We start from the raw sequence: 72,089 nt of genomic DNA, 5'->3' as shown, positions 1-72,089 counted from the left end.
AGTGAGTGGTACAATGTGAGTGCCTGACATAGACACCTGCATACATTTGAAGATTTTAGCTCGTCTCTTCCCCTCATTTTGACACTATTCTTTTTAAAACCTTTCATACAAGGACAAAAAACAGGGATTTCAAAAATGTAAAAGGTAAATCATTCTAATCTTTGCTTTGTGTTAACAACAAAATGCAGCGGTGAGACATTTAACTCACAATAATAAATGTCAACATTGTAGTGGTGCAGGAGGAAAAGTCAGGGGATCACAAACGTCAGCAGAATTTTTCTTGTGTGAATAACTGTAGAAAATTTCAGGTCAACACTTTAAATAGTTCGGGAGATATTTCAGCCAGGTCCAAAGTGGTGGATGGACAGACCAAAAGACAGACATGCCAACCACAGACCCACTTAACACACAAGCATTAAAAATGGTGAATAGATGATTGCTGCAACAGATGTTTCAGTGCTCATTCTTGCACATGCTTATAGCACAAATACACATGATCCATGCCTATACAAAAAGACATACAGAAAACCCATCATAACAGTATTCTGTTAATCATGACAACAGGCAAACTAACGTCTGCCAAGGAATGGGAAGACGATTAATTGAGTCTCAGACGGCACATAAACAAAGGCAAAGAAGAAAAAGACCACAGCAGCCACAACTGCAAATTTATGTTCAGCAGGTAGACATGGCGACAAAAGAAGCTACGTCAAACCCCATTTCTCATCCTCCCATCTCAGGCGCTGCAATACGTAATGCCTAAAACTAACCTAGAGACGCAGACACAAACACAGACACGCGCACACACATGCATAATGTTCCACTGCCTCTTCCATCCTCTGATTACACATCTACCTATCCTAAAACTGTCACAACTGATAAATAGTTTAATGCTTTGTCACAGCCAAAGTAAAAAAACTGCATGAGTAATGGTTTCTGCGCTGAGGGAGCTGAGATTTACATGCTTATGTGAATGGAAAATATTGCTTAAAAAATATGACACTGTGAAAGTGTCTGTGACAGGTTGTAGGTTCAGTCACCACGAAATGTAAACTGGGATGCCATTTATGTAGAACCTTTGATCAGTTCTCCATAGATGGAATTCTGTGGGAATAAAATCTGCTGTTATCAAGTCTGTAGATTTTTTTTGTTGTGCTGTGTATCTGCAAATGTTATTTAGTCATTGTTATACAAGTTTTGCATTAGTATGCAGCTGTAAATGTTAACAGCTTGTTAAATGGATTTTGGTCCAGATTGTCTGCAAACGTTTAGCAGAAAGTGTGATTTAACTGCCCACTGGAGCTTCCTGATGAATTAAGGAGCTAAAGAGAAAAAGCAAGTGTCATGATAGAAAGACTTGTCAGACTTGGCAACCTCCAAAAGTTTTGCTCTTAACGGCTTATTACTAATATCTGAAGCAAGATGCCCTCCAGACTCTGCTTTGAGTGAACATTTGTGTAATGGTTTTTGTCCCTAAGAAGTAAAATTATATGAAAAAAAAAAAATAAAAATGGCATCCACTCTTTCTCCCTTTTCCATTTCAAAAGTTCAACTAAGATCTGTCCTACTTCACTGAAAAGTCCATTCTGTGTGTGTGTGCGCTGGAGGCTTAAGATTTCCAAATCACACTTGTGTTAGCTGCATATTGGAATTCAACTAGTGGCAGTGCGGAGCACGTCTTATTATGTTATACTTAGTACGACAGATTTAAGTTGAGCAAAAGGCCTTGGAGGCAAATTTGTACTTTGTGATTTTGGCCTTTATGAATAAAACTAAGCCAAAGAAACTTTCTCAGTCCAGTGGCTGTACTCACATCATTCTACATGTAGTGGGAGCAGAGGCTTAAGGAAAAATGGGAATTTCACCCCAGGAAATTACCAAGCTAAGCTAAGTGTAAGGTTGAATATGTATCGCAGAGGTTCGTGTATACCACCCGGCAAGAGACAGTGTTGGAGGGTTTAAAAGAAACAATAACTTTATTTGACAAAAATAATTAACAAAATTGAAATATGAAAAAGAAAATTACACGTCAGGCACTAAGGGGTTAGCTGCAATAAAACCAGCACTTGAGAGTGCAAACAGGGCAAGGGTTTATCGCAGTGGCAGGAAAACAAAAAAGGGAAGGGTCCTCCTTAAGAAGAAAAGAAAATTAAAACAGGCCAAGTGCTTCACACATAGTGCTGACCAAATAAACCAAAGGAGTCAATTTCAAATAAACCCAAATAACAAAAAGAACAAAATACAACAAAACAAAGAACTACAACCTAAATAACTCAAAGGAAATCATGCAAGAAAAGAAAACAAAGAAATAACCATTTAAAATATGGTGGGGGTCTCAGTGGAGGAGGAAATGCCAGTAGTGATTAAACCTTTATAAAAACTGGCTCAGTAGAAAATGGCACCAAAAGGATGAAATCATAATTTGAAATCTCACGGTACACAATGTCACATAATACCAACAAAAACAATTATGTTAATATGTTTAAGAACATTGTCCATGCTCCACAACTTTATTACCTTCTGAAGTGTGACTTGTGAAAACATATGTACAATACAGCACCGTGTGGTAACTGTACACTGTGAGTGCAGTAACTTTCATTCTGAGACCTTTTATAACTGTAATTGCCCTATTGGGGCTCGGTTTGAGTGAAGGGTGTTAAAGCGTTCAGCATCCTGTCCACTTACTCCTCTTCCAGTCTGGGTGCATCAAGAGAGCAGCAGATGTTGGTCTAGATTACAGCTACATTACATTGTTAGAGCTGCTTTCCTCTTTGCCCTGAGGCACTTGTTCAGTTCTGCCACCAAGATTAGAAGTGGCCACCAGTCTGTATGAAAACACTGAAACTGAACAGAAAAAAAAAAAAACACTTTTTCATGCTTGGGGGAAAGAACCTTCATATTTTCTTGGTGTAATGATTTGGAGAACCTAATTTCTGAACAAAAGTCAGAGAAGGCACAGTTTTTCTATCCTCTATATTGTTCTCTGATGTCAGCTGAGATAGGAGGGCGGTTTTGATGAATGCAATTCCCTTCTGTTTTCAGTATCTCACAGATATTAAAATGGCCCTGGGTCATCGACACAGACAGGTCTTACTTACTGATCTTTATTGGGTCACTTCTCTTGAAGATGGAAGACCCCAGAATCACCACAGGGATTGGAGAGTGTGAATCATGAAGGTCTTTTTTAATATGAGATGTGTTTAGACTGTTCTCAAGAACAACATTCTGCAGCTATTTCTGGTCAACATACAGGTGGAGCCAGATTTTGAGTGGAGCCTGCCTGCTTGGTTGGTGTGCTCCACCAACCAGACAGACAGGTTGAGGTATGCAAGGGGGAGGGTGATGTAACTTATTGCAATTAAAGGTAAAGTCATTGTACCATTGTTACTCATGCTAGAAAGGCATGAGGAAATACAACATAGCACACAGCCTGCCTTTAATGAAACTCCTAACAGTACAGGGTTCTGTTTCATTTTGTTCATTTTCCTACTTCCTGATACTGTTGTGGGCAACTCATTGCTGCACTGCTTTCTGTATTTATCTTCTAAAGGTATGAAAATACTTACATTTTTTCCCCCAGCTATCTTTGGTGAAACCAGTGATTTGACAGAATACAACAAATAAAGAAACAACATACATACCATACATGAATTCTGATATTCAGTTTTTGTGGAAAGTTTAAGAGAGTTTTGGATAGAAGTAGGGAGTCACTTTGGAGGCTGTAGTTTATGGTCCTATTAAACTGTACTGTGTTTTAGTCTACCCTCATTGATATATATGGTAAAAGATTTTTAACAAACCTGAAAATCATAACCTGGCTGAAAGTAGAATTTGTTGCAGGACATTGCTAGAACGTTTTAGCCTCGGCTGTGTTTATGTAATAAATTGGCAGTTGAGTACACATATCCCTTAAAATCTGTTTAATCCATTCTCAGTGGAACTTTAAAATCACTGCTACCATTTCCAAAGATGTGCATATTAGAAAACAGCGACAGACAGCGGCTTTGGACTGCTTATCTGATCTTTGTGCTTTTGCGTCCATTAAACACGTAATAAAATTTGATCCTTGGTAATTTTATGAACCTGTCTGGCACAAAACATAAAAGAAATACCTTACCATATAAAGCAATTCACTATGATAAGGCAGTCAAAATTACCATTGTGTTAAACAAAACACCTCTCTGACACATAGGGGTTGCTGTGTCCAATCCCTGAGATTATAATTTTATTTTAAATGCCTCTTCCATTCAAAATAAATATCTCTTATAAACACTAATGCTATGTTTTAAATGAGCTTATATAGTTGTAGCGTGATCATAAACAGTATCCTTATAAGGTATTTATAGGAGATGCTTCTGATGTTCTGACCTCAGTCTTGTCTTTAGATAATGGAGCCAGTGAACTCATTTGAGAACGCAGAAACTGAGAGTCAGTCACAGTCCGCTGTCCCACTGTCCCCCTCCATTTATGTTCGTCCCACACTGAGAAATGGTGAGAGTTACCATGTCTTCATCAGCTACAGTAGCACTGACTACCAGTGGACCCACTCCATCATCAGCCACCTGGAGTCCTGTGGTCTGCAGGTCTGCTACCATGAGCGTGACTTCACTCCTGGACGTACCGTGTTGGAGAACATGTCCGAATGCATCCAGGAGAGCCAGAAGGTGCTGCTGGTTCTCAGCCCAGAGTTTGTGAGGAGCCGCTGGTGTCTCCTGGAGGCCAACATGTCTCTGTTCAGAGACTGCCTGGAGAGGAAACCCATCATCCCAGTGCTGCTGCAGTCAGGAGTTTCAGTTCCTCTCCATCTTTGCCACCTCACTTACCTGGAGGCCAGCGACCCCAGCTTTATGGACAAGCTGCTCAAGGTACTCTGCACCCCCAACCAGCAGCTTCAAGGGTCCACTGTGGCACCCTTCCAGCCTCCCTCTATCTACAATGGGAAGGCCATGCAGCCTTTGATTGCTGTCAATGATGATGAACTTAATACATGGGATTCTGGTAAGTTCATGGACACAGAGGTGCCGGACCAACTGCGTCTGATCATCGAGGACCAAGAGAAGTACAGAGAGGCTGTGAGGATGATCAACAGTGTCTCTCAAAATAAAGTGTGGCTGCGCCCACTCTGGATTAGAGTACTGATCTACGTTACTGGTGTAATAACTTTTTTAGGCTGGGTAGCTATTTCAATTTATGTGACAATATTCATAGCCAGTAACTTTTCAGTTGAAGATGTCAACAAAAGTCTTACTGGAGTACTTGTGGTTACTATTTCTAGTGTCTTCTGTGTTCCATTGGGGCTGATTATTCAGCTTAGTCTCTGGAAGAGGGATGATGGAAATTACATTGTGAGGGAGATGCAGAAAGCTGTGGGTCAGGCAAACACAATCATCTGTGTGGAGAAGGTGTTAATGGGCTGTCGATCCAATTCAAAAATCTATCTGGTGTATGTTTCTCTAGATGGCTGCAAACAAGAGTTTGAAGAAACATTTTCTAAGCAGGAAGAGGCTGAGCACATGTTTCACAGAGCTCTGATCTTCTTCTCATCAGGTTATGCCTGTTGCCTTGCCAAAAGACATTTTCCTTTTCCCCAACCCAGCTCCACTGGTCACCTGGAGGGAGGAGTGTGTTTCTGCCAGTATGTCTCCCAGCAGCTGAGCACGGGAGACTGGAAGTAGAAATATGTAGAATTATAATCAAATATTGACTTAAAACTATTCACTGCCCAATATGTGTCAGGCAAATTGTTGGAATTACTGGATCATGAACATGTGTGAACATACATTGATGTGTGCTGTATATTATGCTTTTAGAGCCACAGTTTTATTTTTAAAAAAGAATATTGTGTTTCTGTCAGTATTTCTCCCAGTAGCAAAAACCAGATCATGGATAAGTAACAGTATGGACTTGGACCCATTGCCCTTAAATTTGCTGGAACACAAAGCAGTTTTTAAGATTTTTTTTTTTTCTTGTATGTAGAGATTCCCGAGCAAAGGATTCCCTGTTTCTGCTTTTTGCTTTGAATAAAGTTGTTTATAATCTCGCACTTTTACTTTCTGGAGGGAGAGGACCCAAATGTAGACACCACTAGAGGCATGGATAATGATAATGTCTATTTATTAAACTCAAAATCACTGGCAAAGATTCCATGGCCAGGAAACCAATAAACTCAGGCAAGTGAAAATCATCCACAAGGGAGCAGAACTCAAACTCAAAAACAAACTCGGGGAATCTTACTGGGTGAACCTGGCATGGATCTCAGGTGCAGACTCAAGCTCAAGAACACACATGACTAGAGGAACAAGCACCCAGAAGGCAAAAGCAGGTAGTAACACACAGTAACACAGCAGGGACAGACTCAGGCTTGACAACAGACAAACTGACAGAGACAGCTAGAGGATTAAGGACAGTTATATACACAGAGGGTAATTGGCCACAGGTGATTCACATTAGGGTGGGGCAGACAATCAACAAAGGCGGGGAAACAAGCCAAAGACAGGAAGTAGGAAGGAAGGATACACAAGGTATCAGGCTTCAAAATAAAACAGGAATTACTAACAAAACCAGGAACAGGTATACAAGAACAAGCTTTTCAGACTCAAACAAGAAATACTGAACAAAACTCAAGAACCAAAACCAGAGTAACACGAGTATAAAATAAAACAGGAACTACAAAACAAAGCTCAGGAAATCAGAACAAGAATTCTCCAAAAGGTGCATAAAAATTTCAACAAAAATTCAAAAGAATTCAAAAACTCACAGGATTCAAGCAGACCACAAAGAGTAAATTCAAATTTAAGTTTCAATATTTTAACAAGTGTTTGTTAGTTTTTTGCTCCATTTAAATATTTTTTTTCCATTAAAAATATATGCATCACATGCACATAATTTGTTTCCTCGCTGCTACTGGCGAGGGAGAAGAATGAGTGGAATCCTTGAAGGGAGGATGGTAGCAGTGACTAGTAGATCACCCAGGGCAATCTCCTGAAAATAAAGACATTTATTCTGGCCTCAATCAGAAAATACCAGAATAATTCATTATTCTATATCAATTCAACTATTCAGATGAATTCAACAAATCAGTGATTTATTAAATAACTTTTTCACTCAGAAGTCCAACAAGCATTCTGTAGCCTACAGAACAGTTGCCACTTTAATTGTCTCCTAGGATTTTCTTTTTCGTTCAAAAACCAATAAGTTGACTCAAAGACTGATTTTTATACCAGATGCTATAAATATTTTATTAAGTTAAATAACACACAATTCACAAAATAGGCCTTCAAGCAAGGAAGATTGGTTGAGTGTGGAGTACTGAGTCCTCATTAAATCCCTTTCTCAAGCAGCAGCAGCAGAGGCACCATAAATCTGACTAGTTATATAATTTTTTTAATATGAGCCTGGTCTGGGGCTTAAGACAGCTAGATTCTCTTATCTGTTGCTCTTCTGACAGAATTTTGTTGACCTTTCCCACTGATTCCGTCTTATCAGAAACAAAGACCTGTTTGAGATGTGAGCACTGCCATGTACCACTGAAGAAAGATCAATATTTGCTGTCCTTTACGACGTTCAGTAACGGGATTCAGGATATGAAACAGAGACATGACACTGTTGCCTGAGGGGCATGTAACAACAAATCCTAGCAAACAGTAAAAAGACACTGCTGGGAATATCAACCAAACCAAGACTGCACGTCAGTGGGGTGATGCCTGGGTCACACTGTACACATTAAATTCTCAATGTGCCTGATGAGAGGTGGAAATGTGCTCTTTCTGCTGCAGCTCAATTAAAACTGAATTAGGATGGATTAAGTGTACATGTCTCAGGCTTAAAAAAAAAAAAAATTGTCTTGCTGCCATATAATCATGTTGTGTGCACGCATGCTGAAAGTGTAGTGTGGCGGGATAATTGCTCACAGAAGCGGCGATCATAACAAGAACAATCTGTCTAATTCTCAACAATGACTTTCATGCTGATCTAGCTTAATCACATCCACTCCTGTCACATCAATTAAAGCTTTTTTTTCTTTCATATCATAGCATGTATATGTGTCAGTGTGCACGCACAGATGTGCTTGACACATGAAATTATTCTCTGATCCACAACAGCTTTCACTTTAGTCATAACACAGCAATGTAAATGGCTCTGTTCTCATGTGCAATGAGCCTTGGGTGTTGAAAATTATATAGCTTTCTGAATTAGCTCTCAAAACTGCTCATACAAGCTACTGTTACACTATGACATGTTTTGAATTTCAGTGGAGTTAATTAAAACATTCCTCTGCCACAAGCTTTAGTATGGAGACATGAAAGAAAAACAGCAGATGGAAAATGACTTGCTGAACTAATGAAAATGATTGACACAGGCAAATTACTTGGTTTGTTGATTTAGTTTTTAGCATCAAATACTCACTTTTTGTGTACTGTAACTGGCAAGTAAAAGTTTGCAGTTTCCTCCTTCATACTGTAGATTCAGTCAACAAACCTACCAAGGGACAAATTGAAATTCACTGGCCTGGACTTGGGAAAACTTGGGAAAACATACATGTTTTACTATGCATTGTTTGAGAAAACTGTTCATGTAGTCAGAGAACTACTGAGAGGATGTGCTACTCATATTTAAATAGAGCAGGGAAAGCCTAACATCCTGCAGTTTCTGTGAAGATTTCCAGTCACCAAGGTTGTGTGCATCGTTAAATCAAAAGCAACTGAACATGTTGAGCTGTTTAGAAATGATGAAGCTTGTTGAATGAGTAGCAGACTTCAGGAACTTACTTTTCGTGCCCTTGTTTATTTTTGTTCAGGTCAAGCAAACAAGATATAATTTGTTAAGTAGTGAGCATTACAGGTGCTAGTAATATAAGTGGATTTTTTTCCCCTTTGGACAGAGCCAGGCCACAGTACCTGTTTAAGCTGAGCTAAGGCAGTAGCTGGAATCTTTTCATCTAACTCTCTACAAGACAGCAAAAAAGCTTTCTTTTCATTTGCCTACTCCTTCTCCATCTGCTCTTGTACCTGGCCATGAAACATACACAGGAACAAAATTTTAAAATTATTCCAAAAGCATCAAGCATATTATATTTAGGTAAATACTCAGTGACGCATATAGTGACAAGTTGAAATGGGTAGCTGGGTTTAATGTTGTGGCTCATCGGTGTATATGACATACTGAAGGACAAAATAAATAAAGCCATACATGGGTAAATAATGTCATTAAAATCAAATTAAGCTGGAATGACATAGGTTATATGTGAATGACTCATGTGTGAAGGAATTAGATTGAAATGTCAGGAAATTGATTTTACACCTCTGCCTCGAGTCATCAAGCCAAATATACAATGAACATTTATCATTTGACTTATTCGCTATTTTCTCTAGAGAGTATATTGCTGACAGCACGTCACGTGACATGTGGAGAATAACATACAACAGCTAATCCGCAGAGATGAATATAGTATATCAATGTGGCAGACAAGAGCTTTTGTTTGTCTAACATAAAATTAACAGCCAGATGTCATGTGCACAGATTGTTTCGGGGACCAGAAAGTCGTTGATTTTGACAGTCAATCCCCCTGACTCCAGACACAATATATACAGCAATCATGTATTGGCATGAAATTCATGCAGACTTTGGAAAATTGCAATTGAAAAAAAAAAAGAGTGTTTTTGCTGGGGAAAATAGATTAGACAGCACAAGGAGCCACACAGTTAACTCGTCTGACCTTTGATCATCTGAACACTTATATCAAAATCCCACTGTTTTAGCTGAATAATCACTACTTAAAGCAACACTTCAATGATTTTCCAAGTCAGTTTTCTTGTTACTGGAATCACAGCATAGCAAGTGAAAGTTATATATTTTTCAGTGTGGCTTTGGAGTGAACTTTGTCAGCTCTGAGTAACTGAAGTGACATCACTCAGGGATCTTGGCTTGGGCACTGCAAAGTTTTACCAGAAAGCCTTTCTTAAAAACTGGGGCCAGGAAGTTAAAAAATACATGTGTATTTATCTGACAGGTAGGATTTAACAAAAGACACCATCAACTTGAATTATGAAAAGTGCTGGATCCTTTGTTGGAGCTTGACCCAATCTACTAAAAGTCAGGATATCTCAAACAGAGAGAGAACACCAACGCTTTGCAGCAGCATCATGAGCCGCTAATGAACGAGCTGCCGTGGTTGTAAAGAGAAGCGGTACACATGAGTTTTCTCGTTCACAGGTCCCACTCTCTGTCTGATATCGTGTCCACTTGGATTCACTCAGGTATGAGATATTGTGAAACACATCAGAGACCTGCAGCAATGAAACAGGGCCCTAGAAACCGCAAAATACTACAATTTAAAAACCTTTGTAGAGCAGTTCAGTGACAATAAAGCATTAAATAAACATTGTATATTTTATTTCAATCAATGTATCTGCCACTAGAAATACAGGTGCAGCTCCACACAGCGTGCTTAGCTCTGCCTCCATATCATGTTGTTTGTGTCTGGAATGTCAAGACAAACATGATAAATGGCCTCCTGAGGAAACACAGCCCATCAGCTGAGACAGGAATAGGAGCCACTCCATTTTAGCACTGTTTTGTGGAGTTTCCTGTATTGGCATGATAGGCAAAGAGGGAGATCAGGGCCAGCAGTGATTGTTTTTGAATTGCATACATGTGAATTTAGCATTCTTAGTTTGAAACAGTGTATAATAGTAAAAATAATGCATTAATTTAATAAATTACCCAGAATTTCTGAGTTGTAAGTGACATTTTCCTTGCTCAATCTATGACAATGATGTTTCCTGGTGTAAAGAGGCCACTGAGGGTTGTGTATTGACTGTTTGTGCACACATGTGTAGAGGTTCTCAGTTCAGGTTGTGTGTTTTGTATACTTTGCTTAAATTTATCTATAGCACGCTTATCTTCATTACATAAATCTTCATCATCACCATCATACATAATGTGCACTGGAACACTTGGGTCAACAGTCTGAGGTTAAACCAACACCATATGTCAAACCGCTGATACTGAGCAGAGGTTTGACCAGATTCGAGCTTAATGGACAAAACAAACCTAACCCTTCTTTAGAAAAATAAATCTCTTATCAGCAGACAACCTTGTGACATTGCCTGCAAGACCCTGAAATAAAATCACACTGCGAAGAGAAGGGATGGCAGCTCAGAGTCCTGTCCAACACTGGGGAGCTGGTCTGTGCAGTGACAGATGTATTCCACGCTGGCAGTGAAATACTGCAACAGGTCACCTTGTAACGCTCAGTAAGTGGTGACTTTAATATGAATGAATGGCCACTTTTCATTACTTGCCAGATGTCAGCAATGCACGTGCCAGACACACAAACCTGACTTAAAAATGAGGAGGTAAAATGCATAAAAAGACTCAGCTAAACAGTTCATAGATTTGTTGGAGTTTGTGAGGTGGCAGGAAACTCTTTTTATTTGAGATAATACTGTATACAGTTAAAAATGTGCAGGATGAAAACACCACTTCTTTGGCTTCTTGCTCAAGTGCTTCAAATCCATTTCATTTATCATTATTCCACCTAAGGTCCACCAACTTACAGGTTTCCATGGATTTATGTGGCTGTCTGATCATGTCTCTGATAGACTGCTTAATGAACGCTTTAGATTTAATTTAATAGACCCTGAGTTGAAGAGGCCCATCACTTAAACCACTCACAGACACTTGTTATGTAAGATATACACAGATACAGATAATATATCAGTAGCAAGGTGAAAGCAAAGAATCTAAGCTATTCACTTTGTGCCTGTCACACAGATTTATCAGCACCTAATAAAAATTTGGGTGGTTCAAAATGAGCTGAGTAAATCTAACAGAATCTCGGGTTTCATGTAAAGTTGTTATTTCAAAGGTTCTTGGTCTGTCTAACGTGCCCTTAGAAAAAGGACTTAAGAGAGCTTTTTCACAGAAATGGCAACAGTATGGCACCGAAAAGCAGGAAGAACAGCAGTCACACAGAGAAAAAAATATTTCTTGTAATAATTATCCATTATCTTACTCTAACCACTTAGTAATCAAAAATTCATTAGAGAAAGTTTTTCTTTTGCTGTCTTTTTGCTTCATGAGCTCTCCCACAAGATCAAGCCTTTGCAAGGTCCCACAGAACCATTTGACGTGACGTGGCTCTCATCAGCTTTTCATTATCATTTTTTGGGGAATCTACAGGCACACAATGTCAAGGGGCCAAATGGCAACCAAGGCTCACAGGCTACATTCTGCAGGAATCGTATTGGCAAGGACTGGGGTCCGACTCAGTGCTGTGGTGAGACAGAGTGAAAGAGAAATTTTCAAACTCCCTCCTCACTAGTGATCCAGCAGTAAGCCAGCTTGCTGCAGACCTAAATGGCAGACACTACATATGAACAACTTGATCAGAGATCCCACATATTCTTCTTTGTGATAGCCGAGCCCTGTAGCGTGAGACAAAGCAATAATGGTAAAACTGCTGGCCTGAGGTAATACCGTGCCCACTCGAGACAGTTCAGAGGACTTCTGTGTGGCTACCTGGCAAAGCACCAATGTTCATCTTGACTCAGAGAGTTAAATCTGTCTTATATTTCTGTTTCAGCCCTACCTTCTTTCACTCTGGGTTTTCTGAAAAGAAATTTAGAAAACACTTAGGAGGAATGGTCACTTCGTGCCAGGAAAAAATGAAAACTGGATTTTACATTCTCTCTATGGTGTGGAAACAGAAAAAAATATGTTGCTCACGAGTTATAAAACGCTTAGATATTTAAGTTTAGTGTGAATTTGCTGCTTTGAAACATTTTATTTACTTTAAATAATAAAACAAAAACAAAGTTGAAGAGAGGACCCAAATGCAGTTTGATAAATGTATTTATTTTTGATAAATATTCATTTCCTCCTTGGGATGAATTGTAAAACTTCAATATGAACAAATACGTGCAAAACTAGTGACATTCCTATCATCCTCTGCTGTAATTTCTGTATAGTGCTAATAACCAAATGTTACCTAACACACTGGTATTTACTAAACATCATCATGTTAGCGTTTACAGTGTGAGCATATTAGCATGCAGACTTTAACATTTATGTCAGAGTAATGTGGCGCCTTGGTACAGCCTCACAGAGAAGCTAGCCCAGCTGTACACTCTTATTCTTGTTATTCCTTGGTCTATTCTTCTCAAAGAAGATGATAAAATTCCTTTACAATGTTGTGTGTGCGAGAGTTTTTTTTTTTTCATTCTACACTGAGGACAATGTGGAGTGTGAATACTGAGCAGTTTCCTCTGTGAACCGGATCTCTGGGTCATCCTTGACGGAAAGCAGAGTCACCAGGGGCACAGCGGAGGCTTTTTCATTCATTGTAACCAGCCTTAGTCTAATCAACCTCTCACCAAGATGTTTACAGATTCACATAAATCACTGTTCTGCCTTGAATTCTGTGCTGGAGAATAAGTGTGGAGTATAAAATTGTGGTTCAAGACATAAACAACGTTAGAATTTTGTTTACAGGAAAAGTGATGCTGTGCTGCCACAGCTGGCTGAAGATTGAAACGTCTTTGGTCCAGCATACAGTCCAGTCACTGTGTGACACAGTGCCTGTGAGGTTCAATCTAGTGAAATGTAAAACCTCAAATCCTTAATTTGAAATGTGGTTAACAGCTGAACCAGTGAATTAAAACAGCTCACCGCTGAGGTCTAACAGAGTCATCAAAGGCCCTTTGAGTGTTTTTCAGCCTATGTGCTGCTGAAGATTGACTCCCTCATCTGCTGAACAGATGTATAAAGACCAAATGAGCTTCTTTTTTCTTTTGACCTGACAAAAAAGACCAAAGACAGTAGAAAAACATAAATGTGTCTGTGTCAATACCATACATTTCAAAAAGTGACATCTTCAAACTGTTTGCTGACTTTGTCCAGTTAGTTGACCCCGAAAAAAATCTTTATGCCAAATTTGGGCATAAAAAGGTGTCTCACCTGAGTGGAGCTGAAATGAAACAGGAAAGATGTGGTTGAGAGTTATAGGATGATACACCTGTCAACTATGTAAATATACACCTTGCTAACATTATGCCTTACTAACGCTTTTATACAGTTTAAAGGAATTGTTCAGCATTTTGGGAAATACAATTTTTCACTTTCTTGCAATGTGTCAGATGAGACTGATGTAGCACTGTTATTTATTTCCAGTATATATAAGGCTTCAGCCAGTAGGCAGTTAGCTTGGCTTAGCATAAAGCTGGAAACACATCCTTTTAAGTGCATACAAAAGGAAAGTTAGCTTTCTTGTTTTTTGTTTTTTTTGTTTTTTTAGTTTTCTGCAATGGATGTTTAGCCCTAAGATGTTGTAATATGACTTATGCTGTGGGTGAGGATGTTAAAACATTATAATGCCTTCTTACCACATGGCCACAATGCTGTCTTGTATTGTAATGTAGCACTTTAGCTTTTGACAAAACCCTTCACTCTATCCAAGCCTGGATTTGTTCCATATGAGCTAAACTTAATTCCCACTATAAACACTCATGTATGTAGTATAGGAATAAACACTCAGGCATTCTGTTGGTATGCAGAAGCAGTGTAATATTTACTTCAGCTTGCAGGGTTGGCACACAGTTGACAACACAGTGAGTCAGTCACACGCAACAAGAGCAAGCAAGAGGGAAAGAGAAGGAGAACTGTGATTGGGTAAAAGGCCAAGCTGGAGTACTTTGTATGCCATTATCTGAGAGGTGGCCCCAAACCCAGACACGTCTATTTCTGTTTGCCCTTCAGCTCTCTCAACAGGACATCGAAAGGGAAGGATAAGTCACCAGCACCTTTCGATTCTGTATGACATGGACATTGAAATTTGAAAAAAGAAATTTAATGAATGTAAAGGGGCTCATTTGTTTGTAAAATCTCCTGTAGCTTTAGAGTCAGAGTGGAATTCCAAGCATTTTGTTTCGAATACCAGAGTCCAGATATATGCGACATGTAACTGGAGCCACCCACTAAATGTACACGGATACTATCATTTCTGTTTTATGGTGACAAGTCATATGTATAGATTTACATACTCATTTCAGTGCCCAGAGATTTATTTCAGCTCATGGCTTCTGAAATTTGTCAATGTCCCAGTTACTGAATAACCTCAGAAGTTACATACAGGAGTGTCTAAAGGAAACTAATCACCAATCCCTTGTGCCCTGCTATTTGGGGTAACTATTTTGTTCTTTCCTGGCCTCTACCCAAATCTTCCTGCTTCTTCTCTGAGCTGCCACTGACTGAAGACAGGAAGCTACTGTAATGTCTCCAGAGAGTGATGGGATTCAGTACTCCCTGTTTAGCTGCCAACTGAAAATTTAGATTGATGCTGAAATTCACTTACTGGCAACATATGTTATTTCTTTGGAGGGTGGCCAACAGAAAGATAAGATAACAGAAGAACTGGTATTCTTATTTAATTTCTATTTTCCAGTTTTTAAAAAAAAAACCCCATCACTGGTGTCTGCATTGGTGGCAGCACAGACAAAGCACACAATTACCCTGGGTGTGTGTGTGTGTGTGTGTGTGTGTGTGTGTGTGTGTGTGTGTGTGTGTGTATATGCTATAATTGTGTGGGATGCATGGATCCATCTGCAGTCTAAAGATAGTCATGGTGAGAATGTAAACAAATGCAGAGATGTTTAATGATGCTCCATCCAAAATCTATTTTTGTATAGCAAACATATACCCATATAGGCTTAAAGGTGGCTGGATTTTTATGCACCTTTCTTTTATAAATTAAGGAAGAGGGGATACAAATATGTAAGTTATGACACAAAGCAGTTGCCGATTTAGGTTTTCTTTTTTCTTTTTTTTTCTTTTTTTTAATAAATCTACTGCACTGTCCAGTTGCCTCCTTGCCAAATTAATGGATGGGATCAGAGCAAGGCCTTGATTCTCCCCCTGAGGGTTGATGTTATTGGGTCACAGTGTGTGGATACAAAGAAACAGCAGTGAGAACATTGCCATCTACTCTCCTGATAGATGATAAGTAATGTCAATGCCTCTGAGTTTCCCATAAGCTCTGGCTGTAGGACACACATGCACACACAGGAACCATCACATTCATGCACATCTGCACCAAAAACTCACCCACACACGACTGTAGAATCTCCACTCAGCTAATCTATCTTCATATAAATAACTCAGCTTCACTTTGCTGTTTATGTTGGAAGTGGCTTTCTCATCAGTGGTGTATGCATATCCTCCTCAGAAGTCCCACAACGACGTCTCGATGCAGAATTTTCTAACAGGGATCATAACCATGCAGAATCATACAATCGGAAACAGCCTGTGAGGGATCAGATGTTGGCAAAATATTTTTTTCTCCCATTTAGCTTTAAAGATCAAGGTTTCGTTTCTTCCTCTTTGGATGATGTCAGAGTCTCTTTGTTCAATGCAAAGCTTTCAGTCTTCAAACAGCTTCGGCTGTCTGACTGATACTGACAGCGGCAGCAGTTTCAAAGCACAGAGGTAGTTTTATTCACACAGAGAACAATGTGATCATACCTTAAAACAGATGTTTGTGAAGATAAAAGTGCAAATGACTTGACCGTACAGCTACACAGAGGAGAATGTTGCTTTCTTATACTGTCTACTGTATTAACTGTGGCAGTGGGTCAAGTACAGTATATCAGGCAATTAATCAGACATACTTGAAAGTGCTGTCAGTCTACTGTTGTGTCTTTCTTGTAACAGTAAATGAGATTAAGTACTTTAAGTTTGCCATGTGGGTGATGCCCTTGTGAACTACACTTGAGATAGACCTCTTGGAGAGATGGCTATGTGATACATATATTTGATGTGTTGTATCTGTAATGTTAACACACTCCTCCTCCACACACTCCTTTTATGCTTTTTTCATCTCTGTCTCTTAAGTAGCCTTGGTAACATTTTCCAATTTAAACAGAAAGTATACACTTGACAGACATGGTTGTGATTTGTAATTTTTAGTATTTGTTTTTTTTATTATTCGTTTTTATGTAAACCCCCTGAAACCATCTTAGAGCCGCTTATGTCATCATCAACCTTTATTAGCATTACCAGTGAACAGTGGCACCTTCAGCAAAACTGTCACTGAATTTGCTGAAAGATCTATCAAAGATCAATGAGCTGGACCTTTGCTGTCAACCAACACAGGTTAAGACAAGAGCAGGCGACAAAGGTGCCAAGTGTCACTAGTTAAATCTGAGCGGCTGTCACGGCCGAGGCAGCCAGGAACACGAGGGAAGAGAGGACCCAAATGCAGAAACCCAAGACAGGTGATAAGTAAACTTAAAAGTCTTTTAATAAACTCAAAATCACTGGAATAGTCCAGGGCCAGAGAACAAAACTTAATCAACTAAAAATCATCCATGAAGGAGAGAAAAAGGCTGGAAACATAAAACACAAAGCAAACTCCAAAAGTCCTTACTTGAAGACTCAAAAGACAACCAAGGTAAATCCATGAGGGGGAAAATGCAAGGCACAGGAACAGGAACAAACACAGGGACTTGACAAGACGGGGGAGGCAAGACAGAAGCACACACAGGAATCAACACAGGCAGACTCAGGTACAGACACAGATGAACTGACCATGACACAGGGAAACAAGACGACTTATATACACAAGGCAATGGGCAACAGGTGACACCAATTAGGGCAGGGCAGACAATCACAAAAGGAGGAAAACCAAAGGCAGGAAGTAGAACAAGACCAGATACATTTAGACTTCGCAATAAAACAGGAAATACACAACCAAAACTGAAGAGACAACAACAAGAATAACTGGACTTAACAAAACAGGAACTACAAACAGAACTTCAACTAAACCAGAGTCCAAAAAAGGGTCTGTAAAGGGTTCAACAAATGTCTACGAAGGGTTCAAAACAAAACAAAAAGGGTTCAGAAAACAGCCCCCTTAGGGCCTGGTCATGACAGCAGCAGCCAGTGTGTAAATGTATTTATTTTTTTATAGGAAAATTCATCAACAATCAGAATGATGTTTGAATTTTACTGAATGTGTCATTCATTTTACTTTTAAAACCTCGACATAAAGATGTTGAATATTAAATATTAGAAAATACACTAATTATATGCTTTAAAGCAACACTATGTCATTTTTGCTTTGTAGCACCAGCAGTGGCCTCAGACAGAAGCTAACACCTCATGTACAGAAAACAAAGCTTATCAATCGCTCAGGCAAGAAACACAAAATCATCATCTCAGTACAAACCAGCGATCACGCTGTCAAGTCAGCATACAGTGAATGTCACTGGCATCTGAACCCACAGCAGCTGTGTGCTAAAATGTAGATGCCAGGAGCTAGTCTCTTTGCTTCTGCCATGACGTCCCTACTGAGAATACTGAGATAGCTTCTTTTTATAGCTAGCTGAAAACTCATACTTGGTGGTGGGTGATGTAGTGCTGTAAAGTATTATGCACTTCTCACTAAAGATTGCGGTTACATAGTGCAAGAACAGCCATTTGGGCAGCGGAGTGAGAATAAAAGAGGTGCCACTCTCCCTACTAGCGTAGTGCCTATTCAATGTGTGCCTCTCAGTAGGGGTTGATTGTCTGGCTTGTGTTAATCTAGATTGCAGAGGATGAGCAGCAGTCAAGAGCATTGAGTGACAAAGATTCTTCCATTTATAGTTCGATTACAGGTCAGTGTACCATCAAAATTATTTTGAAGCTGTTATTTTGAGGTGAAAGAGTTACATCGTGTTGCTTTAAATCCTCCAATAAGTCAATTAATTGTGCAAGAAACGCAATGAAATGCGAGAAGACGTTTGTAAATGTGAGGCTAATGGTCCAGGGCTCTTGCATAAGACAGGATCAGGCTTCCGTGTCCATGTGAGAGCAGAACAGACGGTCATTATGCAGAACAAGTGGATCTGAAGTCCGCTTCCAGCTGAGGAAATGGTCTCAAACATCTGAATGACTCATTGAGAATGTAGGAACCATTATGTTCAGCCTGGCTATTTTTGTTTGAACTAATTATCTCTGACACTGTGAGATATTTTGAAGGAAAAAAAACTCTCCTATGTTTTCTTTTTTGTTGATAAAGGAGCAATTTCATACCAAAGTAACTATATTATCATTCACAATAATGTGATAAGACCTGCTGAAAGGTTCCCATAACACAGTGATCACTTCTCCTGTGTTATTAGTATAGAATCACATCTAAGTAGGGTTGATGTCGAGAAGGCTGGAAAACAAAATGAGAACTATCCTTATCTTGTTATGGCAACAGAGTAAAATGATTTTGCTTTTCAGCACCTGAAGCACAATTATTGTAAAATGACTTGCTTTAAATTGTGCTGGAAAGGACACATTGCAACTCTATCAGGTTTTTGTAAGTTTGTACAGGAAGTGAACACAATTGTCCAACAATATTCAATCCAGGTTTTGCACATTCTCTCTGGTGGCTGTGTTTGAGGTCAGGGCTCTGTGCAGGAAAGTCAAGTTCTTCCACAACAAACTTGGAAACTAAAAAAAAAAAAGATTACCACAAAGCTGAAAGAGCATTATTGCAACAAGTCATCCAACCTTAAAAGCCATACAGATCACGTGAAGACTGCCCTGTAAAAAATGAGCCGAGAGGTCATCCGTGCAAGCAGCTTATTATGACCCATAGTTAAGTTTTATTGTTAGGCAACCCAGACCTAAACAAAAGTATGGAAACAGGGTTGTCCATATTCTTTTTACCATGCTATGCATTTTGCAGAAGAGTTTCTTTCTGTTTGAAACTCAAATTGCCTCGTTGCTCATTAAGCGGTAATTACATTGCCCTTTTAAACAGCAGACAAAGCTAATTGGCATTCCTCTCAATATGCATCACCTGTATATCATTTTTCAAATGCTTGACTGTTCTTTTCAGTGTTCCATTATTTTACTGACCTCCTTTAAGGTTCACAAATAAAAAGACTGCATTAATTTTTATAGAAGAAACTAGTACTTCAAATCAGCTCTTATAAAAGCAGTTACAAAATCCCTAAACTTGACAGTCAGGCTGCATACTGAAGTAAAATAAAACTGTTGCATCCATCTGTGCGCTCTGTTCTTGGCTGAACTAGCTTTTTTTTTCTTATTTGGCCCTAATAATCTTGGAATTAATCATTTAATAATTTGTGATTGGCAAATCTATTTGTAGGCCACTGCTTTCAAGTTCAAACATACAGGAACGTGGTTTCAAGCAAAAGCAGCTGCACTGAAGTTTTGATTATATCATCTATGTAGGTCCAGGTTGCATAACTAATGTGTACTTGGTACGGATTTTCACGATTATAAACCTGAATACTGTGTTTACCGAAGCAGTGATTTATCATCAGCCCGATGCCAAAGGAGAATATGCAAACCTTCAAATGAACTTACATAATGAATGTATTTTATGTGGCCCCTGCAGCGGTTCTGTTCATTGTCATAACCTTAACCACAAAGCAAACAGATAATTAAATATTTGAAGTGCTCTTCGTTGGACTCCAGTCATCCAGGAGACAAACAGATTTGTACTTTAATGAATACTGTAAAGAAAAACAGAGATAACTCTCTCTGCCTCAGGAGCTGCAGGAACCACTGACATTTACAGTTTCTGTTTTTTAGACTTTTCTTGTTAGTCTTTTTTAAAAGCACAGCATCTGTCATATGGGGGGAAAGATTAACTGAAGGGGTGTTATAATCCATGAGGTGCTGAAGATACAAGCCAGACAGAACAAGGAAAGCATGCATACTATGCAGTTTGTAAAGAGCACATGTTTTTCTCATGTGTAAGTTCACATACAGCAGTGACAAAAACAATATTTAAAATTCTCAGATGCAATATTCAGCTTTTGGAAATTTTCTGTGAACAAGAGATGTAATAATGAACAACAAAAATTAACTCTACCTTTGTGCCAACACAGTAAATTAAAAATTAGAGAGATCTGAGGAGGAGCTGACAAGGTAAAATTACAAAAGACTGTGAATTCTGCTCTGAATGCTGAAATTGGATTTTAATCGCTCTACATGTCTCAATTACAAAGTGTAATGAAGTTGTTTTGATATTCACAAAGCTTTCTGACGGCAAATTAAAATTGTGCAAGAAAGATATTCTGTTTTATAAAAGAAGAAAGTCCTTAACAAAATTCTGTATCCCCAGGGACAAAAAAAAAAATGCCCAAAGAGTCTGAGCAGCTCTTACAAAATCTTAAGCCTGTGAGTAAACGGGAAACATCACGGAAATGATTCAGACTGACTGCTCTGGCTACTGGAGACACAACATGCATTCCCATGATTCCCAGGCCCAGACACACAAGCCCCAGTTGAGGACGGGGAACAGAGTCTTCATGTTCTGAAGCTGATGAGACAAACCAAGCCTGGAGCTGCAATAACAGCACAGGACGTCTCCGGTGAACATCTTCAAAAACAGGAGATGAGGGTAAACGTGGTTCAGTCCAGCGTGAAGGGAGACATCCGTTCTACTGTCCTTGAACCCCGAGGATAAGTCAAGCCTGTAACAAAGTGGATGGAGGAGTAGAAATCAGACACATAACAGGGCTCCCATGGGAGGAGGTGGGTTAGCTAATCAACAGAGGCCCACGGCATCAGAAATTTCCCTCGCTGTGGTTCTGATGGGAAGATTAGTAGATACTGACACAGAGATAATTGAGAAAACTTCATTATACCTCTAAGCCAGTTCAACCAGCCAGCAGGAAATTTTAGGAAGGGGGCTCCAGTTTGCGCCACTCACTATAAGGGCCTTTGGAAATGAAAGAGAGCAGATCTGGACGGTGAATGCAATGTGAGCACAATAAAGATAACCATCCTCACAATCAGCACATGGATCAGACGAGCTGAATAGCAGCCAGATACCCACAGCCAGTCTGCAATCGTGTTTTCACAATGGAAACTATAATAAGCAATTTACATTGTTATGGGTCACTTGGAAACTGAGGCGACAGTGCCAAAGATGCTGAAGGCAAAGAACTGCTTGAAAAGTGTGCAAGTGTGGAGATTGGAGGGATGCTCTAACTGGGGAAGATGTGAGAGACAGAGAAAGCACTGTAAAGGATGCAGGCAGAGCAAACGTATCTGTAATGTCAAGAGAAAGGTTAAAGTCATAGTAAGAAAAAAAGAAAAAATACACATTTGCTTTAGTTAACTCACTTGAATGTTTGACCTTCACTGCAGCATGATGTATGTACAGAGTTTGACATGCGAAGGCTGTTTTCACATCCATCTGCTAAAGGGAGAACATTGCTCTGTTCTCACTGAGGTATTCGAAGTGCTCATCTTTAAATCTGAGTTTAAAACATGTACTCCGACAGGATTTTGAGCAAACACAATAAAGTTCAACAAGACTTACAGAAAACATACACTGAGAATAGACTTTTTAGAAAACTTTTGAAATGAAGAATAGTTGCATATCAGTAGATTCTGGGTTTTTTATTGAGTGAGAAGGACTTACTTCTAATCCTTTCTAGCCTTACAGTTAACCCTGGTTTTATATGTCCAAGATTTGAGATATTTACCCCTGAGGTTTCTGTTTCCAAGCCAATACCTTCAGAGTGAATGGAATTTTTTTTCCCCTCTTATCTTCTCTTATTTTTGTTTTATCTGTGGTGCTCAAAGCAGGGATAAGTTCCATTTTAAAAATCAACAGCGTCTCAGTTATTGTGGCTAGTCCACATAACTCACAGTTTTCATAGAGAACCTCTGGAAGCAGTTCCAATGAAAACTGTTAACATTGAGGTTTGTGAATTATCCATAATAACGGAGACATTACATTCTGGGAAAACAAGTTACTGATGAATATTTTAAATGTAACCCTCAGTGCTATGAGCACCACTGACCAAATTCTCATGACCTCCAGTTGATGCTGAAATCTCAGAGGTGAATATCTGAAAACCTGGACAAAACCGCAGGGCTAAAAGTAAATGAGATTGTTTAAAAAAATCCTGTAACTTTGTATGAATATTTTTGTTGTTTGTAAAGACTTTTTTAATGTCTGAAATTCCATTTTAATTCATTCAGTTGCACATTACGTGACACCTCATTTAAAGACTGTTGATTATTACATATTTATTGTTATTATTACAATGCCCCATCCAGTTTTTTTAAAATAGGAAATACTTAAACTGAAGAAATCTAGTTGGGTGATTCTTCGAGCAAACCTATTCAGATAAACACTTTTAATCAATTCATCATAGCTCCAGGTCTTACTCTGCAGAGGTGAAGGCAAACAACGTTCCTGTGTGTTGGTCAATGCACAGTTAAGGAGCCACATGAGAAAAGCCAAATACTATTTTCAATTTAGATTGTAAAGTATGAAGATGATAAGTATATAAAGAAAAATATGACTATGGCTTCATACAGAACTGCAAATATTTATAAGGTTTTTATTTTAACTCTGTGTTACTCAACCTACTCCCCTGGAATTTTGCAGTTGTGTTAAGTGCACACACACTGCTTTCCTAACATGTGGTCCAAGCTATGAGTGGGAAAAACCGTGTCGATGTGGAGGTTGTGTAGCTGCACCACGGGGAAGGGCTTGGCTGCGCACTGCAAAAAATAGGCTGCTTATCCTGAGGTTCTAACGTGAGCGCAATAGCAAGAAGGTGCGTCTTCAAACGCGTTAATTGGCCCTGGAAACTTGAAAATCAAAATTTACTGCTTAATTAAAATGTTCCTAACTCATGCCATGCCCTGCAGGAGGATAAATGTCTTCCAGGAGTTATCACTAAACCAATTGACGTTTTAAGGTGTTTTATTTTTTGCAGTGTAGCCCCCTTTACGCACACGCTGTCTGAAATTTGATTCGAGTTTAAAAGACCCCGACAGAAGCCACAAGTCAGAGAGCAACGAGTTCCTTTCTGTGAGCGTCAGGTAGCTCCTTTTACGGTTTAGAGAGGCACTTCGCAGCCCCTCTGGCACTGTATCTGCTAGGGCGCACAGAGGGGCAGTGCCATGCACACTCCTGATTATGCGCTGCTCCTGAGCGGAGGGAACCAGTCTTTGGTTTTCAGTCCCACTAATGACCTAACGATGGGAACGCCTGGAAACAACACCGTCCACCCGAACGGATCTGATCCGTTTGCGAGAAACGAGGAGGTGGCCCAAATTGAGATCATGGTCCTGAGCATCACCTTCGTGGTGGCTGTGATTGGGAATGTGAGCGTCCTGCTGGCGATGTACAACACCAAGAAGAAGATGTCGCGAATGCACCTTTTCATCAAACACCTCAGTCTGGCTGACCTGGTGGTCGCCTTCTTCCAGGTGCTGCCGCAGCTCTGCTGGGAGATCACTTTCCGCTTCTACGGTCCAGACTTTCTTTGCAGGATAGTGAAGCACCTCCAGGTGATGGGGATGTTTGCGTCCACCTACATGATGGTGATGATGACCTTGGACCGTTACATCGCGATCTGCCACCCCCTGAAAACCCTCCAGCAGCCCACTCAGCGCTCCTACATCATGATCATCTCCACGTGGATGTGCAGCCTGGTGCTCAGCACACCGCAGTACTTCATCTTCTCCCTGAGCGAGATCAAGAACGGCTCGGACGTCTACGATTGCTGGGCCCACTTTATCGAGCCCTGGGGTGCCAAGGCATACATCACCTGGATAACCGTGGGCATCTTCCTCGTTCCCGTGGTCATTCTCATGATGTGCTATGGCTTCATCTGCCACAGCATATGGAAAAATATTAAGTACAAGAAAAGGAAAACTATGGCTAATGCTGCGAGCAAGAACGGGCTGATTGGGAAAAATTCAGTCAGCAGCGTCACAACTATATCAAGAGCCAAACTGAGGACCGTTAAAATGACTTTTGTGATAGTTTTGGCATACATTGTTTGCTGGGCGCCGTTTTTCACTGTGCAGATGTGGTCTGTGTGGGATGAAAACTTCCAGTGGGCTGGTGAGTGCTGAAGAAATGAAGCTAGAAATGTATAAATCATTTTTCTTACAGCTTTCGGAATCTTGTGACACACAGTAAGAGAATAACATCACAGAAAGAGCACTTGGTCACTTGCCTCAAAATGAAAAAAAAAATCACCGTGCGCAAACAGACGTCCAAGTGCGCACAGTCTTTACGCACGGATATATATGCTATATAAAAACAAATATATGCATGATTAAATGATTAAATGTATAAAATTGTAAAATTGAAATCGTTTAAACAGGTGTTTCAAGCCACTACACATACTTGAAAAAGCAGAGTGCACTACTGTTTGTCTTCCGAGTTTAAATATGAGAGCAGAAATGCTCTTGTCAGAAGTGAATTTGGGGTGAAGCTAAGAATTCTGGGTTTCATTGCTATTATAGCTTTAGTGCAACCCTTTTTTAAAAGGAAAAAAAAAATCTCTTGGCTGATTTTGTTGCACAGTTTAATTTTCTTTTTTTCAACAGTCACTATGCCAAGCAGGCAGATTACATTAATAATTACATTACTTCTAAAGAAAATGACTCTTGATCCAAAAAGACTTAACTGATTTGCAGCAGAAACAATAACTTTTAAATGAAACTCTAACTTTTTGAACTTGTGCATTTGATAAATTTTCTCCTCTTTAACGAAATATTAAGTTTTACATTTCAACACCAGATGAATGAATTTAGACAGTCATTTCTGCAGCCTAGCCTGTACCAGATGTTTCGCAGATTAATCACCCTTTTCCTCCTTCCTCTCTCTGTTCACCAGATTCTGAGAACACAGCAGTGACTCTGTCTGCACTCCTTGCCAGTCTCAACAGCTGCTGTAACCCATGGATATACATGATCTTTAGTGGTCACCTCCTCCAGGATTTTGTGCACTGCTTCTCCTCCTGCCGCAAAACGAACACTGACTTCAAGAAGGAGGACTCAGACAGCAGCATCCGCAGAACAACACTGCTGACTAAGATGACCAATCGGAGCCCGACGGGCAGCACAGGCAACTGGAGAGAGCTGGACAATTCTCCCAAATCCTCCATTCAGACAGAGTAAACACACAGCTGGGCAACTCTGTTTACAGAAGTGGGCATGAACACATGTCTGGAAGTGGCACCAAGGTACAAAAAAAGTATAAGTTCATCTTAACTTTGAACATGACTGACAGTGACTGAAATGTCCCTCACACACAAAACCCATAAAGCAGATCAAGCTTTTTGCGTGGAAAACCTAAAACAGAGAGAAGAAATACGATGTAGATTGAGAACTTGTAACAACGAGGGAAAATGTGAACACCGCCTGGTTCTTCTTACTAGATACTGTGTACAAACATTCTTTTTCAGATAACCTTTGCAGAAATATAACAAAAACATTAGGCAAAGAAGTGAAATTGTAAAGTCTTACTTATAATTTGTCATGTTTTAATATCTCCACAGTTGTTGGTAAAAGTTCTAGATGCTGACCGTTATGTTTTTACATCATTTTGTTGAATTTAGTCATAATACTTCAAAATTCAAAAGCCTCAGGAAATCAAGAAGACTTTTTTTTCCAACATTTCTTTTTTCATGATTTTAAGAGAAAGTACTTTTCCAGGAATTCTGGTGCTTTTAGTGGCGGCTGCGTCTCCCTGCACTGCCGCCGAACAACCTTTCCTGTTAGAGTATTTGCAAAGATAAAACTTACGAAGCAGCCAAGCGGTGTGCGGTGGTGTAAACGATTCTTCCAGACCGCAGGTCTCTAAGTAACTAAGGCAGTCACCTCATCCTTTGTGTTTAGCTTTCCATTTTTTTTCTCTGAGCCAGATTTCAGAGGGTTATATGAAAAAAAAAAACCTGCTTTAAACTAACCTTTCCTTTGACCTTTTACAGAAAAAAGAAAAATGTTGGATGTGGGGTTTAGGTTGCATTTATCAATGGAGCCTTTGCGTGCATCTACATTTTCATAATTTGCTCAAGGATTTGTTTCATGTTGCATCAGACAGACCTTTTTGTGGATCGCAAAAGGATGGCTTTCATTTCATTTCAGCAGAAGCACAGAACACACACACACACACGCACACACATGCACAGATGGGTGTGTAGGGGCTGGTGGGGGGTTTTATGAAGTGAGATTGGCCACAGTTGGAGACTACCTACCCAGAGACCCCTCCCATTGCTCTCACAAAATGTTGGGGAGAAGCTCACACATTCCACACACACCACGTCAACACACTTCCTGATTTTTTTCTGACATCCTGCACCACTGGGGGGGTCTGTGTTTTGGCTTCTTTTGCACTCCAGACAAAAACAATTTCCTGCACAGTAATGTGATGTACAGCACCATAATGTTTCTCAGACCACCCTGACAACCCCAGAAGAAAGCGCACATTGTAATGTATCGAGATGTTTCTATCTGTATAGTATATTTGTACATAAAAGGAACTTAAAAATCTGTAAATAGGAGTAATATATGTAAATCTGTTCATTGTGAATTTTATTTGTTTGTAATGGCTTGTGCACAATGAAAAGAATCAAAATATCCTATAAATATATGTGGAAATATACATATTGATGTACTCAATACTCCACTGGCTTTGTTTCCTGTTTTCACAGTCACAACACAGATGATATCATTGCTGTTTCATGCAGTTGCTACACAACCATAGCAACCTCTGGAGTTATTTTTCATGAAAACTGAGCAAATTTCAACTTATATCTCTCGCCAATCTAAGCACTGAAACCCTGCCAAGCTCTGGCATTACACAACAGCGCGACCCCTCTACAGAGAATAATGTGAAAAAGAAGACAGATTTGTTAATGAGAGGCGTCTAGTCAACATGTTGTCCACCCCCACAGAACTTACAATATGTTAACAGATAATCTAATAGCATCTCATATTGTAAATGTCTTTATTAATCAAAAAAATAACATTAAATTGTTAAGCGTAGTGTGTTGCTGGATGAAGTCAACATCATTAAATTAAAGGACCTGATTACCCACATTACCAGAAAAAAATGTTTTCTCACTTACTTTTAATGTTATCTAGACACTAGAAGTGAGACTTGGATTTAGTTTAGTATGGTAAAAGAATAGTTAAAATCCAGTTACTGATTAAACAAATAAGATGTAAGGTATTAATTATTGCTATTGTAATTAACTATTGTAATCTAAGTCCAAAGGTAGTGCTAGTTTTTTCCAGTCTTTTTGTTAACCAGCTGCTGACTGAAGCATCGCATTTATCATGCAGCCGTGAGAGTGGTATCAGTCTTCTCAACTGACTTCCAGCCTGAAAGTCAATAAGCGTATTTCCTAAACCATTTTTTAAACAGCAACCGTGTCTTTGTAGAAACGTCTCTGTCACCCTGGATGACCTACAAAGTACATCATCAACAGTTTCCACAGAGACGGTTTCTTTGGGAGAACGTAGATCCAAAGAAAACTGGTTACAGCAAGCTGTCTAAATTCAGAGTAACATTGACAGGTTTCCTGGAAAGAAGCTTTGCTGTTTTTGATTTGTGAATATAAATGTTTCACTGTCCAGAGCACCACAGACAAAACTCCATTCACCTCCATTTTATTGATGAGGAGCGACAAACCAAAGACAGACAGACATCTCAGAATCTGGGCAAAAACAACCAAATCTGCATGGTAGATACCACTAGAAGAAAGTGAGAAAGTGTTTTTTTTTGTAATTTGAGGAAACTGACAGTGTCTATTAGGCTCCATTAGGAGTGCAACATAATTTCATTTGATATTTCATAATTGTATTAGCAAATTGAATTATTACATTTATCTATTTCATGCTGAAAAATGGGTCACACCTCTTATGAAATCACAAATGTGTAATGCAATAATTCAGCAGCATTACTTCACCCAGCAACCTTTCTAGTCTTCACTGCATCATCAACTATTTAATATTATGGATTACCTTTCTCACCACATGTAACATTATCATTTATCAGTTAGTACAAATCCGGTATATTGTTCTAGGAAACTCTGATAGCAATTGTTTTTAAAAGTTTCCTTCACAGTAATTAAATCCCACCCCAGCCCTCACCCAAAACTTTATCTTCTGCGATTCAATTTATAACTGTAAAGAACTGTAAAGTTCTGGTTGTCATATCACAGGACGTTCTCTGAGTATCTCTTTTAGGGTACGACAAGTCCTGCCATATAGGATGGAGGTGGTCATCATCAGCTATAAAAAAGAGAATAAAACAAGCACCCGGCAATCCTGGCCAGTATCATCTGGGATTATGCAGCTATGATCTCTACTTAAGGCAGATTGGAGGGAGTATAGCTGTAGGTCTGATGGACATATCTCAAATTCCCAGTCTAGCACCCGCTCTGTATCTCATTAGACATGCCAATCATTAAAATGCCTTTGAAAGGCTGGCCATACTAACATGATCTGGGCTAAGGTCACCAGTCAGAGTCTAGACTGAGCAAATACTTAAGAAGGCAGTGATTGAGCTTCTCCAGAGAGTTTGAAAAACTATGATTCCAACTTAGGCAGCCAGAAAACAGACAGATCGTATTATCATAAAGCAGGCAGCATTACCATAAAAGAGGCTCTTTGTACCAGTAAAACGCTGATGTTTCTGCTCATGGAAATAGACACAGTCTTCCCATTCAATACCCTTCTGTGTCTAAAATGCTCAGTTCACAATCAGTGCTCTGACAATTTTTCGGGCTCATCTTTGGTTTCTTTTGCACTTGGATATTTTCTTATTTTGCACTGATGCTGGAGGGGGAAAAAAAGAAAATCAATCAGAAAATCTATTTCACTGTATGGTCTCTCATACAGTATATATAGAGCTGCTGGTGAGATGAATGGAGCAAGAAAGATAAATGGGCCCGACAGGACTCTGTGAAGAACAAAAGCAACAAAGACCTTCACATTCTTTATGTCCTTTGAGTGTTTTATACACTGATACTTCAGGCAAAAACACAGGTGGAGGGAAATCAGTGAGGGGTCGAACAAAGAAGCAGAACTGAGCAGAGATGTTAGCTCCACATGCATATGAAGGTCACTGTTCCCTGGCACACATCTGAGGAATCACTTCACACATACTTTATTCTATTGTCTCTCAACATGACTTCAAGAATCAGTTTGCTGTTTCCTGACAAAACCTCCCACCTTCCAATCTGTTTAAAAGTAGCTGAAAGAAAGCCAGTGCTCAAAAAACATGTTTATCCCACAGACTTGGGTGCACGATTGCTTAATGGTGTTCGCTCTTGTGCATCATGTGGGACTAATGCCAAAAAGATCCATACTTACTTTCTTAGTTAGTAAACAACTTCCACCATGTTTTCCTTTACGGGAAACGAGTCCTGTTTTCCGTTACTATCTGGACAATTGTGTCCACAGCTGGCTTTCCTCCACCTGACTCTCGGACCTTTCCTCAGCCCAGTACAGAAACTGCTATTGGCAGGCCAGTGTAAACAGAACACGCTAAAAAAAGTCGGACAAGTGTTTACAAAACTGCTATTCTGACAGCAATGTTGATTTTTAACAAATGGACATGTGCATTTTTTGTTTTTTTTGTGGATTAGACACAAATGAGACTTTAATACCACGAGTTCTCCTTACTTTCTGATCAAAGGAGTCAGACGAGATGAGGCTCTCTCAGCGCCTCGGCATATCTCTCTCCATTATAGGCAGTCTCCGTCTTCCTGCTACATTGTTCTCCTTCCATTGCCTGTGAAAATAACACACAGTTCTATGTAGTATTGTGTAGTTTAATCACTCCCCAGAGCTCACTCAATTCATGCAAACAAGCAAGTCAAAACACACTGGCACAACGCTATTGTCCACAACTTGTCATGTCCTGGTGGTGTGAAGAAGGCTGAACAGAAAGCAATGTTAAGAACAGTTAGAAAACTACTAATAAAGAAAAAATACTCCACATGTGTTTCACCCCTTAGGAAAACTGATATTTGCTGCTGTATAGCTTGTCCTAGTTTCAACCTATCCAGAGGTTTGCTTAACATCACATTTTTTATCTTGGTCAAATACTTCTTGGTCATCAAAACTGCATTTCTTCACAGACTCTGTGTACAGCAGAATGTCTGTTTACTCTCAGTCTCTGGTGTCAGCATATTTCTGGGGTCAGCTCAGTGTCTATAAGTTATGTTTCCTAGTAGCAAAGGGTTCTATTCCTGGCTTTTGAGCTTTTGAGGTCCTCGAAAGAGGGAACAGAGGAATTTGAATCCTAATCAAGATCATGACCAAAACATGACACTGTAGTAAAGGCACACAGCTTACTGTTTTTTTTTGTTTGTTTTTTTTAACTAATTTTTTTAAAACTTTTTTTTACTAATAATCAAAGGAAAAAGAGAATTATTCACAAAATAAAATACAAATGAATAGACAATAAAACAATAAATCCCTCAATGTGACACACTGAAACACAATTAAAATATTTGGAAACAGGGAAGTAGATGTAATGGTCACAAATGATGAGGATTTTCCGTGTGTTAGCATCGAACAGTTAACATCCATGTAGCATTGCTAATGTTAATATATTTCGGAGGATTCATGCAAAGGTTTTTGTAATCAATAAAGTGCTACAAAAACTGCATGGAATTCATATGAAGTAATGCGATAGTGGGTGTGGGCGCTAATTTGGGCACTGTTGCCGCATGTTTATTTCAAAATGGATTTTCTGTTGGAAAGTAGTTGTATATAAAAGTGAATTTTTTTTGGACACGGACTTGGAGTCTGAGATGTTCCTAAAGGTCCACTGTACAATGGATTTAAAGTGGGGGTAATAACAATGTGACCCACCATGTCTGAAGGCCAAAGTGCTTATTATAGTTGTTCCAAATGGCCACAGGAGGCATAAAAAAAACCTGCTGTTACAAAGAGTGGCAAGTTGCAATTGTACTTCAAATATCAAGCTAAGGCCGAACACTTTCAAACAATCTTTCCTCAAAAGAATTCATAATGTCGCACTTATTTGCACACAAAAGTGACAAAAGTAAATCAGTCAGGAAAGACACCAGTCAAAATGAATGCAGAAGCTTTATTTAATAGACTTTGGTCTTGACCCTGTCGGTTTGAGAGTCATTTTTGTAGTGATATAGCCCTGTAAATAGCAGCCAATCGGAGATGCCCCTAGGGAGCCTTAGACGGGGCCGTGACACTGGTGCCAGTGGAGTGGTGGAGGGGTGAAGTGGCACAGATTGCAATGACAGCACTCTGCATTGCAGTCTCATGCAGCTATTAGCATATACATCCTTTTAATCTCATGTCTCAAAGAAGAAAAAAGGTCACAACAAGACCTTATTAATGAAAGATGTGCTTTGATGTGCCACAGGATCACACTGTGACATTGTATGGAGGCTGCACACAGATGATAGACTTGCTCCGTGAACATCCAAACCAGGTGTGAATCAAAGGAAGAGCCAGGGAGGTGAGATGAGAACTGCTGGGCACGAGTGAACAGGAAGCATTGGTGCATAGTATTGAACAATTTGTAGACTAATCCCGGTGGGTAAAGGGAGCCAAGGTGTTGAGGTTTCATGCAAGCACAGTTAGGAAATAAACATATCTATTTATCTATGCTTGTTTTTTGGGGAGGAAAAAAGGTTTGTTGTTAAATACTTCAGCTGAATCTTTTTCTTTCATTATCATCTTCTTCATGAGACACAAGCTGATTTCTAAGATTTATGAGAGCTCACGTAAAATGTGACTTGTTCACATGATGTCTCCAGTCTGTTGCAACTACACACACACACATACTTAGTTACTTAGTCATGAGGACACATATATACACATAATGCATTCCCTAGCCCCTTTAACCTAAACCATCACAAATGAATGCCTAATCCTAATCCTAATTAACCTAACCTAACCCTAATTCACATTTTATCTCTAACCTTAACTAGAAATGACAACACACACACACACACACTTCTGCAATGAATCTGGTTCCTTTGGCTGGATACGTTATCTACTTCTTCATGCAGTCTCTGCATGTCATAATATCCTTGTATACAGAACATACACAACACAAAACATGTGTGAAACCAAACACAGGTAACATATTTGTGATTTACAGGCAAACGCTCTTCCATGTGTTTATGTTCTGATGATGAAAGTGTTACAGGATATAACATATATATCATGTATGACACTGTAAATATGTTCTAATCATGGATATTTATGTCATAATTATGTCACATATCATAGATATTTAAATACAAGTGACTGACGCTCACACACAAACACACACCGCAACCACCAAAATATGCGATGCCTTAACAGTGGAGCTGTTGCCTGGAAACCAACAGCAGGATAAATTAGCTCGGTGGACAATGATTAATGAAGTGTCACTGCTATAGTCTTCTCTGCTCATGCCCACAGGTCAGGGAAAAATTGACCCTCTCTAATAATGAAAGCTTATTTGTGAACAGCAGTGTCGCTAGCAGAGAGGGATGAGGTGCTCCTCTTAATGCCTTCCTGCCCCGTTAATGCCGCATTTTCCAGCAACTTACTGAGACAAGCTGTTGCTGTTTCATACTTGTTTTCTCTGTGACTTCTATCAGCGCTTCTCATCTGTCGGCTATGTTAGGCAGTGAACGGGGTGATGTGGCCGAATGTCAAGTTTATAACATTCAGAACAGAGGAGTCATTGTACATTTCTTTTAAAAATTCAAACAACTTTCAAATGTGCACATGTAAATATGCATGTCATCAGTTAAAACCGACTGGATCTTAGTCAAGTTTTCCATGGGCTCTTACAAACAGAGGTGCCAAGCCACTTCACAACCTGACCTCACTGTAAGAGAATGATGGTTGGATGTGTGATGTATTTGACATATAAACTCTAGCTGGCATGCTGGTAAAGGTCTGCATGTAGCATTTTATTCATTAAAACATCATTGTCAAATCAACAGGAACTCTTTATAATTCCTAAAAACAAATCATGTCTTAATGTCTTGTGCAGTTTCCTTGTAAACAAGCAGTTATTTGATGAAACAGTCCCAACTTATACTCCAGTTAGTAGCTTTTTCTTTTTCATTGCTTCAACCATATTACATGGTCTTCATCAATGGAGGCCAGAAAAAAGAAGCTGACATGCAAGTGTAGAGCTGTCATGATTTCATTCGTATCACTTTTAAGGCTTTTGTTCCATGTTGGCTTGAAAATGAAGCATCAGAATTTATTCTTGGCAGTGGAAATAGCCATTAACAAAATAATCCCAACTCGTGGTCCACTTACTAGGCTCTGAGAGTTGACATTGTTTTGTCAAACTCCCATTTCCAAGTTCGACAATGAGCTTTTTGTGTTTTAACACAATTATGTTTACATTCGGTGTTTCTCATCAAAATGCATTGGGTGTATCCTTGAATGCATTCTTGTCCCGAATGTGTGAATTCTTCTTTGAATGTGTTAAATGCATTTCCTTCCTCACAAAATATTCGCCAAACTTTCTTCCATTCTTTGAAAGCTGAATTGTTTACATTGGATACCATTCTTTCCCGGCCTTTTGCCAGCATACTGCTATACTTCTTGGCTTGTTCCTGCTGCTATCTGTCAGTAAGTGAACTTGTGTGAAACTGAGGGACATCATATAGTTTGTATGCTCTACAGATTCACACTACCCCTGCAGCAGGCTTCGGGAAAGTGAATTGCAGGCTCATTTTCCATGGACCATACTGATGTTCATGATCATAATACATATATAATTATAGTACAGAATAGACTGACAGAGGGGCACTTTAACTGACAAGATGTTATAGTCTGAGTTAGGTGAATATGTTTAATTTAAGGGTCTATTGGACATTACAGTCATTAAAATTCAAGCGGTTCTGTTTCTGTTTCATTATAAAAGGTAAAAAGCAGCCATTAATGTTCATTATTCCTGCTCAGTATGCATTGACCCTTGCACTTGTTACAGACTGCTCTCAGTGTCGTTACTTTGAGGAACAAAGGAGTGACATCTAACAGCTTCTTCTAAATGGAGCTGGAGCTGTAAATACACATGGACTTCTCTTACAACCATGACTCCAAAATGATGAAAGTGGAACAGCTACAAACAACGGATAACACAATGTGAAAACACCTAATTAGATGTATTACAAATTATATGCTTGCTCGTTTGATATATACATCTTGGATATCATAGAATAATACAACATAGAGGTTCAGGAAGTGATTTCTCTTTCAAAAATCATTTTAGCATTCTAGAAATGGTTTCTTATGAGTATCAAATGAGACTGCACCTTTAAATTATATGGTCACACTAGCTTTTCAGCTATCCCCTGCCCCCAGGTGACTGTTATGGATATTGCACCATTACTGGAACACAATTTGATGCTAAACTATGGTTTGTCTCTGTGTTGTTATGGGCATTTTGTTTTTAAAACAAAAACCTATTGTGACTCACTATCTTTATGAGAAGAAATCATGAGGCCTGTTTTTTTGAAAGATGCAAAAATCCCATTATTTTCTCTGTTTTAGCTGTTGTTTTTGATGAGGTTGACTGTGATATGACTCTGCTTTTTTATGCAGTAGTGAGACCGATCTTTTTGAAACCTGCATAAAGAGTTTCCTCACAGTCCTTCATAGTCAGGTCAATAATACTTGATACAAAAGCAAGAGCAACCATAGCACAGTATCATACCGTGTCCACTGGCTGTTTGCATTTATATGTTTTCACATAATCGTATAGTATGATATTTGACTAGAGATTACACATAATCTTTTTATTTTTCTCGATAACTGTAACATGTCACAAAGATTTTTGTTTTTAATGTAATGTCCTTCCAAAGTAGAAAAAGCAACACATACGTGTCTCTGGAAAATGGGAAATAAAAAGGGAAAGACCTCAACTTTAACTATGCAGGATGAAGGTGTTATGTACCACAGAGCAAGGAAGGCAGTAACAGAGACAAATGGTCAGAGCAGGCTCCCCCTGTGGAGCTTCGGACCACCCCCCAGCTTAACGTGATGGGACAGATGGGAATGGAATCTGGGCCTGTTGACACGCATAAATCTCACACATTCACAGTTCAGTTCCATGTGTCACTGATGTCATGCCATTTCCTTCTTTCATCACACAAAAACACGCTATTCATGTGTTTGGATGTGCGCTGGATATGCTGACAAATGCAGACACACGTATGACACGTGTATGTACTTGTGCATTTTACATGCAACACATGTAAAATGTGAATGTAATTTTTTTTTTAAAAACTACATTTTAATGAGCTGCACTGAGAGTGGGCTGGAAGCTTTGGTGAAAGCTTTAAGTCAGATTATAAACTTTGATCATCATACAATACTATATTTCGAGAACACTTTTTTTCAGTGTAATATCACCTCTTCAGGTATTTATTACATAATGTGTCTCTCAGAGGAAAGGTGACCCTTAAATGCATACACCAAAACGTGCCCAGTGTTTACAGACACAGGTCAGAGGGGAAGAAGAATTCTCAGTACTCTGGTGGCATCTGCTGGTCAGAGATTGAAACAACAAGCCACTCACAAAATGTGACAGACTAACCTCTGTTGACCGTAGTGCACAAACACATCATACATACACATGCAAAGTAGGGGTTATGGAATGTTTGTGAAATATCTAGTATTGGTGTAAATTTGGTCTCCTACAATCCACCACCATCACCTTAGTTGTTTTTGTTTTTGTTTCTGTGTCATGCCAAACATTTGGCCTGTCCCACATTGAAAAGACATCACTACCCATCAAATATCCCCCAAAAATACTTATGCATCAAGTGCAGTAATAGTAGCAGCAGCAGCAGCAGTAGCTGTAGAAGTAGTACTAGCATTACTGCTACTACTAACAGATTTAGTGGAAGCACTTGTTTGCATTAAGCTGTTCGTCAAACACAAACAGTGTGATAAGCCTGCATAGTCATTGTCATGTCTCAGTATTTTAGATAAAAGACACAGATCAACTGAAACCAGCCTCTGTGCTCATCCAAACACAGGCTCACCACCTCCACATTTTCCTCTGCTACTAGTGTGTGTGGGCAGCCGTCTGTGTCCATCTGTGAGTCAGTCATCATCACCTGGACTAGCAGGCTGATGGCTGATCACACATATGCACATACTGTGTGTATGTGGCTGGTGAAGCCACCTTGACCCTGTCATCACTGTCATCATCCTGTGATGAATAGGACAGAGACAGAACTGGAGGGACATGACGTTCAGGGAGCTGACAAAAAAATAGAAACACCTTTTAATAGCATTCAGTAGAATTGCAGTTTTCACTAGTCTTCTACCATTATTGACTAACACTGCAACAATACGTAATCCATGAAAGTCCAATGGCCCTAATATCTCATGACGACATACTGCATTTCTAACAGAAAAAAAAAAACAGGAGCCAAAATTGGAGTTTCATGTACAACAATCTGAACTCACAATAAAAGTTAAATTGAATCAAGGTTGCTGACACAAACCTGAGTTACTAATTTGTACATACGATTTATCATGACTTATTTGCCCTTGGTATCTTTTCATTCACTTTCTTTAAGTGGCCTTGTCTTACTCACAGAACATTGCCAGTGTTTCACCATTCATCTTACACAGCAACTATTGGAAATTTATATTATGCTCTCTTCTCTTCAGAGGCTGCCTGCAAGCTACAGAACTGATTTTAAGGTGCTTCTCATTGTTTTCAAATCACTTCAGGGCCTTGATCAGATAATGACTTCCTCACAGTTATGTTTCTTATGGGTCATCACATTCAACTCACTTTCTCACATTAATTGTTTCTCACTCCAGAACTAAATCCTATGATGATTTAGTTCACATAGGCCCAAGACTGTGGAACAGTCTCCTCTAAACATCTGAGGGTATACACTTCTTCTGAAAAATGCTCAAAATGTAAATTTTGATGGGCTGCACTGAGAATGAGCTGGAAACTTCAGTTGTTCTGTATAAGGTTATTTCTTAAGGTGTTTATAACGTGTGCCTTTCAAAGGAAGGGTGACCCTTTTTATGATTTGGCTTCATTTTACAGAGATGTCTTACAAAACTAAATATTTTAGTTTTCATCTGGCCAAAAGAATGAAGACACCAAACAAAGTATGTGGACACCAAAGCATTACACTCATGTATGATTAATGAACATCCACTTTCAAATAAGGTTTTCACTCAGGACTTTGGGCCTGGCCCATAGTCAGTTTTTCAGATCATTTAAATGGTGTTTAATGGAGATGAGGTCAGGGCTACGTGCCGGCCACTCATGTTCCTCCACATCAAACTGGGAAAATCCTCTCTTTATGGACTTTGCTTTTTGTACAGAGACCCTGTCATGTTGAAACAGGAAGGGACCTTGTCCGAAGTGTTGCCATAAATGCAAAACATTTTCCCTAATTCCCTTAAAAACACAGTCCCAGACTAATAGTGTATCTGGAGAATATTCCAGATGTAAGAGAAATCATGAAAGGTAATGACTTTGGTGATACCCTGACTTTTCAAGTGTGGCACCAGTAAGTATAAAAGATCAAAAATTAATGACTGAATTCCTGTCTCAGATGTACTTTTATATTAACTTTAATACACACTTAACATCACTATGTTTCCATGAAATTCTTGTTAAAATAATTTATATTTAGTTTTGTTTACATGTCACCAGAATGCATGTTAGATCTCGACCCCTACGTGTTTATCAGTTTACTGGATTTCTGTATTATAGAATAGTCCAGGGACTCATTCAGTGCTCTAGTTAATTTTTACTGATTAGAGATGATTGTGTGTCCTGACTCAGGTAGACTACATCATCTCCTGCATCCCAGCTCACAGACTGGCTTGTTGTGCGTAATTAGGTCAGTGGAGCTGGCAAATTCATGAATTATTGATTAGACATCGTCTGCCAATTTGGCAACTCCACTTTCATTGGGGCTCATTCATTTTCACTGGAGACACTCTGTATAATCATTGAGCTCACAGTTTTAATGGGTGTGTAAGGTCATGAAGGCCGAAGATAATGTGACTGAATCGAAATTAGGTACAATAAACTTGTCTTGTTGTCTTCACAAAGCTACATACCATATATTGTGAGTAAAAAATAATTTCCCCCTTTACAACAAAGCATCATGCAAATTTATCACAACTGGTTTGCACCAGAAAATGGATGCATGTACAAGAGGAAGAGAAAAAGAAAATCACACAAAACATATATGGTTTTACATGTGAATTTCATATGCCAAAGTAAGTCAAATTGTATGTGAAATGTCTGGGTTTGGAGACAGTAGGGATTAATGGTAAAGTTCTGACCTGGGGCAACAGGTTTATCTGGTCATGCTTGACAAGAAATCTAAAACAAATAAGTAATTCTCACATAACTGGAGAATTATTATAAAGTACATGACTACAAAGAGATGGAACGAGATACGATAAAGAGCAGAGATTATGAATGAAAGACTTACAAACATGAACACAAAAGACTTTAACAAGGGCCTTAAATCAGTTATGCTTGTGATCATGATGTTAAACGTGTGCACTTCTTTTTAATGGTTGATCAGACATCAGCCAACTCTCAGTAGAGTCAAACAAAATTTGACAGCAACATTTTTTCAGTTCCCAGTTGAGTCTCGCTGTGCCAATATGTGACAGTCTTTCTATCATTACAAGCAGAGTGTTTTTTAAAAATCATTCTCAGACTCATGATTTTAAACGTCACCTTTCAACACTACCGGTCCATGAATAGAAAAGAGCCTGAGAGTCAGATCTGTGGGTTGGCTGGTCTGAAGACTGTGGTATTGTATAACAGATCATTTTGTGAAGGTTATGTCTCCAGAATACAGCTCTAAGTGTGTTTGTAAGTCCATGATGTCTAGACACGTGTCCTGGTGGGTTGGCTGAACTCCCAGCCAATCAGATTTCAACCGACTCCCAGGCCAGAATAAACTAGAACAAGAAAGAAAAAGGAGGGGGGAAAAAAATCAGGACTATGAAAGAAAACACAGAAACAACATAAAGTGATGCAATATTCCATGAAACTGCCCAGATGTGTCACATTTGCACTAATGTTTCTGGTTTAAACTTAAATCATTGTGGTGAATGCAGAATTTTTGTGTGTTATCTGATCTGATTTCTGTGAGCTGAATTCATTCCAGAGTCCAAACCTTTGCTGTAGTTTAAGTCCAGAGTTAGTCAGTTTGAAACTACAGTGAACTCCGTTTGAGGAAATGAGGCTGCCATAGTCAGTATCAAGGCTCAGATCCTGTCTTAAAACATGTTTAAACACACTTACGTTTTTTTTATTACTTGTGGATTATTTATTTATTATTATATTATTATCATTATTATCATGACTCAAGCTATGCTCCATATCACAAATTACCCATTTGACTTTCTCTTAATTCTTGGTTTTCCACTCCTCTTGATCACAATGGATGTTTTATCAGGTACAGAGAGCATGCCAAAGTCAGCTGACTACACTCACACTGTCTTCCTGTGTTTGGTTTGTGTGTGTGTGTGTGTGTGTGTGTGTGTGTGTGTGTGTGTGTGTGTGTGTGTGTGTGTGTGAGAGAGAGAGAGAGAGAGAGAGAGAGAGAGAGAGAGAGAGAGAGACTTTTATTCTTTCTTATTTTATGAGGGCAAATGTGTTGCATATGAAAAATAATTTTGTGTTTTAGTGAATTAGGATTATATCCAGCTGCTACAGAGGGTTGGTGGGGGTGGGAGGATCTGTTTTCTGTTTGGCAGCCTGGAGACACCAGGCCCTCTTTGACAGCTCAGGTACAGTTACAGTGCTTTATGGTCATTTTTGGATTTTGTCACCTTCATCAAATGAGAAAGGTAAGCCCAGTTTGTGTTACAGTAAGGGGAAAGATTACACAACATTTGGAGCTTTAATAAAGTCAGCAATTGCTGATTTTGCAGTTAATATTATTAGTTGCACATACAGCAGAAAAAAGAGGAAAAATAGAAAACACAAAAAACTAAACTTAAATTGTGATTAATGGGTGATAATTGTGTCTTAATGTGTATATTATGTGAATGTGACTTTCCAGCACATGGATCAGCCCTTCGATGGCAGCATCCCCGGCCGCGCTGCACCTTGCCAAGGAGCTAGACTCCGTCACTCCAGGATTACGCACCTTCGACCTCCGGCAACTACCGAGAGTAAGCTGCTCACTGAAATGCGACTGAGACCAAATCCACCAGCAGTAACCGGTTTGTCACATGACTAGTGCGCAGCGCTGCCCGCCTGTGTGTGTGTGTGTGTGTGTGTGTGTGTGTGTGTGTGTGTGTGTGTGTGTGTGTGTATCTGTGTGTGTGTGTGTGGTGCTTTTATTTCCGTGTTCACCGAGGGAGGGCTGAGCTGAGAGCTGAATGAGTTTCTGCGGCCGCTGTGTGTCTGCCTTTCACGCCGCGGAACTGCGTCGCTGTGCGGGGATCTGGAGGATCTGTCGGGCGGGGGGAGACTCACGCAATCGCATCGCCTGGACCCACGCTGCAGCAGGACCATGCTCACGCGGGTGAAATCGGCGGTGGCCAGTTTTATGGGAGGTATGATGGCTGGTGGTTCCAACGGAGACCATCCCGGCGGATCGGATCTTCCGCTGAAATTCCCGTACAGCAGACCGGAGTTTCTGGGACTCTCGCCGGACGAGATAGAGTGCTCGGCGGATCACATTGCGAGACCGATCCTCATACTGAAGGAGACCAAGCGGCTGCCGTGGTCCACCGGCTACGCAGAGTGAGTAACCTGTGGACTATGCGTCCATCTTTTCTTGCACAGCACACACAGCATCCTTGAGAAGTGAGCGCGTCCTTCCTGGACCACTGAGATCACTCACCAGGGCGTAAACACAAACACCAGCCGCTTTTATTATTTCGTGTTATTATGGCAGACTTCATGTGGAGCCTGTATAAAATAAAAATTGATAAAAGGTGCAGCAGCTTGCTTTTCCCCATGTATCCCCTCAGTATGCTACCTTACAATAATAAACATTACAGTTTTCCATGGGGTTGCCAAGACCTTAGAAATAATATATCTCTACCAAACATAAGGTCGCATTAAGCTCGTCCCTAAGGCCAGATACGAAGGCATTATTGTTGTGATGGGATAGTAGATGCAAAGATACCATAAAGTAGGCTGTGATAAGTAACTGAAAGCTTAGAGTGGGCATAGACTCATTGTAAGATAGGAGACCATGGTGCTCTCTTATATGATGAGATCAATAAAAAACTGCTCCTTCAGATAAGGTTTTCTTTTGAATATGAACATGCTTTATTGGTGTTTACCCATGAGGTCAGACAGGACAGCTCTCACAAACAGTCCCCAGCTTTTCCACTTTGTTACCTGTGTACATAGCCTGTATAGCCAGTAAAACCTGATTATATCCTTTAGAAGTCCTGAATAGCAGGTTTGCAGTATTTGCCCTGTCAGTGTTTGCTTTGTCAGACACTATCTTCCTCCTACTTGATAACTGAGACCAGGATTGCAGCCGGACCTAAGATCATCTGTTATATTATTGATATCACTTTAATCCATTTGGCTTCCTGCATCCTCCTGCCAAGGTGGTAATAAATCTTCTGTGTTGTACTTTACATGGACACATTATAAACAGCATTTATTGCAGCAGCTTGAGTCATGAAAAGCTAAGTTGCTACTCATAAACTGTGTGGAGTGCTGCTGCAAAAAAATGGCAGAACATGAGAAAATGCAGGCTTGGTCAGATATTTTGACTATTTCTAAGAGCAATAAACAGGAGAGGGAAATATGGAGTCAATAAATTTGCATGGAGGTAAGAGCAGCGTGCAAAGACCTGCTCTACACAAACAAACCAGTTTACTTTTCATTACATGTAGTTTACATTTACCTTTGACAGGACACAACTCAAAAATATAATCAAGTGCTGCTAAGAAAGCAGTGTCTCTTTCCTGAGACCACAGAATTACAATCACTTCCACTCATGCAGTCCCACATAAAGTATGTGTCTCGTAACTATAGAGGTCACTGGTCAGTCATTGAGGCAGTTGTGATCCTAACAACACAGTGTGTGTGACACAGTAGTGCCCTGAATTCATCATTTCACAAGTATGGGGTAGTTTGTTCTGTATTTTTCCCCTTGACATAAAGTTGTCTCTTCATGCCTTTGATAGGCTGTTATGATAGAGTGCCTGTTTCCTTGAGCTTAAGTGTTGAACCGATGGTGTTAGATGTTCAGTTAGAAGACTATGTGCACAAACCCTCCCTATCTTTTTGCATCTTATGTTTCAATGTTAGCCATCCTGCTGGGAACCAAATTAAGACGTGCAAACATTTGTTATCTCAAGTCAAATCTCAAGTCAACCCTAATCACAGGGTCAGGCTAGGGTTGGAAACATTGGTTAACTGTTTTATCTATAAAATGTCCTAAAATAGTGGGAAATGTCAAGCACAGAATCCTGGAGCTCAAGATGACGTCTACAAATTGATTGCTGTATATGGCCAACAATCTAAAACTGAAAGATAGCCAATTTCCTGTGAATTAAAACAGAGAGAAGCAGCAAATCCTAACATTATTTGTACTAATCAGTACTGAAAAGTACTGGTTATCAGTTCATTTTCTGATTATCAGCTAATTGATTAATTTACTGTTTCAGACCTCAAAGAGATCTATATGGTCTCTGCTTCTTATAGACTGAGGAAATCCTTTGAAATTGTTGGATTACGCCCTTCTCTATGCTTCCTCATGCTAATCTGCCATGAAGAATTTTTAATCTGAAGGCAGAAAAGAAAGGAGGATTCACTTCTGCATTCAGGAACCATCACCCACTCAAATATGTTCTAAAGTGGGTTGTGTAATTTGAGTTAAAAAGATAATCTTGATTTTTTTCCCTCTGAAACTCAACATATTTAAATGGGATACATAATTCTACAGGATCAGTTAAAATTCTGCTGCCTGGAAGTGTGTGTGCGTGCATATGTGCCACCTTGGCATAGCATCAGCCAGGACTACATACAGTCCTGGCTGATACCATACAGGGGGATTTGTCAACAGCTGGCTGACCAGCAGCAGGCTCTGTTGTTGCGAAGTGTCACTGCCAGCAGTGAAAACCTGAGCCCATATGATATGATGTGATCCATACAGATCTACTCAGGAGGGTTAACAGGCTCAGATACCAGTGGATCACTCTGAAAAAAAAAACCAAAGATACCTATAGTGCATCTGAGTATTTGGTGGGTACAGCTTATCCCCTGGCATTGTGAAGGGCTCTTTTGCCTGATGCTATAATAAAGTTATTGCTTTAAAAAAACTTTTTTACATACATAGTAGATCGCTAAATACGCGGTAGATATGTCTATCTATATTTGCAAGCAGTTACTTTGTTGCCCACTGCCATGCCATAGGTGCAGCTCTAGGGATGGCAATGTTGGTCCACTAGTTTGGCCCAGACAGAAATATCTCAACAAATATTGTAGAGATTGGAAGCTACACTGAAAAAAATGTTTTGTTGAATTTACTCAATTTTAATGTTGAAAGTGGTTGCACGCAATACATTCATCTAAATCTAGACATATTTTTTAAGTTGGCTGTACTTAATATTTTTGAGTAATTTCAAATAAATTATATAAGTATTTTCAGCACAAAAATTCTGAGTATTTGTTACTCTGATTTCCTTAGTAATTCTAACTAAACCCATGTTTAATTTACTTAAATTCTGGTTAACTAATTTGTTATTGTGCTTTAAATTAAATTGTTTTATTCTACATATGTAAAATATTTTGATTCAATTCACATTTTTATTTAAAACAATCAAAATGCATATGTAGATGTTGGGGTGGCCGAGAAACCCAGTATACAACAATGAGTTGTGGCAGTCTGGAGCAATTCCCAATTCCATTTTATTTGAAAATAAAATGGAATCTTGTTCAAAAACTTCACAGTAAAAAATGCACATTGGGCCAACCAGAAAGATAAAAGTAAGCAAAAGGGGGGGGGGGTTCTCAAGAGCACTTCTCAAGAAGAATCAAAATAATACACAACGAAAGAATTCACTCTAAACTGCTTTTCAGGCTATGCCCTTAAAGTTTGGGCCCATGGCAGGAGCTATAATCTGGAGCTGTGTTCAGGAGCTGTGCTTCTCTCCTTTAGGCTCCGGCCACCACAGCCTCCTCACTTTTATACTGGTGGACTGCACCAAGAAATCAATATCAATTATCTCTTCCAGCACACTTACAATAATCCCAATACTAAATAACATATTATCAAATAGAAGTTCAGTTAAACTTACTTTAAAAATACACATTTCTTTTTAAACAAGATACTTATACTAGTTATTTCGCCACAAAAGACAAAACACCGCTTCCAGTCTACCACACTTGGTTTCTTCCCCTGTGAACCCCCCTATTTAACCAAATGGACCGCTCCAGCTCAGGTTTGGCTGTTCCTGGTCTGACAGAGGAAGAAGTGCAACAAAGGAGACAGGTCAACAAAATTCAAATTCAATAAATCAAATACACGATCACAGTGTGACTTCTCTCCTTCACCCCCTCCTCCAAATGTTCATACCACACACATCACCACCAGCACTTCACACCAGGATCAACATTCTGATAAACTCTACCTGAGAAAGAGCACATGTAAGGCACATGTGTAGCACATGTGCCTTACTTTAGTGCACGGGGTCTCCCTTTGACAGTAGCATAAAACAATTGCTTTTATCTTTCTGGTTGGTCCAATGTGCATTTTTTACTGTGGAGTTTTTGAACAAGACTCCATTTTATTTTGTCAAATAAAATGGAATTGGGAATTGCGCCACAACTCATTGTTGTATACCGAGTTTCTCGGCCACCCCCACATCTACATATGCATTTTGATTGTTTTAAATAAAATTGTGAATTGAATTAACATATTTTACATAATGTAGAATAAAACTAATTTAAAGCACAATAACAAATTATGTAACCACAATATCTGAATTACATAATGAATTTAAGTAAATTAAACATGAGTTTAGTTAGAATTACTAAGGAAATACAAAAAAGTAACAAATACTCAGAATTTTTGTGCCGAAAGTGCTATAATTTATTTGAAATTACTAGTACAACCAACTTAAAAAATATGTCTAGATTTAGATGAATTTATTGCGTGCAACCACTTTCAACATTAAAATTTAGTAAATTGAATGAAACATTTTTTTCAGTGTATACTGACTCTGACTTTTCCCACCATAGATTGGTGGATTGGCTGGAAATTTGGTTCAGACATTCATGGTGCCCAGAGGATGATTCCTAACTTCTATGATGATCAAAGATGATTTGGCACAAAAGGTTGTAGAGACATTTATGATGTGTGTGTTAAGTTTCTTACAGGCTAAACATCATTGTAAGCATGTTAGCATGCTGACATTAGCATCTAGCTCAAAGCACCACTGTGGCTTAGCACACACTCATGGAGCCACTGCCAGGGCCGTAGGGTCTTAGTCCTGTATAGACTTACTAGATATAACATACTAGAAATAACATGCATGGCATGCATGACTTCCTAACAGCAATACAAAACCAATGCTTTGATTTGCACCTTCACATTAAAGGATACATTTGAATTAGTTTCGTAGATTTTGGTAAATATTATACAATTACAATCAGATCTGAGAAACAGTTCCTTTTTCACTTTTTGTTTCACATCACATTGTAAAATGTGTAAGATCATGTAGGATGAACAGCCCCAGTGCTTCTGTGTCTTTTTCCCCCTCATACCCCTCTCTGTCTGTGAGCAGGCCTCTCTGAGCTTTTCAGGGTTATCCAGGTTATTGAGTTGCTCTCATTGGAGACAGGAAGAGATTCTGATGCACCGTCTCTCTGAGTGGGTGCACTGTCAGGTCCAGTGAGCATGATCATTTGAATGGATCAGTGAGTACTGCTCACTTTCTCTTGTGTCACCCTTTCTTCTACAGCACACGTACATGCCTCCGTTTTGCAGACAGGCTACATTTACTGCAGCTGTTCTTTCTGGCACTGACTGCTAGTTATTCTCGTGTTGTGCAGTGCTGCCATGTTGCATGGTTTTTGGTGTTTCTAAAAGCAGAAGAGATGAAGAAAACTCTGCTCCTCATTTCACCTTCAGTGGCATTTTACATTTATGCAGGTTTGCTCTCTCCAGAAAGTCTCTTCAGTTTTGGAGGGGTTCACCCTGCTGTGACCATGTCCATTCACAAAACCGAAAATGCAAAGGCATATATACCCAGTGGCCACTTTATTATGTACCATAATTGAGGTCATAGCTAATGGTGCTGCTCATTTACTTTTTAGAGCAGTGGTGTCCAAACTGTTCCACAAAGGGCCGTGTGGCTGCAGGTTTTTGTTCCAACCAATCAAGAGCACACAGTTTGACCAATCAACTGTCTGAAGCCCTATATCAGTTGATTAAATGAGTCAAGTCTGGTGTGCTGCTGCTTGGTTGGAACAAAAACCTGCAGCCACACGGCCCTTTGTGGAACAGTTTGGACACCTCTGTTTTAGAGGGAGTGAAGGTGGGACAAAAAGTATGAATGCAGTTTGCATAAAACGCAGCAGGCCCTAATCCCTCTGTTCAGTGGTGGAATAATTATGCCAGAGCTAGTTCTTTTCTAAAATGGCTTGTAGAGGAGGTTTGTGAGAACCCCTTCATCAAAATGAGAGCTCCAATTTTGATGATGGAGCAGCAGTAACATGGTCGAAATGGGCTTCACCTTTTGTTATCTCCTCCACTTTTTTCCTCATCTTCAACTCCTCCAACTTGAAGAGCAGAAGAGCGTCACAGGACTGACAGAGCAATGAATAAGTAGGGACAAAGCTTTCCCACTGACCCAGTACCAATAACGCATACCCCTGCAACCTCAGCAGCAGTCCGATCAATGCTTAATCAATATGCGTGTCTGTAAGCTAAACACTACTAGCACCACCACTGTACTGTGCGCTGTATATATTGGCTGCAGGTCAGCAGACATGTTTGTGTAAGGGCATGTCAGTGCTGTGCTTTGGCTAGAAGGCAGAAAGCTGGCATACTCAGTGTTAAACTCTGTGTTGAGGGAACAGAGACAAGAAAGACTGACACAAATTGTAAACTCTACAAGCACGCCATGAATATGTATGTTGGCCATTTTTATTGGAGGGTTTTTTTTTCAGTTTTTTCTTTGCATTTGTAATATTTTCCTATTGTAAAGGAGCTAAATAAAGTCAGCGTTACACTCGTCTGTGGAGTGGAAGCACATGAGCCGCTCCTCATGCGTACAAAGCGTCCCAGTGCTCAGTCACATGATTCAGCACATGTTCTTGTGTCGTTTCTGCTACATCAACACAGCACACTGGTCTGAGGCAGAAGCAATAGTAAAGCTGTTTCAGTTCATTTCCGACTTTGCTTATTGTGGTGCTAAAATATGAGTTACCATCGAACAAACTGTGAAATGCACCACCATAATCACTTCTTTATCATCATCTTAAATGATCTGTTGGTCCTTTTTGCTTTTATTTGATTAAACCCATAAAAGAAGATTGGAACTGAGTGCTGCATGAATGCAGAAATTCAGTTACAGGCACTGCAGTGATTCAGCAACTAACCCAAAAAGCTATAATTACCTGTGTTTTGTGAACAGTGTGTTTGTCGTAGTCATAACTTTCAGGTCAGTTTTTCCATAATTTGGTATTGCCTCAGAGCAAGAGGGTCACTTTTCAAAATGGAGAAAAGTATTAGCCTCTAGTCTATTATTTCAGTATTGTTGCATTTAGGGCTGTACTTTCTTTACAGATTAAACTGCATATCACATTTACAAAATAACAAATTAACTGTTCAGTCCATAAAATGTCCAAAAAAAAATGTGGAAAATGCCTGTCAGATGGTCCCAAAGTCCAACATTTGTCGGACCAAGAACTCACAACCCCTGACTAATTGTTTCACCACTACTTGCATTTTGAAGTATAATGGGAATATGTAAATTTATAATAACATAAGATCCCCAAAATGGTCTGGAGGTTCCTGATAACATCTCTGGGGGAAAACTTCACAGCAAGTGCCAGTGAGAAGGAAAGTCCCAAAAACCAAAGAAGGAGCGCTGTAGATTACAGCTCTGTCAGGGTAATTAAGGTCATGCCATTGTCTCAAATGTGAAGAACTGAAATGAGGTAACCGAATATGACAGCCCTGCTCTCGGACACAGCTCATGCCTTGGGGTGTGGATGGCTTTTCCTCTCATATCAGAGACGAAAGGCTTGAAAGCTGAACTGTTGTTAATCTTGTGATCTTCCAGGGTCAAATGAACGTCACTCCCTGCGGTGCTTTGGTCTCAGACACGCATGATGGTGCATGAAGTTTGTGTCCTCTATTCATCATCATATTAAGTTAGGGAATGGAGTTATCCATTAACAAGGTCTCACACACATACACATACACTGTAGACTTCACTTGAGCATATCATCTCTTCATAGACTGATTTTAAAAGCTTATAGGAAAACTCCAGCTGTGTACTTGAGAGCTGGCAACTCTCTTAATGTCAGACACTTATAAATTCACAGCACCCATTTTACGAGGTCTGTGTTCATTGGCTGTTTAACGTCAGGGTTTGACTTTGTGACAATGCAGCCTGTGAATGCAGTGATATAAAGCAGCTGATTCTCAGATGTCAAACAGTGGAGCTTTTTCCTTTGTCCTTCCATTACCCCACAGTTAGAATGTAATCAACAGCTAATGTCAACCAAGTATTTACTGTGATTAATTATCCATCTCAAGCGGGTTTCAAGTCTCTCCAAGTTGATTTTAAAAGTGAACTAAAACCAACTGTTTCCGGGAAGGGTGGATAAACATTTGGTGTGCAGTGCTGTACAATGAACCTGAAAAACTTGGTTCTCTGTATTTTTATAATGTAAAATAAAAGTTGTCCATCTTGTTCTTTACATGTCATTTTGCTTTATGGAAAAAAAAACTCTCTGACCTGAATGTTCAGAGCCATTTTCATAAGCTATTTTCACAGCAGACATTTTGACTTGTCATAGTAGCAAAAGCACAGGTGAAACTACTAACTTTAATGATGGGTCCTGTCTAGCAATTACTGCAGCACAGCAATAGCTAAGGTTATTTGCAACACCTGTGTTTGACAGGTCAAAATGTCTGCTGAACAAAAGGTCTGTTGAACTCCAGTTTCACTTTTTCCCCTTGCTTGTGTTTGCTCCCCTGCAATGCCTCAAGGTACCCCGCAGGCTGGGAACCACTGACTTGCAGTAGGAAGATGAAAACAGAATTTCCAAGCTTTTAATGGTGTTTACTTTGTGGTAAACAAGCAAGCAAAGCCACACGTATGGTCCTTTACTGTATAGGGCAGGGGTGGGCAAACTGTTCCACAAAGGGCCGTGTGGCTGCAGGTTTTTGTTCCAACCAAGCAGCAGCACACCAGACTTGACTCATTTAATCAACTGATCTCAGTCTTCAGACAGTTGATTGGTCAAACTGTGTGCTCTTCACTGGTTGGAACAAAAACCTGCAGGCCCTTTGTGGAACAGTTTGTCCACCCCTGGTATAGGGTGTCACGTTTATTTATATTTTTATAATTTATATTGTGTCCATTGTGTGGATTTACTGATCCATTACATTATATGAAGATTAAAAGGATTGAATCAAGTGCAGATGTGGCTTAGAACATTATTCAGGTGTTGTTTTATACACCAAAAAAAAAAATCAGTCAAGGTTTAAATAAAATATGTGTGACATGTATATACACATCTTCATTTTTTTGAGGTTTTACTTCATTCATGTACTCCATCATGTGCTGATGTGGGCCTGCATCTAACTAGTTATTTATATTGTAAGTTAACCTGTTGATTATTTGAAAAAAAACAAAAAAACAACTTCAATAATAATTGAATTTCTCAGTCAGTCAGTCATTCTTCATATTTACTGTACATAATGAATGTAATATCTGGATGACTGTGTGGGCAAATTAAGCGTTTCATTTACACCCTTTCTTATTGACACACTATAGGGAGTATGCTAGCTTTTAGGGTGGGCAAGTGGTGAATAGCACATTGTGTAAGACACCAATTAAAATCAATCTTCCTGAGTGAAGGTCTGCCCAGTCAATATCCTGTCAGTTTTACAACCCACAGTGTTTTCTTAGCTGGAGACAGAGGATCTCTGCTCTGCATGTTCATCCCTGTGACCAATTAGGATTATTTATATACGATCCTCCATAGGGAAGTAATCATGACTGCCTCTCACATCGCAGATGACTGAGAATAGCTTGACTTGATGTATATCTTATCATATGTTGACAGAAGGTGCATACAAGTAAAAAGGGACAGAATTTCCACAGAAATAGGTATATTTATATTTTGCATTGCTAATTCAACCTTGTGTGCTTTAATTTCTTAAGCTACTACAGTATGCGCACAGTTTTAATAGGGTCACTGTAGACCAAACATCTCCTACGGTGTGGCTAAATTAAGAATGCCTGGAGAATTGTTAAACAGCATGCGCTCGTCTATGACTACAGCAGCTCACAGCAGCAGCGCACCATCTGCCAGGTGTTGTATAATACGGTATTTATGTGTCTTTCTGTCCTCTGCCCTACATGCGTGGGACACAGATTGAAATGTGTATTTAATGTTTGCGTCTCTGCTGACTTTAATTCACCTTATCTCACTTAGTTTATTGCAGAAACCCGCTGTCATGAAGGCAAACTGTTACACAGAAATTAAGTTTGGAAGGGTTTAGTTGTCCTAAGAACGTTGAATGAAATAATGAAAGGTCATCTTCTATCCCCTGTGTCAACTGGACACATGGGATAGCAAGAATCCCTTAGATTATCTGCAGTTTACCATCCACCAACATTCAGGAGATTAGTATCTCAGCAACAATAAATGCAGGGAGGCACAATCACATTGGCGACATATCTGTTTGTAAACTGTGTTTGTTTCTGATAGAGGGATGTACTTGAAGTGATGTGAGTGAAGATGACAACTCATGTCTTGGAAATAGCTCATCCCTTAGGCTTTGTCAGGAATTCTTTAAATATTCTTTATATTAAATGAAATGAAGTGCTATATCAAAGCATTATTTTCTATTTTTCAAGAAAATTATATTTCACACTTATACCTTTTTATATCACATATAGTACACACATCATGCCCATTGAAGTGAATGAAGTGAATGGCTTAAGTCCACCTTTTTCTGCCCTGTTATCTCCTCTCTGTGTAGGGTGATCAATGCAGGAAAGAGCACATTAAATGAGGACCAGGCCTGCTGTGAAGTGCTGGTGGTCAAAAGGAGACCAGCAGGAAACTGCACACCCAACCGGACCCCCTTGACCCGCAGGAGGTCTTCCCTGCCTAACGGAGAGGGCCTGGGCCTCCGGGAGAACTTGGTGAGTCAAACTGATGGGAAGTTAAACCAACAACTTAAATGATATTTTAACAAGTGAAATGTTAAAACACTTCACAGACTGGGAGCTTCTACATTTTAGCATTCACTCAGTAATGAAATCCAGGTAATGTTAAGAGTGAATGCAGCATATTGACACTTAATTCAGTTAATGACAATGGTGCTGCTGTCAGTTTTTGCTACAAGGGTAAAAAAAAAACAGCAAATCCACCAAATATTGATATTTATCTCTTGTGCTTCACTTTGTCTCTGTGATTTTGACATGCACGCTGTGATTTCTGTATTTCCTCATCGCACAGTTCTTTTAAAGCACTTTTGATTTCCAATGGCAATATTTATCTATATAAAGTAAAACTGCTGCTAAAATTTCCTCTCAGCCCACCAGCACTTTACTCAGGCCCAGCCAGAGCCTACAGCAAACTCATGCAAGTACCTCATGACTCATTACTGCAGTGATACTAGACCAATAAGAGTAGTGTAGTGCTTTTCTAGTGCTGTTTGCTTCTGTCATCTTGTATATATAGAAAATCAGAAAAGCTTTAGTGTGTGCAGGAATATGTGCAAGCAATGATCTACTCTCACTGACCAGAAACATGCAGTATAAACCCTGTCCCTGCAGAAGAAGTCATCTCTTCCCTTTTTTCACTTCACATATGTGTGATGGCATAATGAGATGAATACAGCTCAAACCAACCTCATGTTAATATGAATTATATTTAACTTAATTACTTATAGTGGATTTAAATTGGTATCTAAGAGATTTTGAAAAAGCACGGCCGCTGTTTCCAGGAAGGCGGAAGATCATAGAGATGCTGCACTTTTTGAAGGCGGAAAACTCAAAGGTGTGTGATGAATGAACCACATCACAGGAGACTTTGTCTATAAACATTATGTGGGAGGAGGCACTTTGTAGATGGATACGCAGGACAGGACAGTATCCAGTTTTGGAACATACAGCTCTTCATGCCGGGTCTGTTAAAACCTGTAAATTGATTTGATGCCAGAGGAAACATTAACATCATAGTAGAACATGTTCATCCATCCATGGACATCCTGCACTCCCAAGAGGAAATGTACATTAAGATCAGAAGATGTCATTGAACTGACCGCTGCAGTGCCCTGAAACCCTTCCCACTGAACACCTATGGGGCACATTTGAATGCAGTTTCTGTCGAAAGGAGCTTTCACCCATTAACGCTGAGTAATGTTTCCTATCTGAGTCTCTCCCGTGGTTTGTGGCAGCTGGACTCAAGTCCTAAAGGTGGTCCAGTGTGGTATTAAACAGGGTTTTTGTATCCTTCTGGTCACTGACAGTATACATCACTGGTTCCCAAATTTTTTGGTTTGTGACCCTTTACACAACATCCACTAGTGACCTCCCTGCACAGATTGCAAACTATATGTCATTTGTGAGCGGGTTCTTATCAGAACCTGGAATAATGAATGTGCTGAAAGCGGGAGTGTGGGGGTCAAATAAGACTTTTCCTCACACTGGTGACACAACTGACAGAAATGAAGCTGTGTTTGACTCTTATTCTGTTTTCAGGACAGTGCTGAAGACCTAACCTTCCACTACTGGGCTTTGTTTGATGGCCACGCTGGCTCTGGAGCGGCTGTAGTGGCCTCCCGCCTTCTCCATCACCACATCGCCCTGCACCTTCAGGAGGTAATGGAGATCCTCTGCACTCCGAACCTGCAGCCCCCAACATGCCTGGGTGAGGAACCTATCAATCACCACCTCACCCCGACATCCCAGCGCGCCCTTACCAGGGCTGCCTCTCTCCGCGGTGCTGTAGGGGCTCCAGGTTCACCCAGCACCCCGCCCACACGATTCTTTACTGAGAAGAAAGTTTCACATGAAAGTCTGGTGATCGGAGCCATAGAGAATGCCTTCAAAGACATGGTAAGAGGCATGTGCTTGGTATAAATAAGAAATATGAAAGTTGTTCATATAATGCGCTGACCTGTTTGCAAAGAAGATCTTAGCTTAACTTTCCAATGTGAAATGAAAATACTTCACACACAATTTAAAGTACAGAACAACACAAAGTTCATTTGGTTCTACTAATTCTCTTGCACAAAGAAAAAGTAAATATACTGTCCCTTATTCTGTTCTTGTTGAAAGGTTCACTGCTCATGTCCACATTGAGCCCATTTACTGCACAATTAAATAAACCTTTATAACAAATTCTTTACAGAATGTCAAACCTGCCATTCATTTACACATGTCTCAGTTGCTGTGCACACACTTACTTAACATCCATTAAACTAACAGTCATTCCCTTTAGGGTTAAAAGATGGCAAAAAAAAAGCGTTTCCTTCTTCATAAGGAGCTGTGCATGTAGTCAGCTTGAATTACAGTTCAAATTGTGGCAAGTTGTCACGATGGAAAAAACAAACTTCATCCAATGGTTCAGCTGCATCCAAACTTCATCCAACTGCATCCAATGAAGCTCCTCAAACTACTGCTTCAGCACAATCTGCCCCTCTGCTGTCCATCTGTGTGCATGTTCCGAACAGTAGAAGAAGATAAGCTGTATTTAGTGCTCAAAGCCTTGAAGTAGTTTAGATATTTAGGTATTTACTGTACTGGTGTAAGTTGATATGAACTCGTCTGGACTGTCATTCTCTTCCGGCAGCCCACAGAAGTGAGTAGGTGTCTTACCAGCTGGGCGAAGGCGATGAGGTGCATAAAGTTGAGGTGTGATCACACGCAGTAAACTGTACGAAAACTCTGATAACAACACAGACACTTACACGTGTACACTCATGTACCATGTACCTTTTCCAAATTCATAATGTATGACTTTTCTTCTCAAACAGGAAGCACATGGCATCAATCAGTCAGTCAGTCAGTCAGTCGGCAAACAGCCTCAGAGCCTGGAGAAAAGATGCAATCTTTCCCCTCTAGCTGCTGCAGGTCACACACACTCCCCATCTGGCTGTGCTGTAAGTGGATGCTGGAGACTTAACTCATGCAGAGGCCAAGTGGTCAAGACCGGAGCCAATCAAAACAGTGCAGGGCCTGCATGACTGGCTTTGAGAGGGACAGGTCAAAGGTCACTGACCTCAGTTTCAGCATCAGGGTTTTGATCAACATTCTCTGCTATGTTTGTCCTTGGCAGGGTTACGAAAGAGTAATGATCTTCTGTACTGTGACAGTGAGAGGCTAAAGTAGTGAATACAAAGTTAAAAACTGAAGCAATATGGCAAATACAGAGGCACCTGTGGGATAAAAGAAAAAAAAACATGAAAATGTATTCTTGTATACTTGTTATCTTGTCTTGCTGTTGTAAACCCCACCCGTCTAGCCTTGAAAGTAAGATAACACAGACGCTCTGAATGATCTCCCAACAATGCTTGACCCATGTCTACACATCACATATTCTTTGCTAAAAGCTAACATTTGTTTTGTGGGTGAGATCACTTAGGGAGGTTCAATAAGATCTTGATGGAGGGCAGAACAGATCAGTCCCATTAGAAACTGCAATTAACCCTGGTGCTTCTACCTTTTAATCACTAGGTGGCAGTGTGCAGTTAACTATTTTTACCTATTTTAACTGTCTTGCCATTAAAAAAGGAAATAGCACTGTGCATTTGTGTCTGTGTGTATGTGTGTGTAGGTGTAACTAAAGCTTGTATATGGTTGGTCTGTTGTGAATTTTTTTGGTTAGCGATAAGATCATTTTCTTCCACAGATTCATGAGGATTGTGTTTGAATGTGAATTGAATTGAACTACTGTTTGACAGCTTTGTGCTGCCACAATAAAATTTAATAAAATAGCATGGCAGTAATCAGAAAAAATACATAGTTTCTGAGCAGGAATCAGATCATAGGGTATTAAAATAATGGTCTACTTCTTACCCACAGAACATATTCTCACTTTACATTACAATAATATCTTTTTTTTTGCTCTTTTTCCTTCTCTATCATCTTTTTTTTGAGATAAATGTATCTGCCCATGACTCCTAGCAATCAGTAAACATCTATGTCTCCCTCTGCTTCCCCTCTCTCCTCTCATATGCCTCTCCAGCTTTTTATCCAGCTCTGAATCTGCACTTTTTACCCTCCTCTCTTTCTTAAAGGGGGAATTTACTGAAATCCACCATTTCAGGCACTGCAGCTAGTGTCACATCATCTTTCACTCTCATATCTCAAATCTCAAACCTTACAGCTACAAAACTGTTTAATGGTGGTCTAAAGTTTTTATTCAGAGAGCAATATTTTAAATCATATATTGATTGTTGGGTGTTTTACTAATTTGTTGTCCCAGGTGGAAGCTGTAGCATTTTTTTTCTCTCACCTATGGGCTCTGATTACAGCACCTCCTTTCCTTTACAGCTGTCATTTATTTTAATTTGAGAAATCATTACAGCAAAAATTAGATGCAGTCTGGTTCAAATGATAGACATTTCTGCTTGGAACAAAAAAACTGTCACTTCCACTCTTACTGAGTGACTACCCAAAAGCCGATTCTGGCAGAATCTCACCCCCAAAAGCCCCTCGTCTTATTTTTTTAATGAAGCTCATTCTTTAAGAAAATGGGAAATGTCAGAGAATCTTGGGAGGGTTTGTCACTCCAAACCTCTGTCTCAGAGTTCACTGAGCCTCTGTATCTTATCAGTGGGATCCGCCTTTAATTCTCCTTTGACACGACTCACTGCATTCCTGTGAAAGCGGTCTGTTTGTGTGGAGTGGCTGCTCAGGCCCGATAAACACTCATGGATGTGTAAACATCCAAAAAAAAAAAAAACAGCATGGAGCTCAGAGACAGTCTTATCATTCTGAGCTGTTTGTTGGGCCAGAGCAGAAACAGGAGATGCACTGGCCTCATATGACCCTCCTCAGACCCTCAAGGCATTTAGCCCCTGTACCTGAGCCTGTTTCACATCTTACCACCGTGTGAGTGTGTTAGAGCTCAATTTATGCTCAATTTATTTATTTGGGTGATCAGGAATAGGAAACATCTAGCACTATATAATAATATAATAGTATTTACCACTTCATATCGTTTGTATGATCTGTACAAAAAAAAACAAAAAACAGAAACCTCATCAGCGTGTGGTTGCACAACAGAGGAGGTTGTGGTTGTAAATAGAGGAGACTGCAGGAAGTCAGTGCTTCTGTCCAAGAAATAGTCTGGCACATAACCCTGTGTAAAACTACAGTGTGTTGTCTTTACATATCAGGTTTTTTTTTTTTAATTAAACAAACAAGACTTAATGTTTATCAGTGAGCTGTTAGGTGCTGTTAGGCAGACCTGCAAGCCTTCTCCCCTTTTACAGTCTTTGTGCTCATTTAGCCAGCAGATGGCTGTAGTTTCATATTTAGCATCATTTCATGTCTTCTCATTTAGCTCTTTGCAAGAAAGCAAATAAGCGAGTTTTGCAAAACGTCAAACCTATAATTACTGACCTCTAATTAAAGTGTGTGTCAGTGTGTTGGAAAGAGCCAGGCCAGCTGTTTCCTCCAGCTTCCAGTTGTGCTAAGCTAAGCTAATTGCCTCCTGGCTTCAGCCGTGACAGACCTGAGGCTGGTATTAATCTTCTCTCGCTCAGACAGAGAGCAAGTAAGCGAATTTCTCAAATTACACTATTCCTTTTTGATGTTACTGTTCCTAATTTTTTAGCATGAGGTATGTTTTTGTTAGATGTCAGCCTTCCTATAAATGCATTTCTTGTGTTTTTTGTTGTGTGGTATGAGGAATAGTCAGCACTAATCGTTCAGTCTAGCTGTTCACTTTCCACATTTTTCTGCTGAAAAAAGTTGCCAGGACATTGGTTTAACTCATAGTATGAATATTGACAGTCACAGAGTCAAGGTATGTGACTGTGTGTTGGCAGAGGGTTATAGTTATAAATAGCTGATTTTTGAAAAGATTTTGCCCAAAGGTCCTTCTTGCCCTCAAAAACAACTGCTTTTGCTAATTAGTTAAAAATGATTAATTCAGTTAATTACCTGTCTTGCTGTCCATCATCAGAGTTTTCCATCCTCTGCAACCTCTATTTCAGCCATTGCCGTTCTCTGAGTTCATTTTTCTGTTCCTGTAATTAGGTCTGTTAGCTTTAGGCTCACTCATTCATTCTGCAGGCACATGAACCAGGTAACATTGCAGATACAGAGAATGTTTCTTCCTGGCCTGATCTGTAGCTCCCATGTCATACAGTATGACATGTAAACAAGAGCAGGTTTTGGCATGGCAACAAGTTTAACCTCCTCTTTCTTTGGCAAGTGTTTCAGTTAGAACATTGCTGTGACACTGTGGTGGCCTTCATGACAAAAACATGTTACATAAAATTGCTCATTCACAGACTTCGAAACACCTACTCACATCTTTGTGAGTTTTTAGTTTGTCTAACATAACTTTGTAGCGTCTAAAAGGTTAACAACAACTACATTCAGATGGTTGTTTGGATGAGAGATTCTTCTTCTTTTTTTTTTCCATTTGTTTTTCCTTGGAGCTCCGTTCAAATAAAACTGTCACTACATTAAGATACAGTTAATGTAGTTTGGTCGAGTGAGATGTGTGGGTGTGTGCTGCATGATAGTTTCTGTGTATGTCTATGCTGTACTTAAGTGTGTCCCTGACTTTTGTCCTGAGTATATTCAAGTGGATTTCTTCAGAATTATTGTATAAATATAATAAATTCTGCTTCAGCTGTCCTTGTTGCTAGAGTGGCAGATTTTCTTTATTTGCTGGATGATTACTTTATTTACAGTCACTTTTATACTGGCTAATGCGGTGATGTGAGACTCGTGTGAAATCGGGCAATTCCCGATTTGTTAGTCCTACTTCGTGCTTTCTTCCAGAAACCATTTTTACATTAGACCGGCAGTTTAGTAGAATGAGATGTGTATGTCTTAGCGTTGTATGTCTCTGTCTCTCTCTGCCTGTTGGGTATTTAGCTCAGTTGTTTGAGTTCTCCTGGCGGAAGTGGAAAGGAGAAAGGTGTAGATGTTTATGCAGGCATTTTCATTATTAAATACTTTGCCTGCAGCAAGAGGTATTGGATACAGTGGGGATAAATATGTATGGCTTGCTATGGATTCATAATTCAGCCAGGGTCATATTTGCCCACCCATCCCCCACCCCACTGCCTCACTCTACTCACACACACAAGTATAGTATCTGCCCTTTATACTCCTTCATGCCCTCTCACTCCTGAGAAATGTGCTGCTTCTTCAAGCAGCAGCAGTGGAGTGTGTGTCTGTGTTCTGTTCCTGGAGAGGAGGGATTCAGAAACACACACATACATAGCACACGCACATACACACATGCAGAAATGTGTATATACACATTTGCAACCAGATTCACACACACATCCGTCTTTCATCCAGATACAAACGCACACATATTTATGGACTCAGTGCATGCACACACTACAGTCCACTGCTGTTCCCTATCAGAGATGAACACATACGTACACTTATTGTAAACAGTTGTATTTAGATGAAGGTCGTCAGCAGCCGACGACGGACACCAACATTTTTCTTCCCACTCAATCTGTTAATAGTGATGGAGGGATGTGAGGGAAGCGCCCGTGGGGTCATCCATTTTCCCAGTATAACTTCCTTCTTCTGTTCTGCGATTAAAGGCCCACGAGGAGCTGTTAACCGCAGACCAACGACAGCCAGAGAGAGCAAAGAAGGGTTAAACCAAGTGTTAGCAGCTTGGTTCAATTTATGTTAGCATTTTGATTAATACACTGACAGGTTAATTATTCATCTAATTAATGGACTAATAGCATGTTTTTTTTTTTTCCAAATCATTCTTTTGGTTTAATTAGCACCAAATTAATCTGGGCTAATTAACTGGTGTAATAACCAGCAGTCCCTCCAAACTTTCTCTTCTATCCTTTTGGTTTCCATTTTGTTTTATTGCTCCTTGACTTATGGCACTCTTGATAAATGAATTCATTATGTCGCTATAATTAATAATAGCATCAAGGCGGGTTTTAAGTATCAGGGCAATATTTTACTCAGTATCGGGTTCTTGCGTGAATGCTATGTGCCGCTGCGTGATAGGAAAAACGTCTCGAAGGCTGTGATGATTAGAAACATGATTATTTCCAGAGGATGTGTGTTCTCATCAAAGGACTGATGTGTGTGTTTGTGTTTAGGATGCACAGATAGAAAAGGAGAAGGCAGGCTACAACATCTCAGGCGGCTGCACTGCTCTGGTGGTCGTCTGTTTACTTGGGAAGCTCTACGTTGGGAACGCTGGGGACAGCAGGTGAGAGAAACACACTTATATGCCAAAACAAGTGTACCCTAGCAGTAAAACACACTTAACGTATAAGGTTTTTTTTTTTTTTTTTTTTCTTTCGCTCACCTTCTCGTGCCCTGCAGCCAGCAGCAACAAGTGTCCCAGCTTAAAGAAACAGATTTGTTTTGTCTGCTCCTCACCCTCAGAGCTATCATTATCCGGGCCAAGGAAGTCATCCCTATGTCAGCAGAGTTCACACCAGAGTCAGAGAGACAGCGACTGCAGTTCCTGGTAAGAAAGAACCTTTCTCAGCTCCTTCCTTGCGAGCACAGCTGTCAGATATTAGCAGCGCTGATCTCCCCTCCCGTGGAGACACTGGCTCTGTCTCTCTTACATTGCCTGCTCTCTTTGCCAGCTTAATAGACTATGGAATTGTTTTTCCTATCCCCTGGGCATGTCAATCTTAAACTTTTTCTGTTTTTTTTTTTTTTTCATATCAAAGGCCTACATGCAGCCCCACTTATTAGGGAACGAGTTTACACATCTGGAATTCCCGAGGAGAGTGCAGAGGAAGGAGGTTGGGAAGAGGATGCTGTACCGTGACTTCACCATGTCGGGATGGTGGGTTGTTTGATTCATTGATTTATAGACTGAAATAGTATGAATTCATCTTTCTGAGATACACAAGTGACAGAGCATGTCCTTTTACATCCTCTAACTTGTGTGTGTATATAGTCAGATTTCTGTGCCCTCAGAGAGGAATTTATGTAATTTATGTAAGTAATTTGAGCTACCAAGCCTCATATAATTATACCCCTCTGAAACATTACATTGTGACATTTTCTACATTTGAGTGGTTTCCTATAATGCACCCAATATGAATATAGCTTATAATAGCAATCTCTATCCCATTCAGTGTGTACTGGAATGGAAAAAAAAAGTCATTCAGAGCTTCACTGTCAGAAGGAAGGCAGGAAATGGCCTTGACATTTCTGCTTCTGTGTGTGAGAAGAACACAAGAAGGCATCTGTGGGCACAGCAAGGACTGGGCTCTTTATCTTACTGGGGAGAGAGAGATTAAAAAGAAAAGGTAAGGTGTGAGAAGGAAGAATACAGGAGACAGGAGAATGAAGGAAAGGAGGAGATGAGGGCACCATAGAGATAAAAAAAAATGCAGAAGTGAATGGTTACATATACAGCTCTAAATGTTGACTTTTAGACCTAGTAGTTATTGAACTGAATCTCTGTTATTTGACATACCCTGACTGATAAAAATAGGGTAGACAAAATAATAGAAACACTCTATCTGCATAACTCAGTTCCAACGAAATGTATTTATACACAGTTCTGAGTTACATGTTCTCCAGTTTTTTTGATTTTCTGTTACCTTTGGTCCACTAAATTTCAGGTGGCAATATTGTGCTCTTTGCTCCCCTATGACAGCCTTAGTTACTTGTTTTTTGTTTTTTAAGACCCTGGCATACAAAACACAATTTGTTGATATAAAGTACATTAAATTCAACAGTATATGATGTAGTAAGGATTAGCTTCAACTTCAACACTTAAATCTTGCTTACTTGCTTAGTATGCTTAATGTAATGATACATATCATATAATTGTATCGATAACAGATGTTTGGCTGTTTTACAGCAGCTCATTGGTTTCTACTGTAGCTGCTCAGCTAATGCTTTCATCAGTTAAAGTTTGGTTAAAGTCACATTAAAGTTTTAATATAGAACTTTTACTTGTATTTAATACATTGTAGTATTACTACTTTTACCCAAGCAAAGGATTTGGGTACTTCTTACAGCACTAGTACTAATACATACTTGTACTAGTACTTGCATTGGAGTAAAAAGTACAATATTTGTCTCTGCACATAAACATGGTACTTGAGTAAATATTAATCTTAGCAACACTTGTCTTTGCAGTGGTGACTAAGTTATTTCAAAAACTGAAATGTTTTAATTATGTCTACCCCTTGCAGAGCATGTGTTATGCATATGTATGCGCTTATGTATATAGATGAATAAGTGGTAGAGAGAGGGAGAAGAAATGAAAGAGAGAGTAGACTGAGGATAAAGCAGGTGACTGAGGAGAGATGAACAGTATGTTTTCTGACGCCACCTCCCTGAGGGTGTGTTTTGCGGCACCGTTCGGTTCAGCAGATGTAGGTCAGTCAGAGGCTGTGTTCCTTATTGGGCCCAGAACTCTGAGCCTGTCGTCTGCCTGCTTACTGTCTCAGCAGCGCAGACAGCCTGTGATGTATTTTTAATCAGGTTCTACCCATAACCCAGTTCTGCTTCAGTTTCACCCGGGCTGAGTCTGGGTCTTAAATTAGTACCCTGTCAGCCGGCGTGGCTGATCGCTCTGATGTGTGTGGGTGTGACTTAACTGTGTCATCCTGTATAGGTGCAGTTCAGATGCTCTATAGGTACAGAGCATCATTTATTTATGTCTCTGTCGGCTCTCTGTCTATGTGTGTGCACACTCTCCTGTCTTTATGTGTAGCCTGTGTGCCCACATGCTGCGTCTGTGTGGGCGTACTCCGGCATCCATGATCAAGGCCGTGCTCTAATGAAGGCATACAGGCCTGCAGCCCACCTCTCTCTATCTCCCTTCCTCGCTTTCTTTACCTCCCTTCCCTCGGCCAGTGGCAAACAGTAATGGTTGTTGTTGTCCAGGATGGAGGGCGGTTTTGTTTGCGAGACGTCCCGGAGTGATAGATGTTGAGCAGTCAGCCGTGTTCGACATGATCCAAACGCCATAGCAACACAGCCAGGCAGGTGGAGGGAAGGTGGGGAAGAGGGTGGCTGGCTGGGCTGGAGAACAGAGAGAGAGATAGAAAAGAACAGATGAGAAGGAAATTGCTTCAGAGACAGAGAAAAGTATAAGTAGATTGAGGCACTCAAGCTGTCTCTCTTTAATGCCCACAACCACTGGGGTATCTGTCTTCCACCTGATCCTATAGGTTATATATGAGAGAGGAGGGAGACACACACCTTCATCAGTGTCATACATTTTCACCCCCTCTCTGCCTCTTCCTGTCTTACTCCTCCTTCCCCTCTTCCCTTCTATTTCCACTATGCCTTTGTGCCACTATGACTGATGCCTACAGCTTACTGTACATGTGGAGAGTCATTGGGTCACTGCCATTAACTCTGGCCTTGCTTTGCACTTGAAAGCACCAGACAGTCTATGAAAAGCCCATCAAGGTTTGCCAAAAGGTTTATTGGAACCCAGCTGTCATCCTGTCAATTTGTCTGACTCATCCGTTGCTGACACAGACCTGCCACAATGTCACCTCATAGTCTGTCGACAGGTGTGTGTGTGTGTATGTGTTTGTGAATGCGTTTCTGTGTAGAGATGTATATCGGTGTGTGTGCAGATCAGGATGCTGAGCACACACTGCTAATAGTTCTCTGTCACCCCTCTCTGCACCGAGCGGAGATGACATCACTCCTCTCCTCTCCTGCCCGTCTCTCGTCACCTGCAGAGAGGACGATACAAACCCTCCCTCCCTCCTTCCCTGCATCCCTCTCTTCCTTTCTCCTCCCCCACTCTCTCTCTCTCTCTCTCTCTCTCTCTCTCTCAGTCACACACTGCAATGTATTGGGCGACCGCAGCTCCTGAATGTGAAAGCGCTCAGTATTGTGGTCAAACAGTACGGCCCTTGAGCAACTCTCCTCCTCGCTGTTTTTGGACTCCGTGTCCTGCAGGAGGGAGCAGGTATCATAATAGGATTAATGTGCATCTTTTTCATTCTGTCACACTCGTTATCACTAGTCTGACAGGCTGGATTTGCTGTAAACACACATCTCGAGAGGGAGACTGTCCCTGATAGCAGGCTCTGGGGATTTCATCCAAAGCATCTTTGAAATAATGACAGAAAGTGTGTGTGTCTGTTTTTTTCCCCGAGACTTCTTGAAGGTGAAATACTTGAAAGACTAAAATGAAAGGCGTCTGGAGTGATATGGCCACAGAAATGGTGTTTCCCTTTTTTGTAAATAGAGAGGCTAAGACCTGCCCCAGTTTAATTAACATCTCTTTTAATGCTTAGTTTAAGCTTCATATCATGAAACTGCTGTTTTAGATGTTTTTCCACACCATGAACATTGCAAACATTAGTGAGGAAACACTTCCACAGCCTGTTATTTCGTGCTACAGCTCTCTGCTCAGAAGTGTCTCCGGTTGCAGACTGTATTTCTGTGTTTGTGGGCTGTGTTCGCTGTGATAGTCCTCGCTCTGCACACTGTTAAAAAAGTGCTGAGTGCAGCAGTATAGCACTCGCCTAAGGTGGAAACATATGGTCTCTCTGAGTGGAACCAGCAGTAATGTAAAAACCATCCTGGTCCCTGCTAATCTGCTTCGCAGCAGCTGAAATACATTGGATAAGGTGCGTGGGTCAGGCCTGACTCACATGATATTTGCAAAATGACATTTTAGGTTTGTTTTAAGCCACTTTAAACGCTAAATAGCTGCTATTTTCTGTATTTATTCCTATCCTAAATAATTCTAAACCCACTTTTAAAACCATTTTATGACAGTTGGGAACACTTTTCCTTCACGTCCTTCTATCTAAAAGCTAAAATAAAGAATATGGTGTATTTATAAATGTTATTTGATCCAGGTCAGGACTCTGACTTCATAACAAGCCAGATTTTGATATTCATAGCACCTGGTGTGAGTTGTGAATGGAAAACTTTGTCCTGGCAGCTCTACTGGAAATTGGCTCAAATTTGTAATGTTTCTGGTACTGTGTAGTGACACAGCTGTTCCTTTGAAGTAAAACTGTTGGGTGGGAATGGGTGAGAAAGAGTACACTCACCATTAGTAAGAGTGCACAGTTTTCTTCATTCACCCCAACTTTCCGAGCTGTAAAGGTGAAAAGTGTATCTTCAGAGCTGGCATGCGTATACATTATACAGTATACAGCCTTTTTCCTTGTACTTCAGCTGTGTCTGGTCCAAGTCTGAAGATGGTAAATTATTCATTAGTTAGGGAAGTTTAAACACTGCACTGAGAGCAGGGGAATGTGAACGTGGGTACTCTTGCATCATTCAGCCGTTTTACATCCAGACCTTCAGATACATACATGCAAGTACACATTCACACACACACACACACAAAACTGCTACAGACAGACACAGAAAACCAACAGTAAACCAAGAGTGTCTCATACATCCATAGGTGTCTCACTTTTTGTCAATAGGGAGACTTTTACAGGATCACTTAGAAAGAAGAAAAAATGAGGAAATTATACTAAGGCTCTGTGTGATGTCTGGGTGATTTTTTTTTCCTCACTGCCTCTCTTTTTTCTCCTAGCATACTCTTTGTCTCTGTGCCAGTCGCCTCGGCAGCAGGGCCTGCGGGGGGTGTGGAGGCGATGTATCTCCAGGGCACGTGTGCGCTGCCTGCCATAAACCAAAAACCCATTAAAGTGTCCTCTCTCCTCTGTGCAGGGCGTATAAAACCATTGAGGACGATGACCTAAAGTTTCCCCTGATCTACGGCGAAGGGAAGAAGGTAAGATGTGCTCGATGGCTGCTCCCTGACAAAGTTAGACCCACGGCCTTGTGCGCCTCGTCTGTAATCAAAGCTCGCCAGGGCACCATTAGTCAGTCGCCCTCCCCCCCATCACTGTGTGGAGGAGCCTGCCAGTGGAAAGCATTCCTGGCCTCTTTTTCCACATGGATTCACATCCTGCACCAACCTATGGCACAGAAAATATCTCTTCTCTAATGGACTTTGTGCTTTTATGTCCCTCGGCAGATAAACCGTAACACTAACACAGCTAGGGGTCAGTGGTGGGACTCCCATCACAGCCACACGTGATGATGAAAATGTGATGAAAGACGGATGAAAAGTGTCCAAAAAGTGACATATGTTAATTGCAGTATAACTTTGCTAAAACGCTGACTTGTCGGAGAATCTTGTCAGTGTTTTGACACAAAACACGAAAGAAAAGGTCAAGAGCGCAGCACACTGTTCATGACATTTTCCTTTCCCTCAGTGATGCTGTACATGTGCTGGTGTTCAGCATCTTGTCCTTGATGCACTAAAAAGGTCAGAGAGGAAACATGATAGATCTGAATATGTTCTCTCTGTGTCCTTCTCCAGTTTTCTATTCAACACAGACAGATAGTAGATCTATGTTTGACTGATGACTGGGGCAGATGTCACCCCACAGAGCTCTCTGCCTGCAACCACATTCGGGTTTACCCCTGCACAGTTGGCCGTGCCCACGTCGCGTCCTCTCCCTTTGAAGTGAGTCGCGGAGATGGATGGCTAGATAGAGTGAGGGGGCTTTGTGCAAGGGAGAGGAACGCCAGAGCACTTCAAAGCCCGGCGTGCAGCCTGCTGGGCCCCAGTGCTCAACAATTAATCCCAGGATGTTTCCCCTTCTCCGCCGGAGGAGCTTCGCTGCCACTTTGAAACACTCTCCCTTCTCTGTCTCCTTCTCTCTCCCTGTCTGTGTTGCATACTGATCCAAGCCCATTCCTAACAGGCCTCACTCGTCCTTGTACTCCTCTCCCTGTCCTTTTGTGCCACCCTTTCTCATCTACTGTACAGTAGATTCAATTAGCCCAGATCCCCTGTCCAGTGCCAGCAGCCATATTTAGAGACTACAGTGGTGATTGCAAATGAGTTTGAAGGCATAGATGAGCTTGTATTTATTTGCCTAAATGCTGCACATTCATTCAGATAAAGACTTCCACAGGGGGTAGCCTGTATTCATCAGTGAAATGTTGCAAGGAATCTATAATTTTTCTATTGTGGCCATACTGGATCCCTTTTGTTGATCTGTTCAGAAAAGAGAGTGTATAAAAAAAAAGCAACACTTTCTAAATGAAAACTCCAGATTTGTTCTGGAGGAACGGGGATGAACACAAATAAAAAGCAATACATTAAGGAAGCTGAACCTATATTACTCGAGTTCATTTGACTCAAATGGAGGTTGTGTTTGACACACCTCTGATCTTTTACAGGCTCGTGTGTTGGCGACCATTGGGGTCACAAGAGGTCTTGGGGACCACAATCTCAAAGTGCACGACTCAAACATCTACATTAAGCCCTTCCTGTCCTGCTGCCCAGAGGTAGGCTCCATTTCGAATTTCATCCTTCATTATGTCCTCCTTTACAGTGTGTACAGACAAAGTGATATTACTCAGTGTTTATAATTGTAATAAAAATTTGGGAATTTACTTATTTTTACCTACCCCTTCTTGTGAAACTTCAATTTGTGGATTCCTATATTTCCATTACTTGAACTGAACAGTATTTATCTTCTAAACACGGGATTTTTATTTTTCAACGTTGCACTTTGAAAGTAAAGTTATGGGAAGCTGATCTGGAGGGACAGAACCTCATGTTCATAATTGTTATTATTATTGCCAATCACTCATATTAGTATTTCTGCTATTTGTTGACAGTGTTCTGATAGCGTGTGGTGGATCTTTCCTTTTTATTTCACTTCCTAACCTTGACCTCGTGATAAAATGAGAGTGCATAGGTAACAATGTAGGGCGCCTTTGGCCATGCACAGTCCTCACTGAACTTCGCGGTAAACGTGCACATTAACATTCCCCACTGGCCATTGCTCTCAAATGACTTCTCTCCTTCCCAGTGTCTCCTGCACATGATTGCAGTAGTCACGAAGCCCATGAATTCTCTTGATCTTTAATTCATTGCCCTCCGAGTTCAGTCATAGTTCAGCCTCCTTTTTGATCTTGAATTTCTTTTCTGATTTTTCCTCTGAAATGCTTGTAGTCACTTTTGTTTCAGACAGAGCAACAACTCACCATTCATATATGCACAACATGTCAAACCTGAGCGTTAGAGGTCCCACTAGATGTTAAATGCAGGAAAAAAGATAAATAATTTCTATATATATTATATAAAAAGCATGTATGTGTGAGAGCTTGGATACCGCCCTGCAGGCTTTGTGAAAAACCCATTCTGCAAGATGTCAAGTTAGAAATACTGAGTACTCTCAGGTTTTAAATAAAAAAAAGCTGACCTTGACATTTGGTGCCATCAGATCATACTCATGAGATCAAATGTGGGCGTTGGGTCAAAAAAATCAAATACTGCGGTCATGACCCGTCTTCCAGAGATATTTTGTTGCTGTTGAAACCGCTATTTTGAAATTGATTCTGGGAACTACTCTGTCTTTCATGGACTGATAGCCTCTCACACAAATCACAAGGTTTACCATTACATGGTCATGATCCACACAGGGGTTTGAAACTGCTTTCACAGGCACTGTGGTCATGCTGTACTGTTTTCAGTGCAGAATGTAGCCTCTGCAATAGGTTGGTGTCTGTACCGTGAGTAGGCAACTCCTCCATGGTAGGAATTACATGAAGCAACTAAACAAAGGCTTTTTTTTTTGTTTGCACAGTCCAGGGTCAGCGGGCATTATTTGGCATGCTATTTCAGAGTATGCTTTTGTTCAACCATAGTAATTTGAGAGCTTGTGCCTCATAAGAGTTGCCACAGTAACATAACATCTCTTTCCTTAAGGATGCCTTTGAAAGACTGAGGCCATCAGTTGCTTTCAGAACAATCTATAGAGAAAAATGTGACAAGAAAATTGGTATTAATTGGTCAGTCACTTAAATTATGAAAAATCATATTTTCTCACTTACCTCTTGTGGCACCTGTCCGGGCGTCCATGAGTTTTTGGTTTGATTTGCAGTTAAATATAACTTAAATTTAAATTTGAATTTTTCAAAATTAACAGTTCCTTTCTTGTAACAGTGCCTGCATCACTCTGGATAATACCCAGATTAATACTCTGTACTAACTGTATACAATACTGTGTAACTGTTTTAGCAGTTAGAATATGGAGCATTTTATACTAACAGGAAATTTTTCAGTACATGATATCAGATGCCAATCAAACTGCTGCTTTACAGCATCAGTTTCTCCAATCTCTTTTTGTATTTCAAGATTTTTCTAGAGTTGTTTCAAAACCACCCTGATTCTCTAATTTTTTCCAAGCTATGAGCAGCTCCTCTACTTCCTTTGTGCATTGCATTGTGGGAAAATAGTGTCCATTAACATTACAAACTTGCATAATGGCTTTACTGTTGTTTTCTCTGTGACTGTCTGTAGCAGTTGTGTGTGTGTGACCATTTTTAGTATGCAGTGTTTACTTTGTTAAATGTAGTTGTCTGGCAAGATACCAGGAGGGGTAAGTAGGAAAATTAGATTGTTTTGAATTTTGCTGAACTTGTGGTTTAAGGTTAAAGATAACCTGTTATGTGAAATTTTCACACACACATACATGCACACACACAGATTTATGAACTTGTAACACATCCAAGTGATTCCTAGAAACCATGCATCTCTCAACCCTTCCCTTGTTCCCTTTTTTTCCCACTAACCTTCAGGTCAGAGTTTACCCACTTGCGCAGTACGAGCATGGAGCTGATGATGTCCTGGTGCTGGGTACTGATGGTCTGTGGGACGTCCTCTCCAACCAGGAAGTGGCTGAAGCAGTCACCTGTTTCCTGGCAAACTGCGACCCAGACGACCAGCACAGGCACGTTCGCTCATCACACTGCTGCAGCCCCCAGTCAGGGCTGAACTTCCTCTCACCCCGTCTTAGTTGGAGAGGATGAACGTTGTTATCTTGTTGTAATTATGCAAATTTCCAAACATTTAGATAAGTCATTTCTCTGATGTCAAGGAAAAGCTTGTAAGACTATTAACTGGGTGTTCTGACTCTTCTCCTGCGAGCATAGTTTCAAAAGTTTCAAACTAACGTTTACTGATTTTTTTTTCCCATCTGGCTGTGGGCAGATGTACTTCAACAAGTCAAATAATGTGCATAATTATTATCAGATATGACCATTTATTTTCTTGTCCACTACCATCAAAACACCAAAATACCGGTTTTAGAACACCTCCATTTTTCCAGTCATTTCTGAAATTTACATAGTGGAATATCTCTTTACCTGAAAGTAAAGCATCGAACAAATAAATAATAAATAGAAAAAAAAGAATTATGGAATCTTAAATCCTGAATTTAATCTACATTTTTCTGACTCATTCAGCAGCTGTACACACTTCTGGCATTCTCTCTACAATGGAAATCAAATGTTGTTCAGAAAGTTTGTCTTAACACTGCAACACACTGCAACACAAATGTGTTGACTGTGCTGATCTTCATCATGCGAGGCCACCGTCTAGTTCTTTTCTTCTAATGTTTTGGGTCATTATCTTGCTGTAGGATCAAGCGCTGACCAAACGTGTCTTACTTTACTTGCCTTTTTTTCTCACCATTCCAATTGCAATTTACACTACTGCTTCCTGCAGTACAGTATTGTCCTAATAAGGCATCAGAGGGTGTAGTAACACAGTTTGTTCCAGAGCTGCCTTTGTACAGACAAAGGTTTTGTAAACAATCAACAAAAGTTGAGGCACCTGTTACTTCCATTGCTGCAGGAAAGCTGTGAATTTGAATTCCTGAAAAAAGGCCCATTTTTATTCACTGGTGACATTTAAAGTAATTCATTGGACTTGAGCTGCTTAAATTTCACTAAAAACCGGAAAAATAGAGGTGTTCTAAAAACCTTTTGACTGGTAGTGTTTATCACCACGCTGAGACTACGCCTTAATCATTTATCTTTTTTGTTATGTCAGGTACACAATGGCAGCTCAAGACCTCATAATGAAAGCACGAGGGGTGCTGAAGGATCGCGGCTGGAGGATATCCAACGACAGATTAGGCTCCGGAGATGACATCTCTGTCTACATCATTCCCCTCATGTACGGCAACAAGCAGAATTAGCCAAGTCCCACAACTACAACCACCATCAAAATAACTTCACCTCTGCAGTTTCCCACATCCCCTGTGCTCTGTTTTTAAAGTGCTTTAGTGTGGACTTCCTCCTTTGCTGAGGGGTCCAAGACATTTCTGATCAGAGATGGGATTTCTGTCCAAGCTGTTTCCCCTTGATCATCTGAGGATGATCTTATCCTTCGTCCTTCGCCTTTTTCTTTTTGGCTGGTCTGTTTTATAGAGCCTCGTTGCGGAGTAATGCCAAGGTTGAGAGCAAGTACTCTCATGGACGAGATGGTAATATGCATCTCAGGATCGCTGTTACTAGCTAATGCGCAATATTTATAAATGTGAAAATGTACATACTCCCAGGCAGAACACATTTGATAAGTGTGTTTGGTTGAACACCTGTATAGTGTAAAAAACAAAACAAAACAAAAAAAAAACAACTAACCGGAAGACTGATGTCGTGTATATTTGAATCATACCTCCTCTGTTCCATGTGGGCTTTTAATGTAGCCACGGTCAGTCTGCAATTTAGTCTGTCGTAGAAAGGAAAAAAAAACACAACAACTTGTAAGCCTTCTTTAGATAGTACATCAGCTGGTTCTCCTAATCCTGCAGTTGCTATTTTTGTTTATTTGTACTCCTTGCATTCCAATACTGCACTCACGATTAAGGAAAGCGGCTTCCTTTGAAAATGAAGAAACACATTTATGAAGAACACACAAACAGGAGGAGTCCTGTTTACCCTGCATGCAACATCTCATATTATTAAATCTATCCCAGCTTTTACATTAATCAGATTTAATTAGGAAAAACAAAGAAGTCTTTCAGTTACACTTATTCTCCATCAGCTATCTACCTCATAATTTTCTTCTCTGGTCATTGTCC

General features: G+C 40.0%; 3 protein-coding genes across 4 annotated transcripts; all 3 read left to right on the top strand.

Annotated features, from left to right (window-relative positions):
- Positions 1-3,492: 3,492 nt before the first annotated feature.
- On the top strand, positions 3,493-5,907 carry LOC121182335. Of its 2 annotated transcripts, none has more exons than XM_041038784.1 (2): positions 3,493-3,550; positions 4,374-5,907. In XM_041038784.1, the coding sequence occupies exon 2, from the start codon at positions 4,389-4,391 to the stop codon at positions 5,673-5,675; it is 1,287 nt and encodes a 428-aa protein (XP_040894718.1). In that variant the 5' UTR covers positions 3,493-3,550; positions 4,374-4,388; the 3' UTR covers positions 5,676-5,907. The 2 variants fall into 2 exon arrangements, with proteins under 2 accessions (XP_040894718.1, XP_040894717.1); XM_041038783.1 differs by having other exon boundaries at positions 3,497-3,550; positions 4,386-5,907.
- Positions 5,908-23,855: 17,948 nt separating this feature from the next.
- On the top strand, positions 23,856-27,375 carry avpr1aa (arginine vasopressin receptor 1Aa). Its single transcript, XM_041039141.1, has 2 exons — positions 23,856-24,883; positions 25,664-27,375. Exons 1-2 carry the CDS (start codon positions 23,935-23,937, stop codon positions 25,945-25,947), a joined length of 1,233 nt encoding a protein of 410 aa, XP_040895075.1. The 5' UTR covers positions 23,856-23,934; the 3' UTR covers positions 25,948-27,375.
- Positions 27,376-41,169: 13,794 nt separating this feature from the next.
- Positions 41,170-71,625, top strand: ppm1h (protein phosphatase, Mg2+/Mn2+ dependent, 1H). Its single transcript, XM_041037412.1, has 10 exons — positions 41,170-41,557; positions 52,014-52,179; positions 53,743-54,099; positions 60,318-60,430; positions 60,610-60,694; positions 60,906-61,024; positions 65,866-65,929; positions 67,393-67,500; positions 69,802-69,953; positions 71,057-71,625. The coding sequence occupies exons 1-10, from the start codon at positions 41,325-41,327 to the stop codon at positions 71,202-71,204; spliced, it is 1,545 nt and encodes a 514-aa protein (XP_040893346.1). The 5' UTR covers positions 41,170-41,324; the 3' UTR covers positions 71,205-71,625.
- Positions 71,626-72,089: the final 464 nt, after the last annotated feature.

Source organism: Toxotes jaculatrix, chromosome 5 (assembly GCF_017976425.1).
Source record: "Toxotes jaculatrix isolate fToxJac2 chromosome 5, fToxJac2.pri, whole genome shotgun sequence".
Lineage (NCBI taxonomy): Eukaryota > Metazoa > Chordata > Actinopteri > Toxotidae > Toxotes > Toxotes jaculatrix.
Note: the sequence above shows the minus strand (reverse complement) of the source record. Positions and strands in the feature narration are given on the sequence as shown.

Bases quoted from the DNA above. Each gene is read 5' to 3' on its own strand.
- LOC121182335 (XM_041038784.1), top strand. From the start codon at position 4,389: ATGGAGCCAGTGAACTCATTTGAGAACGCAGAAACTGAGAGTCAGTCA.
- ppm1h (XM_041037412.1), top strand. From the start codon at position 41,325: ATGCTCACGCGGGTGAAATCGGCGGTGGCCAGTTTTATGGGAGGTATG. The intron at 41,558-52,013 runs GTGAGTAACCTG...CTCTCTGTGTAG, and splicing joins TGGTCCACCGGCTACGCAGA to GGTGATCAATGCAGGAAAGA. The intron at 54,100-60,317 runs GTAAGAGGCATG...GTTTGTGTTTAG, and splicing joins AGAATGCCTTCAAAGACATG to GATGCACAGATAGAAAAGGA.
- avpr1aa (XM_041039141.1), top strand. From the start codon at position 23,935: ATGCACACTCCTGATTATGCGCTGCTCCTGAGCGGAGGGAACCAGTCT. The intron at 24,884-25,663 runs GTGAGTGCTGAA...TCTGTTCACCAG, and splicing joins TGAAAACTTCCAGTGGGCTG to ATTCTGAGAACACAGCAGTG.